General features: G+C 47.1%; 3 long non-coding RNA genes across 5 annotated transcripts; 1 reads left to right on the forward strand and 2 right to left on the reverse strand.

Moving 5' to 3' along the window:
* Positions 1-11,021: 11,021 nt before the first annotated feature.
* Positions 11,022-23,113, reverse strand: LOC141078230 (uncharacterized). Of its 2 annotated transcripts, none has more exons than XR_012227724.1 (3): positions 22,614-23,113; positions 15,073-15,413; positions 11,022-11,550 (listed from the first exon to the last, which is right to left on the reverse strand). It is a non-coding gene; the product is annotated as an uncharacterized lncRNA (long non-coding RNA). The 2 variants fall into 2 exon arrangements; XR_012227723.1 differs by lacking the exon at positions 22,614-23,113 and adding an exon at positions 18,509-18,667.
* On the reverse strand, positions 13,376-14,750 carry LOC141078231 (uncharacterized). Its single transcript, XR_012227726.1, has 2 exons — positions 14,556-14,750; positions 13,376-14,440 (listed from the first exon to the last, which is right to left on the reverse strand). It is a non-coding gene; the product is annotated as an uncharacterized lncRNA (long non-coding RNA).
* LOC141078229 (uncharacterized) lies at positions 19,980-44,503 on the forward strand. Of its 2 annotated transcripts, none has more exons than XR_012227722.1 (3): positions 19,980-20,696; positions 43,073-43,421; positions 43,576-44,503. It is a non-coding gene; the product is annotated as an uncharacterized lncRNA (long non-coding RNA). The 2 variants fall into 2 exon arrangements; XR_012227721.1 differs by lacking the exon at positions 19,980-20,696 and adding an exon at positions 31,775-33,038.
* The last annotated feature ends 17,720 nt before the right edge of the window (positions 44,504-62,223 follow it).

The raw sequence follows: 62,223 nt of genomic DNA on the forward strand, positions 1-62,223 counted from the left end.
GCAGGTTTTTTGACCTGCGGACTCACCTGCAGATTTTTCCAAATCCGCATGGAAAAATCCGCAGCACCATCCACAACGTGTGCACATGGCCTAAATATTCCAGCATATTTTCCATTCAAAAAGTCAAATGGTGCTCCTTCCCTTCTGAGCCTTGCCGTGCGCCCACACAGTAGTTTATGACCACATATGAGGTATCTCATATGTACTCAGGAGAAATTGCCCAACAAATGATAGGATCCATTTTATCCTGTAAACTCATGTGAAAATGAAAAACTTGCTGCTCAAAGAAAATTTTTGTTGGAAAAATTAAAATGTCCATTTTTCCTTCCATGTTGCTTTAGTTCCTGTGAAGCACCTGAAGGGTTAATAATCTTCTTGAATGTAGTTTTGAGTCGCTTGAGGGGTGCAGTTTTTAGAATGGTGTCACTTTTGGGTATTTTCTGCCATATTGACCCCTCAAAGTGACTTCAAATGTGAACTGGTCCTTAAAAAAATGGTTTTGCAAATTTTGTTGTAAAGATGAGAAATCGCTGGTCAACTTTTAACCCTTATAACTTCCTAACAAAAAAATTCAAAATTTGATAATTATGAAATTTTCAACATTTTCGCCAAAATTTCCATTTTTCACAAACGCAAAAATTATCAACCTAAATTTACCACTAACATAAAGCTCAATATGTTACGAAAAAACAATCTCAGAATCGCTAGGATGCGTTCCTGAGTTATTACCTCATAAACGGACACTGGTCAGAATTGCAAAAAATGGCCCGGTCATTAAGGTCAAAATAGGCTTGGGTCATGAAGGGCTTAATTGCATGTTTTGTCTGCACAGAGCCTTATGGGGGGCTTAAGAGTGACTTTGTGAAGCGTATGTTTCAATTTTATGGTTCAGTAAACAGATGTTTACCTTTCTTTGCATTAGGCTATGTGCACACGGTGCTGATTCTGCTGCAGATATGCAGCAGATTTGGCCCTGTGTATACGCAGTAGAACTGCATGTGATGTACAGTACCATTGTAGCCTATGTAAAACAAAATCCGCAGTGCACATGCTGCTTTTTTTCTCCGTGCAGATTTGGTGCGGAATGAAAAAAGCAGCATGTCACTTCTTTTGTGCGGTTTTGCTGCAATTTTCCACCTGCTCCATTCTAGAAATCAGCAGGTGGAAAACCGTAGGGGAAAGCCGCACAAAACATGCAGTAAAACCGCACAAAAAAAGTACTAAATCTGCAGGAAAAATTCAGGTCATTTGACCTGCGGATTTAGTAAATTCTGCGCGGAAAATTCGAAAGCGGAATATGCACCGTGTGCACATAGCCTTAAAAAAGCAGCATGTCACTTCTTTTGTGCAGTTCTGCAGCAGTTTTTCACCTGCTCCATTATAGAAATCTGCAGGTGTAAAACTGCAGGGGAAATCCGCACAAAATCTGCAGGTCATTTTACCTGCGGATTTAGCGAAATCTGCGTGGAAAATTCAACAGCAGAATCTGCAATGTGTGCACATACCCTAACTACTCCACCCATAGAGGACAAAGGGGGTTAATCCAGCACATTGTCTCCATGAAGATTGCCAGCTGCGGCTCATTAATTGGCTCCTTCAGGTGAGATCACTGTGACAATTGAGATGTACTATTCAGAGTGGAGTATACTACCTACAAATGTACTGAAACATATGCCAAGTAAAAATTCAAGGGTTTTTTATTCAACAGATCTTGACACACAATTTTTAAAAAGGATTCAGTGGATAAATACACTCAAATATGGACCTGAAAACACAGGAATTAATATACCCACGCCATTAGCATATTCAAAAAATGGATAAATATCCACAGCATATGAAAAAATATATTTTTTTTTAATTTTTAAATAGGGTTCCTCAGAAAAGGCTACCTTATGTATGGAGCAAAGCTTTCTTGAATGTTAATTAATGTCATACATGTATATAATGTATACATGACCTGGTTAGCAGGGAGTAGACAGACTGCAAGAGACACTGAATGAGGGTGACATCACCTCCAGGTGAGTCTGTGGAAGCGCCATCAGCTGCTGTCATTAGGATGCCCATGGTATAAAAAGCCGGGCACATCGCTATATGTCACCATTACACCCCCCATCAGAAGAAGCTCATGTGAAATGTATGGCGGGGTGCTCCCTGCTAACCAGGTTATGTATACCCGTTGTTTATGTGTTTCCACCTTCATGTCTAGCTAACTATTGTAAACCTCTAGTAGCATGCTTGCATTTTAACCACTGCACCTTTTCATCCCTATCTGATTACTGCTATACCTGGTAGCTTATTTTGCACCTTATTATATGGTTTTGTCTCTGCAAGTAATCTAAGTATATTTTTGCACAAGTATTGAACATTATCTAGTACTATGCACTTTTATACTCGTATCATCTACTGTATTTATTGCTTTTGGATGTAGTGATAGCAAGCAATTTGAGAGAGAATCTATATGTAAACAATCTGTTGTGAGGCGCTATAAAGGTTTTTATATAGAGCCAGAAGTTATATGGGCATCTAAATAGAGCTGTGAGTGAACTTTTTTTTTTATTCCCTTATTTATGTTCATGAATGTTATATTGAATACCAAATTTGGCTGACATAAGTCCAAAAGCACTGTTTGCAAAGAGAAATATATTGCATTACACGACATTAATTGACAATAAAGAAAGCTTTGCTCCATACATAAGGTAGCCTTTTCTGAGGAACCCTATTTAAATATAAAAAAATTCTTATATTTTTTATGTGCTCTCGCTATATATATATATATTTATACTTTTTTTAATATGCTTATGGAGTGGGTATATTCCTGTTTTCAGGTCCATATGTGTGTATTTATCCACTGAATCCTTTTTAAAATTGTGTATCTGTTAAATAAAAAAAAAAAAAAAAAACATGAATTTTTACTTGGCATATCCTTCAGTTCATTTGAAGGTAGCATGTTATTTTGGAAGTGCCTTTTGTAACTAGGTCATTTCTTTTTTGGTTATATTCAGAGTGGAGGTTTATCTGGAACTCTGAGAGGTTGCTCTCTTGAATGTAACTGTAGGCCTGGTCTCTTGTTTGGCACCTTCAAGCATGGTCATATGTCTATCTTTGCCTCATGGGGCCTATGTACATCATATGGTATCATAGTGCCTCTATGCGTCATATTGCAATATAGTGCTTCATAGTGCCTGTATGCACCATATTGCATTATAGCACTTCATAGTGCCTCTGTGTCATAATACACTATAGCACTTCATAGTGCCTCTATGCGTCATATTGCATTACAGCGCTTCATAGTGCCTCTGTGTCATATTGCTTCATAGTGCCTGCATGCGTCATATTGCATTATATTGCTCCATGGTGCCTCTATGCGTCATATTGCTTCATAGCGCCTCTATGCGTCATATTGCTTCATAACGCCTCTATACGTCATATTGCTTCATAGTGCCTCTGTGTCATATTGCACTATAGCGCATCATATTGCTTCATAGCGCCTCTATGCATCATATTGAATTATATTGCCTCTATGCGTCATAATGCATTATAGCACATCATATTGCTTCATAGCGCCTCTATGCATCATACTGCATTATAGCGCATCATATTGCTTCATAGCGCCTCTATGCGTCATATTGCTATATAGCGCCTCTATGCGTCATATTGCTTCATAGTTCCTCTACGCATCATATTGCTTCATGGCACCTCTATGCATCATATTGCTTCATAGTGCCTCTATGCATCATATTGCATTACAGTGCATCATATTGCTTCATAGTGCCTCTATGCGTCATATTGAATTATAGTGCGTCGTATTGCTTCATAGCGCCTCTATGCGTCATATTGCATTATAGCACGTCATATTGCTTCATAGTTCCTCTATGTGTCATATTGCATTATAGCGCGTCATATTGCTTCATAGCGCCTCTATGCGTCATATTGCATTATAGCGCATCATATTGCATTATAGCGCGTCATATTGCTTCATAGTGCCTCTATGCGTCATATTGCATTATAGCGCGTCATACTGCTTCATAGCGCCTCTATACGTCATATTGAATTATAGCGCGTCATAGTGCCTCTATGCATCATATTGCATTATAGCGCGTCATATTGCATTATAGCACGTCATATTGCTTCATAGTTCCTCTATGCATCATATTGCATTATAGCGCGTCATATTGCTTCATAGTTCCTCTATGCGTCATATTGCATTATAGTGCACCATATTGCTTCATAGCGCCTCTATGCGTCATATTGCTTCATAGTTCCTCTATGCGTCATATTGCATTATAGCGCGTCATATTGCTTCATAGCGCCTCTATACGTCATATTGAATTATAGCGCGTCATAGTGCCTCTGTGCGTCATATTGCTTCATAGTTCCTCTATGCGTCATATTGCATTATAGCGCATCATATTGCTTCATAGTACCTCTATGCGTCATATTGAATTATAGTGCGCCATATTGCTTCATAGCGCCTCAATGCATCATATTGCTTCATAGTGCCTCTATGCGTCATATTGCATCATATTGCTTCATAGTGCCTCTATGCGTCATATTGAATTATAGTGCGCCATATTGTTTCATAGCGCCTCTATGCGTCATATTGCCTCTATGCGTCATATTGCTTCATAGCGCCTCTATGCATCATATTGCATTATAGCACGTCATATTGCTTCATAGTGCCTCTATGCGTCATATTGAATTATAGTGCGTCATATTGCTTCATAGTGCATTTATGCGTCATATTGCATTATAGCGCGTCATAGTGCTTCTATGCGTCATATTGCATTATAGCGCGTCATATTGCTTCCTAGTGCCTCTAAGCGTCATATTGCGTTATAGCGCTTCATAGTGCTTCTATGCATCATATTGCTTCATAGTGCTTCTATGCATCATATTGCTTCATAGTGCCTCTATCCGTCATATTGCACCATAGTGCTTCTATGCATCATATTGCTTCATAGTGCCTCTATCCGTCATATTGCACCATAGCGCTTCATAGTGCTTCTATGCATCATATTGCTTCATAGTGCCTCTATCCGTCATATTGCACCATAGTGCTTCATAGTGTTTCATAGAGCTTCTATGTGAAATATTGCGTCACAGTGCCTCTATCCGTCATACTGCATTATAGCGCATCACAGTGCCTCTATGCATCAGTGTTTCATAGAGCTTCTATGTGAAATATTGCGTCACAGTGCCTCTATGCGTCATATTGTGTCATAGTGCCTCTATGCACCATAGTGTTTCATAGAGCTTTTATGTGAAAGTGCCTTTGTGTCACTTTGCTTTATAGTGCCTCTATGCATCATGGTGCTTCTATGCGTCATATTGCATTATAGCGCTTCATAGTGCCTCTATGCATCATATTGCTTTAGTGTTTTATAGTGCCTCTTTGCTTCATAGTGCCTCTTAGCACTATATTGCTTCATAGTGCCTCTATGCATCATCTTGCTTCATAGTGCCTCTATGCTTCATAGTGCCTCTATGCGTCATAGTGCCTCTATGCATCATATTGCTTCATAGTGCCTCTATGCATCATCTTGCTTCATAGTGCCTCTATGCTTCATAGTGCCTCTATGCATCAGTGTTTCATAGAGCTTCTATGTGAAATATTGCGTCATATTGTGTCATAGTGTTTCATAGAGCTTTTATGTGAAAGTGCTTCATAGTGCCTTTGTCATATTGCATTAGTGTTTTATAGTGCCTCTTTGCTTCATAGTGCCTCTAAGCATCATATTGCTTCATAGTGCCTCTATGCGTCATATTGTGTCCTAGTGTTTCATAGAGCTTTTATGTGAAAGTGCTTCATAGTGCTTTTGTATTGCATCATGGTGCCTCTATGCATCATATTGCATTATAGTGCCTTTATGCATCATATTGTGTCAGTGTTTCATAGAGCTTTTATGTGAAAGTGCTTCATAGTGCTTTTGTGTTATATTGCATCATGGTGCCTCTATGCATCATATTGCATTATAGTGCCTCTATGCATCATATTGTGTCAGTGTTTCATAGAGCTTTTATGTGAAAGTGCTTCATAGTGGCTTTGTGTCATATTGCTTCATAGTGCCTCTGTGTTATATTGCGTCATGGTGCCTCTATGCATCATATTGCATTATAGCGTGTGAAAGTGCTTCATAGTGCCTCTTGATTGACACTTGGTAGACAGATTCTTGTCCCATAAATCCATTGTATTATGTTTACCAGGGACGACATCACTTCCTTTTGCACCTCGTGGTGAATCAGCAGCACTGCGTCATGTGGCAGAAGATCCCATACCCACTGCTCTTCCAGCAGTCAGGGCTCCTAAGGTGAAAGAAGCTGCATCCAGGACTCTTATAGTTGAGAACCCCATATTCCTTCTGCCTCGCAATAAACAGTCCCCTCTGTGATGGGAGGAAACCTACTTCCCTCTAGTTATAGTGTGGTTACTCCCACCATGGCAGTCGGGGGTATAAATATCTCTAAGAAGACTGCCTTTTAGGATATAACATCAGTAAAACAGGAGTGATGAGCCACATTTCTCTTTCAACACTTCTAATAAGTCCGATGTTGGTAGTGAGAGGAGATATTACCTGCTAGGTGGAGTATTTCCTTTAGTTTCAATAAAATCCAACCCCTTCTTGGGGTTTAGACATTTTAAGTATTCGGAATAGACATGATCTCCTAGATTAGTAAGGTACATACGTCCCAGTGTACTGCCATTATCCATGTACTAACTGTTATGGCGTTGATGTTCCAGCAGTGCAGGGTCTCTGTCCTGCAGGTCTCCTTGTAGTATGGTAGGCTGGTCTCGAATGAAGGTTTAGGCTGTGTGCCCATGTGGGGTGTTTTTTTTTTTTTTTTTTTTTTTTTTTTTTTTTTTTTCTAGGTGTGGCTCCTTGGGGCAAAGACTACCAAATTTCCTTAATTGTTGTCTTCACTAAGGAGGGATGACGCTGCTCTCCGGTTTCCATTGTAATGTGGACCAGCCTCTTCATCCTTGGTTTGGGTAAATAGACTATACATACATGGATTTTTAAGTGTAGGGAAGGTGATCGGACGGACAGATGTGTCAGAACAGAGAAAGGAAGGTTTAGACTGGTGTCAGTTACTACAGTGGGGAAACAGCTGAGAAAGTGTAGTGGACGTGCAGTACCTTGGGTTGACCATTAGAGGGCAGGGAGGAGTGTGAGCAAAGGACTTGACATCAGCTTACGGCTTGGGAGACTGTTGGCCATGGGGGGCGGAGTTACAGGGAACCTGGAATTATAAATTTGACAGGAGGGTTCCAGTCCCCAGGGGGAGCTCCAGTGACAGGAGGACTACAACAGTTTGTGCACTGTGAGGAAAACCAAACCAGGGGGACTGAGGTGAAAGGAAGTCAGGGGGGTGGTCCTGACAGGAAGAACCGAAGTATAGATGAGGCTCTGGGTGTAGGACACCGTATTTGGAACGACAAAACTGGCCAGTAAAGTGCTGATGGTGTACGGGCCTAAGGCGGCCACAGTGACTGAGCTGACAGGATCGTCAGAGTGAAGAAGGGGCGGTACGTATAAATACGTCCCTGGTGTAAAGTACGGTGTGTGACGCGGCCCTGGACGTGGAGGGTCATGAGAAAGATATTGTGGTGTGCTGTGAGGGCCGTCAGTCGGACGGTGGAAAATAACTTGGACCTGTTGTACCCGAAACTTGCCTCTGTCTTGTGTCTGTACGTCACTGCGCGGTATATCGAGGGACCCCCCCCAGCCCGGCCCACTGACCCTACATAAGTATCTGTCGTGACACATGTACATACAGTACATGTATGTTTATATACAGTCAGTTGTCATGACACTTGCTGGAAGTCACACCAGGGGGCTGTGTGGCTCTGTAGTCCTCTCCAGCACCACACAGCACACACCGCACCGCAGCCCCACACAGCATAGCACACTCCACCACGGCCCCCACACAACACACAGCATCGCAGCCCCACACAGCATAGCATAGTCTCCTCCACCCTCTGATGGCCTGCCACCACTCCATGATAATGTGGCAAGGCTGGCCCCTTCATTCTTGGCTTCAGTAATTAAAAATGGCGCTTTTTGTTGCGGAAATCGCCTGCATTTATCGTGGGTTCCCCCCCCCCCCCTTGCGTTTTTAAGTTGACAGCCATTCTAATCAGCTGAAATATGCAGCACTGAAAAAAAAAAAAAATGCAGAAAATGTGCATTTTTTGAAACATCTGTGTGGGTTTTCTTTTTTGTGGCTGAAAAAATATATGCACAGTGGGCACATAGTACAGATGGGAGAGTGTAAGGCTGTCACCTGGAGACTGTTCTGCAGTCTTTGTGAATTGCAATAGTTAATATGCAAAATTCCATTTAAGGGTTAGCTTCTGTGGCTCCTCGGTCAGATGAGCTGCTGCTGGGTGTGTCATGTGACCAGGCGCCCAGCCTTTAAATATTACCATTACCCCTCATCTGTTGATGGTGAAAGAGTTAATGCTCTGCAACAACTGCTATGTAGATGCCTTGTGCTGGCATACGTTTTTATATCCCTGATCACGCACCATAGGCATGAAATTAACTGTATTAAAACATACCTTCAACTCTTAGGGTGTGTGCACACGTTGTGCATTCTACTGCGGATCCGTGGCGGTTTTGGCCCTGTGGATCTGCAGCAGTTTTTGCTGCGGTGTACAGTACCATTATAACCTATGGAAACGAAAAACCGCAGTGCACACGCTGCTGAATTTTTCACGCAGATTTGTTGCGGTTTCCAATCCACAGCATGTCACTTTCTGCGGAATCTGCAGCGGCTTCACACCTCCTCCATTGTAGAGGTGTGAAACCACAGATCTTTTGACCTGCAGATTTCCGCAGGTGAATCTGCAGCGTGTGCACACAGCCTTAGAGGATTGAGTCTGGGATTGTGAACTTTTGAAACAGTGCAGGAATGAATGTGTCGCATGGATTTGTCTTTTTATATCAACTAAGGAATTTGCTCCTCAGACTATGTGGGGGGACATCAGGACACAGAACCAACAAATCTGTAATACTCCTTATCTATGATCTGTCGGAATGTTTATGGCCATAACCGTGTATCCCTGTCCCACAGAGAGTTCAGCTTAATGCAATATTTAGAATTGAGAGTCCTCAGTGGTTGATACCATATTTTAAGTTAGCCACTAAAAGGTGACACATTGCAAGCTTTCGAGACTACTCGGGTCTCTTCATCAGGCTAGACTAATACAACATCTGAAGAATCACATATTTATGCACAGAAATAACGCAATAGATGAGACAAGTGACATGCAGCAGAATTGTCATTATGGGAGAGGGATAAACCTAAATATTGCAACAGTTCATAGATGAGGAATGTGAAAGTTTTATTGTTGTGTGATGACCCCAGAAGGCCTTTTTCAACTAGGTAACAAGGCATCCTGAGGACTAAACTGGCTCCTTAGGGAAACTTGTAGTCCTTGCTCCAATAGGTGACTCAGCTTTCCAGCCTCTATTGTAATGTGGGCCAGCCTTTTCATCCTTGGTTTGGTAAGTAAAAATCCATGTATGTAAAGTCTAAGTAGCTGTCATGACACTTGAAGTCACATCAGGAGGCCGTGTGGCTCTGTAGTTGTCTCCAGCGCCCCACAGCCCCAACACAGCATTCCACACAGTGCACGCAGCCCTCACACAGCCTCCTCCATCCTCTGAAAGCTTCACACATCATCCTCCATCTTCTGAAGGCTTCCCACTGCCCCCTCCATCCTCTGACGGGCTCCCACTGCCCCCTCCATCCTCTTCCATGACAGTTCAATCCCTACCAGACGGTGCGTGACTTAAGGATTCAACTGACAGGCAGATTGAATCACTGGCTAAATCTGTTTGAGTCAACCGGCGCTTCTGTCCCAGCTTTGCCTCCACATGGGTGGCGAAGGCCATCTCAGCCTGGGCCAAGATACTTCATAAGGGGATCTTGACGTCAGCAACTCAAGATGAGCTGGCGGAGTTAGCGCACCAAATTGATCATGCTGGCAGATACCTTCTAGCTGCCTCCTTGGATGCAGCCACTTGTTCAGCAAAAGTGAACAGCAACATCGTGGCCATACGCCGCTTTCTTTGGTTGAAAACATGGAATGCAGACACCACCTTAATGTCGCTCATCAATCTAGCCTTTCAAGGTGCAAGGCTAGACCTGATAATTTTCTGATGCATCTGAGGTTAAAAGCACCTTCCTCAATCTAGACCCAAACGCTACCTGACACTGCCTACCTACATGAATTCCTGACTGACTACCTGACTATGTGACTACTGTCACGATCCATTTTTGGATAATATGTGCAAATTGTAAAGCGCTGCGGAATAGGTTAGCGCTATATAAAAATAAAGATTATAAAAAAAATCTGGGCTCATATTAAAACTTTTTTTTTCCTTTCAGGCCATCGGGGATTAATAGTTTTTGCCCCGGTGGCTGCTGGTGTTACTGCATTGTGATTACCTATGCAGGCGGAAGCCACTCCCACCTTCCTACATAAGCTCACCAGGTGCACCAACTAACTGTTGGTGATATTGTTTCTCTTTGGAGACCAACCAAGCTGGAATTCAGTAGCTGACAGAGTTCTGCGGATCTTCAGTTGTCTGCTGCTCTCAAGTGCCTTTCTCTGCTACTTGGAGCTTTGGCAGCAGACAAAGCTAAGTTCATGTTTTAAGTTGCTTTAATACCGAGGTGTCTGTATTAACCTTTCCCTGGTTTTTGGTGCAGTTTACTTTACTCCCTGTCTCACCCCCTGGGGAGGGGGTTGGGGGTTTAGTTCAGGGCTGAACAGAAGATGGGGACAGGTCAGAGACTTGGGCCTCACTACCTTTAGTGTACACCCAAGTTAAGGAAAGTCAGGGGACCCCCCCCTTATTGCCCCGTGAAGACTCCCTGACTGACCGATTATGTGACTGTTTTGTTGTTCATTTCCGCTACATTATTCTGCAGTTACTATATTGCCATGTTTACAATTTACAAAATGGTGGAACAGTAAGCGCCAAAGGCATACAACACTGAAATGTCAGTCATGATGGCATAAAAATTTTATTTTCATTTCTAACAGATTAAAAAAAAAAAAAAAAACTAGTCAAATAAGACCTTGTAATGTCAATTAAGTTAGTAGTAGATCAATGGTGAGAAAACAATATAATACATCACAATGTGGTAATATGTAAGAGCAAACAACATGTAAGGATAATTAGTAAATATCCCCTATACCATAGTACAGAGATATGGTGTGCATAGTAGCCAAAAAGCTCGATCTCAATGAATAAAAATGGACAGTAAAGGGTATAGCCCCAAGATGGTGCCAAGGTACAGAAACAGTCTTCTCACGCCTGAAGGATAGATCACTTTGATAACTCATGTAGCAGAGGTGCATTTTTATCTGTGAATATCGCACTTTCTATATTTTATCTGTTCTGTTTGTTTCCACTACATTATCCTGTGGTTACGATGCTGCCATGTTTACAATTTCCAAAACGGTGGAACAATGAGCCCCAAAAACAGGATCGGACGTCTCATTCATCCAGATGATGTGTGTACATTGATGCTCGCCTGCAGGACACAGAAAAGGTAAAGGTCAGTGATCTTCATTACACACTGGTTACTTGTACTATACATCAATCGCAAAGCATGTTTGTTGTTCTGACCTACAGAGAGGAGCAGTTGCCGGCAATGTCGCATTTACAGAATACTTACAGAGCACATGCAGAATTATCAGATAATGTGCCCTTTACCACGGGAATGCTTTCTCATGATACTGATGATTTGGTCATGGTGATTTGCCACAAACATTGGGACAATTGTTGCAATTCACATTCCCTGTGCAGTGGTGGAGATCATACAACCCTTATCTCTGTTCCATTACCCTTTTGTATGTACCAATAAAAGCTGGATATCTGAGAAAAGGCCAGAGAGCAGCAGGACTCCGTAGCTCAGAGTCCAGCCTTTCTATGCATCTGTGAACAGCCCAAGTAGACAACTCAGGTATTCAGCCTGGTTTAGCAGGCTCCCAGGGGCCACTGAGATCTTAGGCTTCTCACAGGGCTGCACGGGTCTCTTTGTATCTTTTTATAGTCCTCTGCATTAGGGGTATCTAGAGAATTGTTCAAGGTTCATTATAGTGTTAAACATTGATGAGGCCTCAATCATGGAGCTGCAGAGGACATTTTATACATATTTTTAGGAATGCTGTGTAGTTCTCTAATGCCCCTGTAAATAGCTGTCAAAATGTACTATAATGGCTTTCCACCTGAAATCCTAGGCGCCAACAATTTCACACTTCTTAACAGCATTCTTGAGGGTAAGTTCACACAGGGTGTCTTTGATGCTTTTTCTGCTGCAAATTTCTTTGCAGGATAGAAGCTGTGACAAACACAGGTTTTGGTGTGTTTTGTGGTTTTTTGTTTTTTTTTGTAGTACTTGTGCAAACTAATCAAATTGAATGACCCCAGAGAAATTTAAAACTTCCTGTCGAACTGTACCCCCTTTGAAAAGTCGGCAAATCACACTGACAGGGAGGGGGGTAGTGTGATTTTACCAACAGGGATAGAAATGGTAACATCAAATCGGACTGATTACTATGGTGACTATGCTACTGACTGACTACGTGACTGACTGACCTGCTGACTACCGGACTATGGTGACTATGCTACTGACTGACTGAACTACTGACTACCGGACTATGCGACTGACTGACTACCCGACTATGGTGACTATGCTACTGACTGAACTACTGACTACCGGACTATGGTGACTATGCGACTGACTGACTGACCGACCTACTGACTGACCGACTATGGTGACTATGCTACTGACTGACTGACTACTGGACTATGGTGACTATGCGACTGACTGACTGACTACCTGACTATGCGACTGACTGACTACCGGACTATGATCACTATGCAACTGACTGACCTACTGACTGACTACCCGACTATGGTGACTATGCGACTGACTGACTACCGGACTATGGTGACTATGCTACTGACTGACTGACCTGGTGACTATGCGACTGACTGACTACCGGACTATGGTGACTATGCTACTGACTGACTGACCTGGTGACTATGCAACTGACTGACTACCGGACTATGGTGACTATGCTACTGACTGACTGACCTGGTGACTATGCGACTGACTGACTACCGGACTATGGTGACTACGCTACTGACTGACCTGGTGACTATGCTACTGACTGAACTACTGACTACCGGACTATGGTGACTATGCGACTGACTGACCGACCTACTGACTGACTACCGGACTATGGTGACTATGCTACTGATGGACCTACTGACTGACTATCTGACTATGCGACTGACCGACCTACTGACTACCGGACTATGGTGACTATGCAACTATGGTGACTATGTGACTGACTGACTACCGGACTATGGTGACTACCGGACTATGGGACTGACCTACTGACTGACTACCGGACTATGGTGACTACCGGACTATGGGACTGACTGACTTACTGACTACCGGACTATGGTGACTATGCGACTGACTACAAGACTCTGCGACTGACTGACTACCAGACTATGGTGACTATGCGACTGACTGACCGACCTACTGACTGACATGGTGACTATGCTACTGACCTAGTGACTGACTACCGGACTATGGTGACTATGCGACTGACCTACTGACTACCTGACTATGCGACTGACTGACTACCGGACTATGGTGACTATGCTACTGACTGATTGAACTACTGACTACCGGACTATGGTGACTATGCGACTGACTGACTACCGGACTATGGTGACTATGCTACTGACTGACTACCCGACTATGGTGACTATGCCACCCACTGACTGACCGACTTACTGTCTGACTACCGGACTATGGTGACTATGCGACTGACATACTGACTACCGGACTATGGTGACTATGGGACTGACCTACTGACTACCGGACTATGGTGACTATGCGACTGACCTACTGACTACCGGACTATGGTGACTATGCTACTGACTGACCTACTGACTACCGGACTATGGTGACTATGCTACTGACTGAACTACTGACTACCGGACTATGGTGACTATGCGACTGACCTACTGACTACCGGACTATGGTGACTATGCTACTGACTGACCTACTGACTACCGGACTATGGTGACTATGCGACTGACCTACTGACTACCGGACTATGGTGACTATGCTACTGACTACCGGACTATGGTGACTATGCGACTGACTGACTGACCTACTGACTACTGGACTATGGTGACTATGTGACTGACTGACTACCTGACTATGCGACTGACTGACTACCGGACTATGGTCACTATGCAACTGACTGACCTACTGACTGACTACCGGACTATGGTGACTATGCTACTGACTGACTACCCGACTATGGTGACTATGCCACCCACTGACTGACCGACTTACTGTCTGACTACTGGACTATGGTGACTATGCTACTGACCTACTGACTACCGGACTATGGTGACTATGCGACTGACTAAACTACTGACTACCGGACTATGGTGACTATGCGACTGACCTACTGACTACCGGACTATGGTGACTATGCGACTGACCTACTGACTACCGGACTATGGTGACTATGCTACTGACTACCGGACTATGGTGACTATGCTACTGACTACCGGACTATGGTGACTATGCGACTGACCTACTGACTACCGGACTATGGTGACTATGCTACTGACTACCGGACTATGGTGACTATGCGACTGACCTACTGACTACCGGACTATGGTGACTATGCGACTGACCTGACTACCGGACTATGGTGACTATGCGACTGACTGACCTACTGACTACCAGACTATGGTGACTATGCGACTGACTGACCTGCTGACTGACTACCCGACTATGGTGACTATGCTACAGACTGACTACTGACTACCGGACTATGGTGACTATGCTACAGACTGACTACTGACTAACCCTAACAACTAGTTAATCAAATGAGATATTGAAATTACAATCAAGTTAGTAGATCAATGGTGAGAAAACAATATACTACATCACAATGTGGTAATATGTAAGAGCAAACAACATGTAAGGATAATTAGTAAATATCCCCTATACCTTAGTACAGAGATATGGTGTGCATAGTAGCCAAAAAGCTTGATCTCCATGAATAAAAATGGACAGTAAAGGGTATAGCCCCAAGATGGTGCCAAGGTACAGAAACAGTCTTCTCACGCCTGAAGGATAGATCACTTTGATAACTCATGTAGCAGAGGTGCATTTTTATCTGTGAATATCGCACTTTCTATATTTTATCTGTTCTGTTTGTTTCCACTACATTATCCTGTGGTTACGATGCTGCCATGTTTACAATTTCCAAAACGGTGGAACAATGAGCCCCAAAAACAGAGGATCGGACGTCTCATTCATCCAGATGATGTGTGGTCATTGATGCTCGCCTGCAGGACACAGAAAAGGTAAAGGTCAGTGATCTTCATTACACACTGGTTACTTGTACTATACATCAATCGCAAAGCATGTTTGTTGTTCTGACCTACAGAGAGGAGCAGTTGCCGGCAATGTCGCATTTACAGAATACTTACAGAGCACATGCAGAATTATCAGATAATGTGCCCTTTACCACGGGAATGCATTCTCATGATACTGATGACTTGGTCATGCTGACTTGCCACAAACATTGGGACAATTGTTGCAATTCACATTCCCTGTAGTGTGGTGGAGATCATACAACCCTGATCTCTGTACCATAACCCTTTATAAAAGCTGGATATCTGAGAAAAGGCCAGAGAGCAGCAGGACTCCGGAGCTCAGAGTCCAGCCTTTCTATGGATCTGTAAACAGCCCAAGCAGACAACTCGGGTATTCAGTCTGGTTTAGCAGGCTCCCAGGGGCCACTAAGAGATCTGAGGCTTCTCACAGGGCTGCGTTGGTCTGTTTGTATCTTTTTATAGTCCTCTGCATTAGGGGTATCTACAGAAAAGAGCTGTAGAGATCTGTGATCAACGTTCATCATAGTGTAAAACATTGATGAGGCCTCAATCATGGAGCTGCAAAGGACATTTTATACATCTTTTTATGAATTCTGTTTAGTTCTCTAATGCCCCTATAAACAGCTGTAAAAATAAATGTACTATAATGGATTTGCTACCTTAAATCCTATGCGCCACCCATTTAACACTTCTTAACAGCATTCTTGAGGGTAAGTTCACACAGGGCGTTATTGATGCTTTTTCTTTCTGCAGCAAAAACTGATTTCTTTGCAGGAAAGAAGCTGCGACAAAAATGCTGGTTTAGGTGTGTTTTTTTTTTTTTGGCGCGTCTTTTCATGCACTTTTTTTTTTTTTTTTTTTTTTTTTTTTTTCTTTGTGCAAACTAAAGTTGAATGCCCCCAGAGAAAAAAAAAACTTCCTGTTGAACCGTACCTCCTTTGAAAAGCTGGCAAATCACACTGACAGGGAGAGGAATGGTAAAATCAGACGGACTGACTACCTGACTGACTCACTACCTGACTATGGGACTGACTCACTACCTGACTATGGTGACTATGGAACTGACTCACTACCTGACTATGGTGACTGACTCGCTACCTGACTTACTCACTACCCGACTATCGTGACTATGGGACTGACTACCTGACTTACTCACTACCTGACTATGGCACTGACTCACTACCTGACTATGGTGACTCACTACCCAACTGACTACCTGACTTACTCACTACCCGATCACCTGACTCACTACCTGACTATGGTGACTGACTCACTACCTGACTATGGTGACTGACTCACTACCTGACTATGGTGACTGACTCACTACCTGACTATGGTGACTGACTCACTACCTGACTATGGTGACTGACTCACTACCTGACTATGGTGACTGACTCACTACCTGACTATGGTGACTGACTCACTACCTGACTATGGGTCTGACTACCTTGTGAAATTGATTTTCCTGGCTCCATACTGTATGTGGTTTCAAAGGTGTAATGGGGTGCATATGACTATGCAGCAGGGCAGACATTGCTGTCACTGTGTAAACAAGAGTATGGGAGTAGACAATGTGAAGTGGATTTTCCTGGGTCCATACTGTATGTGGGTTCCAAAAGGTAATGGAGTGCATATGACTATGCAGCAGGGCAGACATTGCTGTAATGGTAAACAAAAGAATACAGGAGTAAAAAATACTTATTGTGAATTTGATTTTTCTGGGTCCATACTGTATGTTAGGGGGATAGGATACCTTGGGTATCGTTATGCAAACGCTATGGATGATCATCAGCCACGTAGGTGCCATCCCAGTGGGTGAGTCAAAGCCCGTGATGCCGTATACGTGATCATGAGAGATGGCTCAAAGCTGGGATCTTTACACAAGCGCTATGGATGCTTGGCATCCATGAGGCGCCACCGCTGTGGCTGGTTCGACCCATGGGATTACTTATGCAGAATTCCGGGAAATTACATCCGGTTATTTTCGATCACCTCCGCTGGCATCTTTCACGTGTGGCTGACTCGCGCACCGGGGTGCGCGCCGCATTGCAGAGGAAAAGCCATGTGCTGCAGATCCAGATGGAGGGGAACACCGTGTGTTATGCTCCATGTGAATGTGGGAAACTCTTCCAAATGGACCGGTGAGTAGAAGACATTTGTCCACCACATATGATTACCTGCAGCCAAGGTGACTGGTTTTTATCGCTTTTGTGCCCGCAGTCACCCACGGACACTGTGACGAACAGCCCACGGCCGTTCGTCCACTTACGGGCGACGACTAACGGGGGTCCCGCTGCCACCAAAACGCGACGGACAGCGGACCCTGTGTCACCACTATGTCACAATCCCACCACTGACATCGGTGTATCAGCGGACGGAGGGACGTGACACAATGCCGGCACACGGCTATCACAGGCGCAGTGGGGCTTATCTTAGTTATCCCACCACTGGCACCATGTGACAAAAATATCCAGCAAGCTAATCTCGCTCTACAATTTGCCGCAGGGGGAGTTTAATTTGGATGCCCCACCACTGCTATCAATCTTCCAAGTACTGCGGGGATTTGTGTATATCCCACTTTCTCAGTTCCACCTTGGAACTCGCAGCTCTCTCCGGCGCCCCCCTTACCCTCAGGTCAGTCAGGGAACTGCACCTAGGATAATTGGTCGCCGGACGGGCTGCCTGTTGTGAACCGGCAATTAGGCTTCTGCAGTAAGGGAATTATCAATGCTGTGGCCGCAGACCCTTATTCAGCAATATAAGACCCTTCTGTACTGCCAGCAAGCCGTAATAGCCGTACACAACGCGCTGCCACCAGTCACGGTTACTTAATTCACAGTGTTAAATTAAGAGGGTCCGTGGCAAACCCCTTGAATTAGTAGCGATTATCTATCAAAGGCGTATAGTTCGAGTCTTAGAGCATAGAGACAGATCTAAATAATTATTTCATTTATTTTCCGAAAGAGGACAGTGATTACAGATAAAAGTTGCTATAAAATTGAGACATAAAATAAAAGTGGAGAAAACAAAGAGATTACACTCACAGTTCCCTATTGTTCCTTAGGCAGACCATGCGGCTAAGGTGGGTGGAGGCGGAGCTGCACTTCTCCGCTCATCTGAGTTCTTGTCAGCACGGACTCTGCAGCTGTTCTGAGCTGGTTCTGCCAGGGAATGCCTTATAGACTTTCCTATGTGACATCACAGAGAGGTGCATTCTGGGTTGATCCCTCCCCTCTTATCCAAGTTATGTTTTGGCTACAAAACTTAGATTAGCTATAACTTTATGGGAGAAGCTGGTATGGACTCATCAGTGGTTTCATGTTTCCCAGCGTAATGAGCCTATCAAGAAAACATCAAACATCTATGCGATATGACCATCCATTTGGGCGCAAATCCTATCTCATGTTCTGGACAGGGTAGAACTTCGAAACATACGCGGTCTCGAAGCTGGGACCGCTCAGGTTACAAAAATATGATTTTCATATCTCTACTTGGTACGGTTTTCGCAGGGCAGGCTCTTAAAGTTTTATTTCAAACAAAGACCTTTTTCCCGCATTTTTCTCTTTCAGCTGAGAGAAGCCAAATGGTGTGAGGAAGATGGTCTAGCTAATTAACATTCCTGCTCTTCCAGAGGAAGTGGCAGGGTTGATAAAACCTGGGGGGAAGGAATTCCTACTACTGACAGTTTACAATGTCCTAGGATGGAGGATTTGTTAGCACATTGCAACAGAAAACATATCTTGCAGACATTGTACATCACAGACACCACTTACATGCCCCAGGATAACCAAATATCTGCGAAGGGTATGTCTGAGATCCCAGAGTGATTCCGAGATAAGAACTGCCATAGCCTCAGTCAAGTACCAGCTTAAATGTATTGCCAAAAAAGGAACAATGATCCAATTCAAAGCAATCAAGACTCTCCAGTCCTTGGAGACCATAGCTGGCTTAGAAAGTCGTGGATTTTTAATAGCCAACAAGGCCAGGCTTGAGTATCAAATCCTGCCACTGAGCTCTGAAGGGCCTGCTGAGGTACCACCAGAAAATTTGGAGCTCTGCCCAAGCTCCATGCCCCTGGGGGAGCAAGAATCTTTTGAGATGGATATTCCTATGCTTTTACGACCTGTACACAGTCCTCCATGCCCCCTGTTCCTGGCAGAGCCAGATCTGGATGCGACAGATGAACCTTCACCTCTAGACAGTTTTGAAAGAGACCCTTGCTCAGAGACTGAACACTCAGGGACCCCTTCTGACCCCATAGAAGATGAGGAGGTAGCTGTCGATAGCAATTTAAGAATTCAGAAAAAGCAATGGAAGGACAAGCACTGCTACAAAGGCTGCTGGCTTGTATAAGTGACTCAATGAACCACCCTGTGCTCAAGGGTTTCTGCTCGTACCTAAAGGTTTTACACATGGGGTCTCAATCTGTTAACAGGAGGTGTCAAACGTTTCCCAGTTCTTCTTCTTTGTGAACCCAAGACGATTAACTCTGGAGTGTCTACTGAGGCCAAGCAAAGTCCATGAAATTTTTGAAAAACTTGGAAATCTCTGGCTATCGAACCAGACCTCCCTCAGAATGGTAAAGCATATATGGAGCTTCACCGTCTATCAAATGAGGGCCACGGGACTGAGAATAGAAAAGCCAGAACTCTACAAGGCCTGCGAGGTATTCATGAACCTTACAGAGGACCTACAGAAAATCTTGTACAAGGGCGCCTGCAGAGAGTCTGTTAGCAAGCGGTACACACCCTTCAAAAGATCTCATATGTGGCTTGATTTTTGCCTTGGATGTTCCATAATTGATTTTCTTTCTGCCCACAGGTACGATATACTGATGAAGCTGAAAAAATTGCCTGTGGACTGCCAGATCATACTGGAGGAGGCAAGGCCAATGTTTCTAGCCAGCATGGAGGATGATCAAGAGGGTGGATCAGTTGAACATCAGGAAATTGTACTCTACCTCCAGGCCCTGCTGTTTGTAAAAAAAAAAAAAAAAAAAAAACCTCCAGAGACCAGGTGTTGTTCTTAACATGACGGCAAGTTGTCAGACCCTGTGGTTTAGTGGTCTTCAATGTACCAGTTCAATAATTTTCCACCTTTTTGGTTTCAGAGTGGACCGAGAGGATCCATCACATGTACCGCGGCAGACGGATGACAGTTGTCGGTGTGAAGACTCACAAGTGCTCCACCACTCAGGTCGCAGCTTCCGTACTTTCAGCAGAAGAAGAATCGGTAAGGGAATCTCCAATTCGGCGACCCCCCCCCCCCCCCCCCCCGGCAACCCCACTCCACATGGGGAGCAAACCTCTATCTTGTCCCCAGGTCAAACCTGTCGGAGGGGTGTCATCTGGCTCGAACTGTGTGTGTGTGTGGTGTGTGGGGTTTTTTTTTTTTTTTTTTCTTTCTCCTTTTTACAGTGGTTCGAAGTGTATGCAGACCATGTCCAACCTGTCTCTGCCACTTGTGAAATGGTGATCACAAATTTTTTTTTTGTGATATGACCTTCCCGGTGCACAGTAAATCCATCCGTGGGCCTCTGGTGATGCCATTTCAGATAAGACTGCCACGTGATCCACAGCCATATGTAGTAACAGGTAATAACCATATGCTTTCCTCCATAGCTACAGCCTCCCAAACATCTCAAGCCACCTGGTACAACGGGTACGTGAGACATGGACTAATTAACAATACACCGACTGTGAAAAGTGACTGTTTGCACAGTACTTGGAACATACAAACAATGTGGCTGAGAGAGTTTACCGGGTGAAGACCCTGACAGATGTGTCATGCCCACGAGTTGGTGGTAAACACAGGAAAGGGGGATGAAGCCGAGAATCGGTCACCAGTAATGCCTTCAACCAATGCATCGGAGAATGAGCAGGGAGGCCATATGGAAGTCGTTCCAGAATTACCGAATCCTACTACCTCAACCAGTGAAGCGGAGAACGAGCAGTGACACGGCACAGAAGTAGTTACCGAGTTTCCAAAGACTTTGGTGGTAGATAGCTTCAAACATGTACGACTCATCCCAATCAGGAGAACCAAGCCCCTGTGAAACTGTCAAATATTAAGCCCCCCCCACCGACCGCCACAGGGCGAATATTTAGCCCTCCACCGACCATTAAGCTCCCTTCTGTATCCCCTCAGTCAGGGTCTGAGCTGGGGGGATTTTGCAGCCCATCCGTGGCCATTGTGCTCCGCCTCGGTCATCGCTGTCCCCTTGAAAGAGACGCCCTATTAGTTCTCACACCGGGCCCATGTGTTGCAGGTCTGGAACCCAGCAGCCGTTCAGTGGGGGGTTTGATCAGGCCCCTGTGCATCTGGCTGTCGGTCCCATGCCCCGAAGGGGTTCCTGTTCTCCCCCCCCCCCCGCATCAGGAGGGGGGGATAATAGAGACATGGCCCTACGGTCGAGCAGTTGTTTAGACTCCTGTGCGTCCAGCCAAGGGTCCCATGCCCCATTGGGGATCCTGCTTCCCTCCTGCACCGGGAGGGAGGATACGAGGTGGAGGCCAGAGGCGTATCTAGGCTTTCTGGCACCCGGGGCAAGAATTTGGTTCGGCGCCCCCCCCCCCCCACCAAAAAAAAGTACATATGCGACTTGCACACTTAGCCATGTACCCACGAGCTGCTCTCCCTAATGCTCTCAATGTTCAGTAAAAAACTGAAAGCAGGAAGAGAAGCTCGTTGTCACAAGACCACATCTATGAAAATCGCATATGAGTGAAGTGTCCATGTGATGACACTGGAACCTGCAGAGCTGAGTCCTGACATTGCAGCTTCTGAATTCTCACAATGAATGCACTGCACACTTTTAGGATTCTCCCTTGCCGATGTACAGTCATGTCAGCACAAGTATGTGATTTGTATACTTCTGGCCACATTCCGACTAGACGTGCCCGGCCTCGCTCTGTTCATTTTCATTGAGTGAGGCCACACATGTCTAGTCAGCATGTGACCGCATGTATGTAAATTACCGGCACGAGAGAATCCTGACAGGGTTCAGTGAGCACTGTGAGAATTCAGACGTCTGCAGTCACATAGAATGACTGTAGACTCAGCACAAACCTGGACATCCCCTTTAATGTTCCTAACAAATATAAACATGAGAATTGGTCAGTATCACTAATAATATTTACATCCAGGTACCTTATAGATGACGTCTCTGCAGTCGTTCTCCTTTTCTTCTTCTTGTCCAGACCCCATGATGAGTTTTCTCATCCACATCTCGTCTCAGCAGACTTCCATCTTCTCCGGTCTTCTGCAGCAAATCTTCACACGATGCCCTTAAAGATAGAAGTGTCATTATAATGCTCCTAAATAAAAATGTCTGCAATATACTGTCGCCTCACACTATTCCCCTCCCTCCTCATACTGTCTCCTCTATCATCCTCCTGTTCACTATACTGTCTCCTCATATATTTACCCCCTCACTCTCTATACTGTCTGCTCACACATATCCTCGACTCCCCATACTGTGTCTGCACACATCCCATCACCCTCACTCCCCATACTGTGCCCACATAAATTCATCCGTTCGCACCCCTTACTGTCTGCACCCATCCCCCATACTGCTTCCTCATATATGCCCTCATACATACTCTTCATTTTGTGTCCTCAAATCTCCCCACACACGTTAAATACCATCCCCACTCCAAATCCACCACACACATTAAGTATCCCCCATCCCCACTCAATAATCCCTTGTCCCTACTCCCAAATCCCCCCACCCCCACTAATTAACCCCATCTCCACTCATTAACTCCCATCCCCACATTAACCCCCATAGCCACTCATTAACGCCCCACTCATTAACCCCCACACATTAACCCCCATCTCCACTCATTAACCCCCTCACTTTAACCCCCATCTCCACTCATTAACCCCCATCCCCACATTAAACCCCATCTCCACTCATTAACCCCCCGACTCATTAACCCCATCCCCACTCAATAACCCCCCTCACTTTAACCCCCATCTTCACTCATTAACCCCCCCACTCATTAACCCACCCCCCATCTCCCATCTTCGGTGGTTCTTCAGCTCCACAGAGGAGCACACTTACCACCAGCGTTTGCTCTGGGCGCCGGGGAGTGACGTCAGCAGCGTGATCACATGACATGATCACGCTGCTGACGTCGCTCTGACCCGGCGGTCAGAGCTAATTGTACAGGCGTCTGTATAGACGCCAGTACAACTGCTGCCTGGGAGCCGGCGCGGCCTCCTTCTCTGCGTCGGCTGTCAGCTTGACAGCCGTCACAGAGAACAGCCGGCTCACAGGATGGTGGGCGGCAGAGCGCAGCTGCCGGGGGGGAGACACTGCGGACCGCTGCATTAGGCGGCCCGACTGCGCCCCCCTGCTGGTGGAGGCAAACCCCTTTTGGGATGGGGGGGAAAAAAGCTTCTCTCGAGGGATGACTTTCAATAGATTGCAGTGAGGGGAGCTGCTCTGGTACGTACGAAACCCCGAGACAGAAGCAGGTCGTCTATGAATGATTTAACACTGTATTCCCTGCAAAAACTTGCGATGTGCTCCAGGAGAGAGGCATCAGGGCTTCCGGTCGCACTCCGGTCCACGGGGCGTGCGGCTTTTCTCGCCGGGGGCTCGGGGACCCCCGGCTATCCCTGGCCGGGATGGGCTCCTCGGCACTGCGGTATCATCACGTTTAGGGGGGGAATCTGACTTGGAGGCATTCAGTCATAATCCCACAGATGGTAGCTTCGCCCCATTGGCTCCACAGCCAAGCACAGGCACCAAATGTCTGAACCTGTGGTTCATCTCGTATTGAGCAGGATTGCTATTGTGACAACACATCAGTAGGATAAAAATAACCTGTCTCACGATGGTCTAAACCCAGCTCATGTTCCCTATAGGTGGGTGAATAATCCAAAACTTGGTGAATTCTGCTTCACCATGAGAGGAAGAGCCGACTTCGAAGGATCAAAAAGCGACGTTGCTATGAATGCTTGGCCGCCACAAGCCAGTTATCCCTGTTGTAACTTTTCGGACACCTCCTAACCCAAAAAGTCAGAAGGATTGTGAGGCCCCGCTTTCACTGTCTGTATTCATACTGAAGATCAAGCGAGCTTTTGCCCTTCTGCTCCACGGGATGTTTCTGGCCTCCCTGAGCTTGCCTTAGGACACCTGCGTTACGGTTTGACAGGCGTACCACCCCAGTCAAACACCCCACCTGCCACTGTCCCTGGAGTGGGTTGTGCCCCCACTCAGCCCGCAGCGTTGGTAGCTGGGGAAGGGGGGGAAAGTGCGCTTGAGGCCAGAAGCGATAGCCTCTAGGGACTCTCCTCCCAGCCTCACTGAGTAAGTGGGGGGAAAAAAAACAATGAGTAGTGGTATTTTTTGTGCCACAAACACACTCCCAGGAGCCCGCCAGACGGAGCCAAAAATTTGTTGCAGATCGGATAACGCAAAAAAAATCTGTTCGTTACCCGGCTCTCAATGCCTCGCCCCTTTGCTGCCCCTTTCTGCACTTTACCAGGTACAAAATTTGGACATTTTTCCTGCAGTACAGCAATGAACACCAGGTGTCATTCTATTTTTTTAATTACTGATGGACCACTGGGTGGCAGCATTGCCTTGTTAATGGAACTCTAATGTCTGTGTTATGGGATTAAAGGTTTGCATGACTGACATATAATTTTTTTTTTTTTTTCTTCTAATTTTAGTCCCATGAAAAGATTTTAGAACGAGGTAGCACGCGGTCTTCTGCAACTTTTAAGACCCTCGGCGCCCCACTATGACTTTTTATTTGTTTCTCCCCTGGGGGACGCAAGCAAGTGCAGCTCCGTGGCACACTGCCACATGTTTTTGATTCTGTAATTTTGCCTACTGAGCGAAAAAAAGGCACTGTGGTGAATTAACATGAGGTTGTTAGACTGGAAGAGCCTGTGGGCAGGTTGTCAGAGGCGATCTATGAAGAAAGTCACTCTGACCCAGGTTTTCAGGGTCTTTTTTCATCGCAGTGGAATGTTAGCTGATGCTACTGCACACATTAAGGATTCCTCAGATTTTCCCTCAAAAAACGCATGATGTTTTTACAAACCGCATATGCATTTTTTTTTTTTTTTGGAAAATCTAAGGAATCCTTAGCTGATGCTACTGCACATATTAACATTCCACTGCGATGAAGAAAGACCCTGAAAAACTGGGTCAGTGACTTTTTCGTCACAGGTGTAATTTTAACTGTGTGCTTTAGGATCAAGGCACCCTCCAAAGGCTGACCGTTTAAAAAAACAAACACAATTACTTAACAGCCCCAAATCACTAGAATGGGGATGTGTAAGGCGGGGTGAGTATATTTTGTAGCTGGGCAGTTTATCCATTCACCCCCTGTTTTCTGCTGTCTGACCTGGGGGGGCGCTGTGCGCTAGAGACACGATCTGACCAGCTCACATGGAGGGGGGGAGGTGTGGGGAGCTGTGGACACGGCCAGGAATCAGCTGGTGGCTGCTCAGGCTCGGACCACTGACCTGACTGAGGGTCCTTAACTGTATGTGTGTGTGTGTGTGTGTGTGTATATATAATATATTATAAATGTTGTGAATATCCATAGTATTGAGTTTCAGCCATAGAGCCAAAAACAAATGAAAACATTTAAATCTATTTATCCACACAGTGTGCCCCCCCCCCCCCCCCACTGTACCCCCCTCAACTACTTTGGCATTACATGGTGACCCCCAGTACACCTGGGACACACAGCTATTCATGCAGGCTAATGCCCCCCACACCACTTTGTACTGTGTGAACGCCCTCAACACAGTCCTCCATATAGGAATTCTCAAAGCCTTCCAAACATTATCATGCCTTCTACATAGCCTTCCAGGTTATAGAAATGGCTCCCCATAGTCCTACATATAATGTTATGCACTCCTCGGTCTTCCTTTAGTCCTTCATACAATATATTGCACACTCTGTTGTGATGGTGTGATATGATATGTGGATATCATTTTGTATAGATTTCTATTTCACTGATTTTCATATTGTTTTTCTTGTTGCCTTGTATGTCTACAGCCTGACTGTGTATCTGTCTCTTGATGACCCCCTGTAGTTCCTTAACCCCTTCATGACAAGCCTATTTTGACCTTAATGACCTGGCCATTTTTTGCATTTCTGACCAGTGTCCCTTTATGAGGTAGTGACTCAGGATCCTAGCGATTTGGAGAATGTTTTTTCGTGACATATTGAGCTTCATGATAGTGGTAAATTTAGGTCAATTTTTGCCTTTGTGTCAAAAAACGGAAATTTGGCAAATTTAGCAAATTTTGAATTTTTATTCTGTTAAACCAGAGTTAGGTGTCACAAAATAGTTAGTAACTAACATTTTTCCACATGTCTACTTCACATCAGCACAATTTTGGAATCAAAATTTTTTTTGGTTAGGATGTTATAAGGGTTAAAAGTTGACCAGCGATTTCTCATTTTTACAGCAAAATTTACAAAACTTTTTTTTTTTTTTGGGGGACCACGTCACATTTGAAGTCACTTTGAGGGGTCTATATGGCAGAAAATACCCAAAAGTGACACCATTCTAAAAAACTGCACCCCTCAAGCGACTCAAAACTACATTCAAGAAGATTAACCCTTCAGGTGCTTCACAGGGACTAAAGCAACATGGAAGGAAAAAATGGACAGTTTAATTTTTCCAACAAAAAATTTCCGTTAGCATCAATGTTTTCATTTTCACATGGGTAGCAGGATAAAATGGACCCAAAAAGTTGTTGTCCAGTTTGTCCTGAGTATGCTGGTACCCCATATGAGGGGGGAACCACTGTTTGGGCACACGTTGGGGCATGGAAGGGAAGTAGTGACGTTTTTGAAATGCCGTCTTGATAGAATGGTCTGCGGGCATCATGTTACGTTTGCAAAGCCCCTGATGCGCCTAAACAGAGGAACACCCCCCCCCCCCCCCCACACAAGTGACCCCATTTAGAAAACTAGACCACCCAAGGAACTAATCTAGATGTGTGGTGAGCACTTTGAACCTCCAAGTTCTTCAGCACTTTATAGTTTCACGGCTCTGCGTTACAATCATTTTTTGCGTTTACAAAATTTTTTAGCCCACTATTTTATTTTAACAAGGGTAACAGGAAAAAGTAGACCCCAAAAGTTGTTGTCCAGTTCGTCTCGAGTACGATGGTACCCCATATGTGGTGGTAAACCACTGTTTTGGCACACGTCGGGGCTCGGACGGGAAGTAGTGACATTTTGAAATGCCGACTTGATGGAATGGTCAGTGGGTGTCATGTTACGTTTGCAGAGCCCCTGATGTGCCTAAACAGTGGAAAACCTCCCCCCCCCACAAGTAACCCCATTTTGGAAACTAGACCGCCCAAGGAACCTATCTAGGTGTGTGGTGAGCACTTTGAACCCCCAAGTGCTTCACAGAATTTTATATTGCCCAGGTGTGAAAATAATCACTTTTTTTTTTTTTTTTTATGCCACCTATCTTTTATTTTTCCAAGGGTAACAGGAGAAATTAGACCCCCAAAGTTGTTGTGCAAATTTTCCTGAGTACACTGATACCCCATATGTGGGGGTAAACCACTGTTTGGGCACATGTCGGGGCTCGGAATGGAGGGAGCACTGTTTTGACTGTGTGACCGCAAAATTGGCTGGATTAAATGGTGGCGCCATGTCGCATCTGGAGACCCCCTGATGTGCCTAAACAGTGGAAACCCCTCAATTCTATCTACAATCCTAACCACAACACACCCCTAACCCCAATACACCCCTAACCACAAGCCTTTCCCTAATCCCAATGCCAACCCACCCCTAAACCTATTCCTAACCCTCATTTCAACCCTAACCCTATTTCCAACCCTAGCCCTAACCCTAGCCCTAATTGCAAAATACAAATATTTTATTACATGTGCCTTCCTATGGTGGTGATAAGGGGGCGGTGGTTTCCTTATTTTTATTTTGATCACTGAGAGTTTATCACGGTGATCAAAATTAAAAAAAAATGAATCTGCAGCTGGGAAATGCTGGCAGGCGCATGCGCCCGCCTTTTTCCAAGATGGCGGCACCCATGCAGGAGGGATGGTGGGACACCGGGAGGCAAAGCGGGACATAGGAGGTACCGGGGAGGTTGAGGGGGGATCGGACAGTGGGGAGGTACCGGGGAGGGTGAGGGGGGGGGGGGGGGATCGGACAGTGTGGGGGACAGGAGGGGAGGGGAAGTAGATTGTGACTGCGTGACCCATCGCTGCAGTCAGTCCGTGGCAGGGGCCGATCGCCCCCACCAGCCGTGTGTGTGGGGGGTCATGTTAGTGTCTCCAGCCATGTCTGATGCTAGCGCAGCATCGGCCATGGCTGGATTGTAATATTTCATCAATTTTCACTGATGAAATATTACTATCGCTCTGACTGTTAAAAGTGAAACAGCCAATCAGAGTGATCCTAACCACATGGGTGCAAAGCCACCCCCCCCCCCGGGCTTAACTGCATGTTGTCCTGTATCTGCGGGTCGGGTGATATTTTAGTGACCCCCGGTCACCCGACCCGCAGGAACGCTAGTTATAGCATGATGCCTATGGGGCACGTCAGAAAAGGGGAAGCATATGACCCTATTTTATCCTCTGTCTGCTAGATTATTGGACTCTCATCTACTTGGACACTCATCCTGTTACTGAACTGCATATCTGTTCTGGACTATTGTATCCTCAGTGTGGTGGATTGTTGATGGACCTTTAGGTTTTGGCCTATAATAAAGGTCTTGGGATTGTTCACACTTCCCTTGCTCTGTTGATTGTGTGGTATTGGAGAAGGGCCCCATGACAACTGGTGGCAGTGGTGGGATAAACAGAGTGTAGCCCAATGGAGAACCACCCACAGAATGAGTACAGAAATTGGACTGTATCCAGCTTACATGAGAGCCCGAGACCTGGCCCTGAATTACCAGGGACTGACTAAAGAATCCTTAATTGACCTACTGGTGGGCGCTAGCCCAGCCACCTCCTCCCAGATGTCTGAAGGATGAGCACTGGAGACAGGGATCTTCATCCAAAAAAGCCAGTGGTTCATGTTGTGCGAAGAAGAGATGGTGGTTCTGGGCCCAGGAGTACAAGGAGGAGGCTGCCTGACGGGCACAGCAGAGATGTGAAGCAATGGAGCTTGAAACGGGGAGTAACGCAATGTGGAGTGTAACCCCAACGATCCTGGAACCTGTACGCATCACTTGGACAGCGTTTAAGCTATTTGATGAGGCTTTAAGAGATGTTGAGGGGTTCTTCAAGGTTTTTGAGTAGCAGTGTGCTGTGATGGAGGTTCCCCACTCTTACTGGATGCATTTGTTAGTGGGACTCCAGAATGGTAGCATGGCGGAGGCTTACCAAACCATTGATGCACAGTGGAATCGACATTATAACATTGTAAAGTGGACCATCCTGAATTACCATGCTATCACCCCAGACTCATAGAGGGCCAAGTTCCGAGACTTCCCATGCACCACAGGGGGATCATTTAGGATTTATGCACGTAAGATGTCCCAGGCATGTCGGAGATGGTTGGAAGCAGAAAACACCTTTACTGTGGAATATGTTATACAGGTGTTCCTTATAGAACGCTTTCTTGCCAAGTGCCCCGCAGAGGTACGGGAATGGGTCTGGGAGCGCACGCCGTGTACCGTGGATAGAGCTGCCGCCCTGGCTGATGAAGCTCTTACTATCCGACCACAATGGAGGAGGCTTCTGGACAATGAACCACGGCCTGCTCCCGTGCCCCCTCCCCCTCCAATTATATCTGCCCTTTGTCATCGGCTTGCAACTAGGTATAATCATGCCTCACAATCCTAGGCCCCAACAGTTTTGACCACTACCTGGGGGTATCACAGATAGATGTTATGGGTGTGGGCAACCTGGACATTTGCAGTCTGGCTGTCTTTCAAGGATTCAGAGGGAGCCCCACGCAGACCCACCTCATCCAGTGCATCTTGTACACTCCATCCTGCCTGAGGAAGAGCTACCACGACCCTCACCAGAGTGGACCACCGACCACTGCACCATAGATGCCCATCCTGGAGTGTATGGACTCCAGCCTTTGGCCTTTAGCTACCCAGAGCAACGGCAACACCACCTGCAGGATGTCTTTATTGATGGATACAAAGTGTCAGGATTTAGAGAAACGGGGGCATTCTTGACTATCGCTGACCCTTGTGTGGTTTGAGCCGAGGCAATTCACCAGGGTCTGAGAATTCCCATTGTCCTGGTTGGGGGTGCCTGCAAATGTATACAGCGAGCTTCTGTGCATTTGGATTATGGCTGTGAAGAAAAACTGTGTTGGATTGGAGTCAGGGCCGGATTATAGGCAGGGCAGGCGGGGCTCCAGCCCCGGGGCCCCCACCACAAGAGCTTCTAAGGGGGCCCCCACCACATTCCTGCTGGCTGCTGCAATGGCACTCCATCTTCTCCCCACCTAAAAGTCAGTGACCGTGGGGGCGGCATTATGTTTTATTGCTACCAGCAGCATCTACAAGTAGCGTGAACGCTGATGCTGCTGGTAGCGTGCAAAGGCTTGTGATGAGATCACAGGAGGTAAGGTGTCAGGGCCCCCGATCATGTGACCCCTGTCTCCTCCCCTCCTGTGACCTCCATCACAGGTCCTGTGCGCACAGCACTGAGCACTGAGAGCAGCCATGTATGTGTAGTGCGGCTATGCGGGTGGAGGTCGGTGCTGGAGGCTCCATTATTCTCTATGTGGAGTGCAGCTCTGCGGGTGGAGGTCGGTGCTGGAGGCTCCATTATTCTCTATGTGGAGTGCGGCTCTGCGGGTGGAGGTCGGTGCTGGAGGCTCCATTATTCTCTATGTGGAGTGTGGCTCTGCGGGTGGAGGTCGGTGCTGGAGGCTCCATTATTCTCTATGTGGAGTGCGGGTGGAGGTCGGTGCTGGAGGCTCCATTATTCTCTATGTGGAGTGCGGCTCTGCGGGTGGAGGTCGGTGCTGGAGGCTCCATTATTCTCTATGTGGAGTGTGGCTCTGCGGGTGGAGGTCGGTGCTGGAGGCTCCATTATTCTCTATGTGGAGTGTGGCTCTGCGGGTGGAGGTCGGTGCTGGAGGCTCCATTATTCTCTATGTGGAGTGCGGCTCTGCGGGTGGAGGTCGGTGCTGGAGGCCCCATTATTCTCTATGTGGAGTGTGGCTCTGCGGGTGGAGGTCGGTGCTGGAGGCCCCATTATTCTCTATGTGGAGTGCGGCTCTGCGGGTGGAGGTCGGTGCTGGAGGCCCCATTATTCTCTATGTGGAGTGCGGATCTGCAGGTGGAGGTCGGTGCTGGAGGCTCAATTATTCTCTATGTGGAGTGTGGCTCTGCATGTGGAGGTAGGTGCTGGAGATTCCCCATTACTGGGCAGAGGGGGCAGTAACCTTTTCAGAGCTGAGACTATCTTGGTGCTTTTTTGTTGTCACTTTCTAAGAATCATAGCATTTTGTTCCTTGTACATGTGACCCAAGTATGGAAAACAGGAAGTAACAAAACACATATTGCAATGTCCCTTTCCTGTCCCCACATACAGTATAATTTTCCCACAGTATCACGTCCCCACATACAGTATAATTTTCCCACAGTATCACGTCCTCACATACAGTTTAATGTTCCCACAGTATCACCATCCCCCCACATACAGTATAATGTTCCCCACTACAGTCACCCCCACACAGTATAATATTCACACAGTATAATATTCCCACAGTACTGCCATCCCCCACACAGTATAATGTTCCCTCAGTACCGCCATCCCCCCATACACAGTATAATGTTCCCCCAGTACCCAGTATCAGCCCTTGGTTTATGCAGGACTCTGCTGTCTGTGCTGGTTCTCATCGTCCTGGATGAGGTGAAGTTTGTGTAGGGTCAGGGAGGGTTTACAGGGTGGATATAGCAGAGACGTGTGTGTACGGAGCGGAGCCGTGTGTGTGTGTGTGTGTGTGTGTATGAGGTGTATGGAGCAGAGCCGCGAGTGTGTGAGGTGTACTGAGCGGATCGCACGTGTACGGAGCTGAGCCCCACGTGTGTGTATGGAGCGGAGCTGCGTGTGTGCAAGGTGTGTGGAGCGGAACCGCATGTGTACGAGGTTTGCGGAGTGGAGCCATGTGTGTACTGAGTTGAGCAGTGTGTGTGTGTGCAAGGTGTACAGAACGGAGCCGTGTGTATGAGGCATAAAAAGCGGAACCGTGTGTGTATGATGTATGCGGTGCCATATGTGTACAAGGTGTATGGTGGGGAGAATTCATACCTCCCAGCGAGACAGTCCCGATTTTGAGAGAGATACTGCCCCGGCTGGGATCTTACTTTTCGTGCGGACACAGGAGTACATGGCGGAGCCCCTAGGAGCACTTTAAAATTTGCATGTGACGTTCCACCGGAAGTGACGTGCTAGAAGCTGACCGGAAATTAGGTAATTTCGGGAGGAGATTGTGACGGTACCATGGAGGCACTTTAGGGAATGCTTCAGATCCATCACCATGTCCTCCTCCAACAGCGCGGACAGCAGGATCGCCTTGAACTTGTGGATGTCGGCCATGTGAGCGGATCGTTATATTTCCTCCATCGGGAGGCTCAGGTGGGCACTACAGTGGGAGCCGGGCTGCTATAGTATATTTATAGAATCTTTCTATCTCTGTTTCTTTATCTCTCTGATCGATCCTTTTTTTTCTTTCTCTCTCTCTCTCTGTCTCTGTCTGTCTCTGTCTGTCTCTGTCTCTGTCTCTGTCTCTGTCTCTGTCTCTGTCTCTGTCTCTGTCTGTGTGTGTGTTCTTTCCTTTCTCTCTCTCTGTTCTTTCTTTCTCTGTTTTCTCTTTTCTCTGTTCTTTCTTTCTGTCATGCCTCCTGTCCTGTGGATCTCCTCTGCCTGCTCGCCGCGTTCACGATCATCGTGCGCCGCCTGCTGTGTACCCGCCAATCAACTCTGCAGCGCCACGGTGATTAACCCCCTTGCCTCCAGGCTCCAGCTAGCTATATATTGATCGGGGGAGCTGTATGCGCGAGAGGGGAGCTGTACATTTGGGCCTGTATACCTGGAGACGGGAACTGTATAAAGATGAAACATTGGAGAACTGTATTACCTGGGGGGGGGGGGGGGAGACGGCTGCCTGTATACCCTTGTAGGGGGCAAGAGCTGTCTACCCGTTGGGGGGGGGGGGGGAGGAGTTGTATTCCCATGGGGGGGAAAGCTGCCTGTATACCCTTGTAGGGGGCAAGAGCTGTATACCCTTGCGTGGGGGGGGGAGCTGTACTCCGGAGATAATACAATGGAGAGCATATTGTTATACAGTAGTTAGCAACAATTGCTGCCGGTGAAAACTTTCCCTTTCTGCATTTTTATTATTCCTTGGCTGTCTTAACATTGGGTTCAATAAAAAAATGTGAGTAACTCTTTCTGTCTATAATTTGACTGCTTTGAGTTATCCTGGACTGTATCTCTATTGTAGTACTGTAAACCTGAATGTGGCAGAACAAGAGGATAAGATTAGATTGTACATCTGAGTGCTACAGTTCGCGCTCTACTGTTATGGCTAAAATGTTAATGATATGGGGGCCCCCACCAGATTTTCTGCCCAGGGGCCCCCACCAACCTTAATCCGGCCCTGATTGGAGTTATGGGAGGACTTCCTGTAGATATCCTCCTTGGGAACGACATTGGGGAGTTACAGTGCCAATTTGTGGGAGCAGCCACCCAACTACAGGAGGTTTAAGCACTACATCATCCGGATCTCACCAGGGAGCAATCCCCATGAATCGCATCAGTCGGTAAGCGATATGTTTGCTGCTACTACATTGGGAGAGTCTTGGGACAGAGCGGAGTCTTTGAGAGAAATAGAGGGTGACACTACCTTAGCAGCCCTTAGGTGAAAGGCAGAAAATGGGCACATGGGAGATAATGGGGATGGCTTCACTGAAGAAAACTGACTGCACTGTTGTGTAACAAAGGTCATTGACCAGGACAACCCTGATGCAACGACCAGGCAACTCCTTGTCCCTCAGAAATACAGGGCACAGCTACTCTAACTGGCCCATGACATCCCCTTGGGTGGGCATGAAGGGAGGAAAAGGACTGAAAATTGACTTGCCTAAAGTTTGTACTGGCCTGGCATCTTGCACTCAGTAGCCAATTATTGCCGCACCTGCGATGTGTGTCAGCCAATGTGTCATCTGGGAGCTCGACATAAGGTACCCCTGCAATCCCTGCCCATAATTGAAGTATTTCAACGTGTAGCTGTTGACATCACAGGTCTTCTGGCCCACCCCAGGTGGTCTTGGAAAAAATATATCCTGACCGTGGTGGACTATGCCACTAGGTATCCTGAAGCTTTGGCCCTGTCCAGTTTTACAGCAGTAAAGGTAGCCGAGGCCCTTGCTACCATCTTTACCCGTGTAGGGTTTCCTAGTGAAATATTATGGGCTCAAGGCCCTCAGTTCATGTCATATCTGGTCCAGTCCCTATGGCATACCTGTGGTGTTAGAGCCATTCACACCACCTGCAGACCAATGTACTACCGTATGTGAACACTTTAATGGAACCTTGAAAAATGTGGTAAGGGTTCTTGCTGATGTTGAGAGACTGGGAAAAGTACCTGCCACATCTCCTTTTCGCCTATTGGGAGGTTCCCCAAGAGTCCACAGGGTTCTCTCCCTTCAAACTACTGCTTAGCCAGAAGGTCTGTGGACCTCACTCTTCTGAAAGAACATTTAATTTAGAGGGAGAGATCTCCGATACCAGAATGCCCATCGTTCCCTATGTTTTAGAGTTCAGAGACTCTCTCCCAGCTAGCTACTTTGGACTGGCCATTTGCTGATGTTCTTTAGACAAACCAAAAAATCTTGGCATGACCATAATGTGAGGAACAGGGAATTAATGGAAGGACAACAAGTGCTCATGATAACTTCTTCCCCAGCCAATAAGCTTCAAGCAGTGTGGGAAGGCCCTTATCAGGTTGTCAAGAAAATTAATGAGCCTAACTATGTTTTGGCTCTGGACTCTAGTAGTCGACAACAGAAAACCATCCACGTTAACATGCTGAAAGACTACCATGACTGATGTCTGCCTGGTCTAGCCGTCTGTCAACCCCCTAGTGATAGCGCCGGCAATGAGTGTCGCTATGATCTTTTCTAGGCTGCCCAAGTGGGAGGATCACAGGAATAAGTCCCTCTGGGCTCCCATTTATCGGATATACAAAAGGACGATATTTTTTGCAGTACTGAGGGCTGCTGCTTTCCTGTCAATGCTGGGGACGACTACTCTCATCAGCCACCATGTGGAAACCCCCAGACAATGCTCCATCCAGCAGGCTGCCTACTGGATTCCAGAGGCTGTTCAAGGTATGATAAAAATGAACTGGAGGAGATGAAATGACTGGGAGTTATTCATCCATCTCAGTTCTTGGGCCTCTCCTGTCATCCTAGTCCCCAAGAAGGATTGTACGACACGATTCTGTGTTGATTACAGATGATTAAATGATGCCACCAAGAGTGTTGCTTACCTCATGGCCAGGATTGGTGATCTATTAAATTGTCTGGCCAGTGCCCAATTTGTGACCACGTTAGACTTGAGCAAGGGGAACTGGCAGATATCCCTAACGGAGGGCGCTTGGCCTTCCTTACTCCATTTGTGTTTTTTTGAGTTCCTGGGAATGCCCTTTGGGATGTAAACTGCTCCTGCTACTTTCCAGAGACCTGTTGGTTGTTCTAACAGTCAATCTATGTCAGGACTTTGCCAGTGCTTACTTGGATGACATTGCCATTTTTAGCACCGCCTGGGAGGAACATCTTAAACACTTGGGCATAGTGCTAGACTGTATCCTAAGGCCTCTTTCACACATCAGGTTTTCGCCGTCAGGCGCGATCCGGCGCTTTTGACAGAAACCGGATCCGGCGAAATGCAATGCCGGATCCGGTTTCCCCCCCATTGACTTGCATTTGCGCAGGATGGCCATGCGTTTCATCCGGTTTTCGCCAGATCCGGCAATGTGTCGCAATGTGTCTCGATCCGGCGTCTGGAAAAAAACGTCTACTGTAACGTTTTTTGTCTCCGGCGAAAAAGCCGTACCCGCCGGATCCGGCGCGTCCGGCTTTTTCACACAATGAAAGCCTATGAGCGGCGCAATGCGCCGGATCCGGCGAATGCCTGATCCGTCGGCCGGATCAGGTTTTTTGGTCTGAGCATGCTCAGTAGCTCTGCCCACAGGAGATATATAAAAGCAAGACAATGGGACCCTCAGCCACACCCAACATGCCACCCAAGCCAAGAACCAGGAGCAGGAGAAGGCAGCAGACATCTGCAGCAGCAGCACCATCAGCACCACCCCAAATGGAGCAGCATGCTGAACAACGGGAGGGGAGTCCAGAAGCAGATGAGAGACGGTAATTATCAAATCCCCCATTCCTCCAAACTAGGGCCATGGAATATCAAGATATTCATTGCCCCTTTGTTTCTCTTTATTCAACAGCCGCCAAAGAGATGCAGTGGCAGCACTGGCAGCAGCAATACCCGCAGCCATGGAGTCTGGCCATCAACAGGACAGCACATCTTCTTCTGGGAGCCCTCCCTCGCATCGTCAGCGTTTGACGGTAAGTTTTTATTTCCAAAATCCATCATCTCTGTAATATATGTCTATTCATTGCCTTTTATTTCAAAACAGGAATCACAAGATGAAGAGGAGCTCCCAGAAGAAGAAGGAATGGGTGGACAGACACCTGGAGTGGGATCACAATTGGTAAGATTTTGGCATCAAACGCAGAAACACAACATCACACTACACACAACACATAGAAAACAATGTTCTGCAGACCACACACAGCAAACAAATGCCTACATCCAAAGACATAACATTTTTTGTTTTCTTCTCTAGTCTTCCCAATCTGGTGCTCGGCCAAGAGGTCCTCGCAGTGCCTCCCAGGGTCGTCGGCGACAGCAACGCGGCGGTCACCAACGTGTAAGTATAAATATTTTTGCTTTGTTTTTTTTGCACTTTTTATTTCATTTCTTTTGTGGAGGCTAATTATGTTATTTTTGTCTTTTTCTTTAACAGCCTTCACAGCGTGCTCCCGACTCTGACGGTGAGGATGGAGGGATTGATGTGGACCGCCTCATCGATCTCGTCAGAGAAAGGGAGCCGCTCTGGAATATGGCTGACCGCCGCCACGCTGACCTGATCGTTACCCGACGACTCTGGGAGGAAATCTGTTCTCTCCTTGTGGGCCGCTGGGAGGACCTCGAAGCTCGGGCCCAGATTAAAGAGCGTAAGTATATACAGTACCGGTTGCTTGATGTAAACCAGTGTTTCCCGAACTCCAGTCCTCGTGGTCCCCACGGATCATGTTTTCAGGATTTCTATTTACTATGGAAATCCTGAAAACATGACCCCTGGGGACCATGAGGACTGGAGTTTGTGAAACACTGATGTTGTATACTAACCACTCCTTTCTCGTTTCAGGGAACAGAATTGTGAATCGGTGGCGGTCTGTGAGGGATTGTTTCAAGAAGGAGTTCAATAAAGAGATGCGGGCCCCTAGTGGATCTGGAGGACGCAGGAGCAAGTACAAGTACGCAGAAGCCCTGTCGTTCCTCTGGGAAACAATGCTCACCAGAAGGTAAATATTACACACCACATGTGAAAAAAATGTTAGATGTAACTTTTTTTTTTCAGCCAGGGCCATACCATGTCAGTATTTTAATTTTTATTTTTTTTTCTCTTTATTATACAGCACGGTGAGCAGCACTCGGGAGCCTGCACGATTGGACCCTTCTGAGGCGATCCCTGAGGAGACCGGCACCGAGGGACACTTCGACCGCCCCGGTACATCTGCACTTTCCCAGCCTTCCCACACATTCGACCCATCTGTCCCATCCACCAGCACAGGAGCATCGTGGCCGCCTACATTACATGAAGCTGCTGGTGAGGAGATCGCTCTCCCTTTACCCCACCCTTCTGCCCCTGCCACCTCTAGTACACCTGCGGGTACTGGGCGGCAGCGGCAGAGGGGTCAGGAAAAGAGTTATGCGCAAGAGTTCTTGCATCTGAATGCATCTTTCCAGAACTGTCTCAAAGTCTTGTCAGAGCAAATCTCCGCAGGCTTTCAGCAGATCAACTCCAGCATTCTGGAGGTGAAGACACTTCTGCAAACCATGCATTCAGAAGCAAGATCTTCGCCAAACCACACCTTTTTCAGGTCTGTTGTGGAGCGCATGGCAACACTATCTCCTACCCAGCAGATGCATGTAATGCATTCGTGCCACGGTGCTCTACAGCAGGTTACCTCCCAACCTCCACCTCCCACCACTGTAGTTCCTCCACCTGCACCCCCTCCAGCCACTTTCCATCCTCCCCCTCCTATTACATCTGCACCCCCTCCAGCCACTTTCCATCCTCCCCCTCCTATTACATCTGCACCCCCTCCAGCCACTTTCCATCCTCCCCCTCCTATTACATACCAGCAACCTCACCAGTACCAGACATCTCCCCACTTCCAGCAACCTGCCCCGTACCAAACTCCTTCCCCGTACCAAACTCCTTCCCCGTACCAAACTCCTTCCCCGTACCAAACTCCTTCCCCGTACCAAACTCCTTCTCCATACAACTTGTCATCAACATCATCTGCTCCTACAGTCCCTGCCCAACCCTCCACTCCACCGCCCACCACCTCTTCTGCCTCCCACATGTCCACCCTTTCTGTAGCTTTTTCCACACCTTCACCTCTAACTGTTCCTTCCCCACCACGATCCCAGTCCTCTCTCCACACACCCAGTGTCGAAGTGTCCCGCAGCCCCTCCAGCAGTATTTCCACCCCACAGTATACCGATTTGTAATGTTTTTTTTTTGTAATAAAAATGCCCATTGGGTTTAAAACCTTTATTAAAAAATTTTTTTGCAATTTAAAAACAAAAAAAAATAAAATTAAAATAAAAGTTAAATTATCGTTTCACAATGGTTGTCTGTCATTTATTTCTGCGGCGAACTATGTTTTAAAAAAAGGTTAAATACAGGGTATTTCAAAGGTAAAAAGGTATTCAAAACCAGGTATATAACTGTGGGTAAATTTTAGCTTTTTGCCACAGTTGTGTTCCTGGTTGTGTTTGAAGCAAAGTATTTCACCTAAAAAGTTGTGTTTGTTGTTGGTGATTTCCTACCAATGTACACAACTTTTGTTAAAAGGTGAAATACTTTGCATAAAACACAACCAGGTACACACCTGTGGCCTAAAGGTAAAAATAGTAAGACCATGACAAGATAGCCAACTTTGGTTGGCAAAGGTATATACTGTTGGTCCAGAAGGTACACAAGTTTAGGGCACAAATCTTTCACACTCTGTCATCCCAGTGTACTCTGCCTTGAGGTGACATAAAGTATAGTGGAAAATTGTCCCTGAAACCGTCACAGAACTTCTAGTGGTAATATTTCCAATGACAACATCCATCTTCGCCAGTAACTTGCTCTTCTCTCCAACCTGCACTTTCTTCTTTACAACCTGTCAAAGAAGGGCTGTAGGAACATGCTATATCTAGTTTTCCAGTAGCCAATCCCGTTCGGAAGGCCACAAGGGTCAATTTTAAAAACCGGATCAGGCGTAATCCGTCGAAAAACGGATGAACCGGATGAGACGGATCCGGTTTTGTCTGTCAAGAACAAGACGGATACGGCAGAAAACCGGATCCGGCACTTCAGGTTTTACAAAACATTTGCCGGATCCGGCATTCCGGCACGACGCCGGATCGCGCCTGACGCCGAAAACCTGATGTGTGAAAGTAGCCTTACTGCAGGACTGACCATTCACCCAGATAAGTGCCAAATAGGGTCCCACCCCCTACTCTATGCCCAAGGTATTGCACCTCAGCCATCCCTAAGGCCTGAGCCTCCCAAGGTGGAAACCATAAGCAACTGGTGTAGAACCCAGATTAAAAAGCAGGTAATTGCATTTTTAGGAACTGCTGGTTACTATCGCAAATTAGTTTCTAACTTCTGCACCTTGGCCAAGCCCTTAACCGACCGGACCCGCAAGAACATGTATCAGATTGCGACATGGACGACTGCATGTAAGGATGCCTTTTCAGCATTAAAGACCGCCCTCATCACTGCTCCTGTCTTGGCTGCCTCTGATTATAAGCACAGGTTCCTTGTGCAGAAAGATGCAGCCACCTTTGGAATTGGGGCAGTACTTGACCAAGTGAATGCCACCCGAGAAGAACATCCTATTGCTTTTGCCAGTTGGAAACAACTGGATTGGGAATTTCACTATGCCACTGTTGAAAAGGAGTGCCTTGCCATCGTATGGGTGCTAAAAAATATTGCAGCCATACTTGTATGGCAGAGACTTTACAAATGGTACAGACAACCCCCTCACATGGCTGAAGCGCGTATCTGGGGAGAATGGAAGATTGTTGTGGTGGAACTTATCCTTACAATCCTACAGCTTCTCCATCCAATATAAGCAGGGAAGCCAACACCAGAATGCTGTTTGACTGTCTCGACAAGAAGAACCATAGGATCCCTAGGCTGACCTACCCCTGCCACTGTACAAGGAATTATAAATGATTTGATCAATGTGGACTAAAATTAGCAGGCCAGAGGCCTGTCTAGACCTCATGGCATGGTCCCTTATTATGGGGTGAGAGGTTGTGATGGGCTATGTGGATATCATTTTGTATATATTTCGATTTTGCTGATTTTGGTGTTTTTTCTTGTTGCTTTGTATGTCTACAGCCTGACTGTATGTATGTCTCTTGATGACCCCCTGTAGTTTCTGAATCCACAAAGCTCCTTTGTCATATCTGGGAGTCCAGAAAATCACCCCAACTTGTCTGACTACCCCTGGACATAAGGAGGGGGCTGGGGAGGACAGGGGCTGGACAAGTCAGTTTTTGTGTGTGGTGATGATCATGTGAAGACGGCACATCAGAGAGAGAAAGGGAAGCATATGGACCTATTTTATCCACTGTCTACTATATTATTGGATTCTCATCTCCTTTGACATTCATCCTGTTAGTGAACTGCATATTTGTTCTGGACTATTGTATTCTCAGTGTGGTAGATTGTGTATGGACCTTTTGGTTTTGCCTATAATAAAGGTTTTGGGATTGTTCACACTTCCCTCGCTCTGATAGTGTGGTTTTGTAGAAGGACCCCGTGACACCCATATTTTCCTTTAGATGAAGCCCAAAGACTCTTGAGTGTACACTGAATTAAGAAAAGAAATGATTTGTGTTACTACAAACTTTATTCACTTGTACAGCGCCATTAATTCCATAGTGCTTTACATATATCAGCAACACTGTCCTCATTGGGGCTTACCCATCGGTATGTCTTTGTATACTATAAACACAATATATAGACTACATATGCACCATTACAGTGGTGTTCACACCTTTTGTATTTACAATATCTATACATAATACATATGAGAAATAGATGCTATTACACCGATGCAGTCACCTTTCTGTACTATATAGCCAAACACACACTATTTACCTTTTATAGTATATTGTATTGTGCAATATTTGTTATAATTGTTTTATCTTTCTTCACAGGTAGAATGCTTTAAAATGTAACCAGGGCCGATATCTGCTGTTTTTTTTCCTTGGATCTTGTTTGTGTATTAAATGTCTTTTGCTTAACTGTAATCACTGTTTCCACAAATAAAATGTAGTGAAAGTTTTACGTGCTTGTTTGCCTCTAGTATAGTGATGGCGGTGTAGTGTTTCTCGAATATATTCAGATGCTAAATATGGCCAAATTTATCTGCTATCAATGATAATAAATGCATGTTGCAGCAGTAGCCGCATCCAAGATGCCTTGTTAGGAAGATGCACTATTCTGTACACAGATGCTGCAATTTCACCCAGATATCCCGGCAGTATCCTGGATGCTAGACTCGCCCACACACCTGCCGCAGCGATGCTTGTATGACTGTCTCTGCCCTGCTAATGGTAGCTTCAAGTGTCCCATATGCTGCCTCATTTGCTTCAGCTGGACAACTATGGTGCTTACTGGTAGTACTATCCCATTGTGCAGTAATGACAATTGGTGTCAAAAGTGACACCAACAAATGCTACACCCCCACTGCTGATCTATAAGTGTGCATGCAAGCTTACTCAGTCTGCTGCCATCTTTGTATGCCATAGAGGTATAAGAGATGGCCCACAAGGGTATGGGAGGGAGAGAGAAATTGCCCTTGGGGTTGGTAGAGGTGACCAGCACAACAGAACCTGTCTGATGTGATGGAATTGGTCCCTCATCACTGTGTTAATGAGTTGGGGTAGGGGTTAGCGGTTAAGGTAGTTTCACATTTGCGTGTTTTTGCGCAGCCTCTTGTGAGCACTTGAAATGCAAACAGCAAATGCATGTAAGCGCAGCAATTTTTAGATGCATCAGTGTGTGTGTGCATGTTGCCAAAAAACAGTGTTTGTATGCTTTTCCATGCAATTTTGCATGTTTGTATTTTAGGTGTATGTGTTGTCTGTGTCACATTTCACAGGATGAAAATCCTAGCAAAAGTCTTGAAACAGACTCCACAAATGGGACACCAGTGGGCATGTTATGGGAATTCTTTATAATAGACCCTGTTAACAGCTGAAGTATTCCGATTTTTTTGCTTTTTCCTTAGTCAACATGGATCTGTGCTGGAAGAGTTTCCCTACAACTTGAATCTGGACATTATTGCTGGCAAGCAAATGTAAAAGCCAGACACAGCACAAAGGGGGGTTGGAGAGATGGCAAAGATGGCGGCAGTGACGTTTTTGGAGACATCTGATTATTGAAGTCCATGAGAGCTGGGAAGCGTACCACTTTCCACAGTGAGCTTCAGGGAAAACTAGTGAAATTGAGTGACTATACTTGGATGTCCCAAGAAACCTTCATGGATTTGCTTTCTCGTGTTCAAGGAGCCATGTGGAGACAGGACACAAGCTCTGTTGTGTGATTCCCCCTGAGGAATGGCTCCTGGTCACATTAAGGTGTGTAATATTTAGCAAGCAATGTCTGCATAATTGTTTTGCCATGTACGATTTTTAAGCATGCATAATTATTGTAATGCGATGTTGTAATATTTTGTTGGTTATTTTCCATGCTTTGCCAAACTATTACTAATTTTTGTTCTTTCTCTGGCAGTTTCTGGCTACTGGAGAAACCCTTTCTTCACTCCACTTCCAGTACTGGCTTGGAATGTCCACCTTGTCAGGAATATTTGTGGATATCTGCTGGGCATTATGGGACCTTCTCTGGTTAGAATTTATGACCCTGGCCACTATGGAAAAGTCGATTTGATATTGTTGAAGAATTCTGGACAGTCTGCAATTTCACCTACTTTTTGGGTGTGTTGGATGGGAATCCCATATGGATAGTTAAACTGAAAAGAACTGGATCTGAGTACTATAACTACAAAAAGGATTTTTTTTTTTTTTTTTACTGTAGTCATGACCATTGGAGATGCGGACTGTCTGTTACAGTGGACATTGGGGCATTTGGCCAGGGGAATGACTTGCAGGCTTTAAGAACTTTGCCATACAACCTACAGCCCATGTCCATGATTTTAATTTCCCCTTTCCATGGCCTCGTCTCCACACTGAAGGTCTGCCACAGCTATTTGTGATGGTTGGGGATGAGGCCTTTAAAATGTGCCAAAAGCTGCTGAAACCCTACTCCAGCTGGGACTTGGACCACACAAGAAAAATATTTAATTACAGACTGACCAGGGCACGAAGAACTGTAGTGTGCTCTTGGGATTCTTGTCTCCAGATGGTGCATTCTTGGCACAGCCATTAATCTAAAATTGGAGGCAGTGCATGATGTGGTGAAGGAGTGTGTTGTTCTACACAATTTTGTGATGGCTAAAGAGCACTCTAACTTTGAACTCGATGAACCAGCTGCCAAACCATTGCCTGAATTCACTCCGCACACTCTCTGTTCCCTCATTTGGCCAACTTCAACTAATGACCTATTTGTGGCCTACTTTAGATCTCATGTAGGATGTGTAGAATGGCAAGATAAAATTGTGTAAAAATGTTGTCTTTTGTTAATAAACCAGTTTTGAAACCTCTACTGAGTGCACTCTGGTTTTTATACATTCCATTGCTTTAGTCATGTCCCCAGGTGTACAAGTGATTTTAGGATGCTGTGTTTTGTGCATCATGAATGTACTAGTACTGTGGACAGGGTTAGGGTTATAGTGAGATGTGAAGATTTTGGTGCTTGAAGGTGGACTCACAGAGGGTATGGGTTAGGGTACGTTAGGGTTATAGGGAGATACGAAGATTTTGGTGCTTGAAGGAGGACTCACAGATGGCTGTCACAAAAACATGCCATAGGGTTATAGGGAGATACGAGGGTTAGGATTATAGGGGGATCCGAAGATTTTGGTGCTTGAAGGAGGACTCACAGATGGCTGTCACAAAAACATGCCTTAGGGTTATAGGGAGATACAAAGATTTTGGTGCTTGAAGGAGGACTCACAGATGGCTGTCACAAAAGCATGCGTTAGGGTACCTTAGGGTTAGGGTACGTTGGGGTACCTTAGGGTTATAGGGAGATACGAAAATTTTGGTGCTTGAAGGAGGACTCACAGATGGCTGTCACAAAAGCATGCCATAGTCTCTTCAATGTAAGAACATAGGGTTATAGGGAGATACGAAGATTTTGGTGCTTGGGGCTTGAAAGAGGACTCGCAGATGGCTGTCACTAGGGTTAGGGTTAGGGTTAAGTATGGTTTGGTTAAGGGTTAGGGTCAGGGTTAGGGTCAGGGTTAGGGTTAGGGTCAGGGTTAGGGTTAAGTATGGTTTTGTTAAGGGTTAGGGTCAGGATTAGGGTTAAGTATGGTTTTGTTAAGGGTTAGGGTCAGGGTTAGGGTTAGGGTCAGGGTTAGGGTCAGGGTTAAGTATGGTTTTGTTAAGGATTAGGGTCAGGGTTAGGGTCAGGATTAGGGTTAAGTATGGTTTTGTTAAGGGTTAGGGTCAGGGTCAGGGTTAGGGTCAGGGTTAGGGTCAGGGTTAGGGTCAGGGTCAGGGTCAGGGTTAGGGTTAGGGTACCTTAGGGTTAGGGTACCTTAGGGTTAGGGGGTTAGGGTTAGGGTTAGGGTTAGGGTTAGGGTACGTTAGGGTTAGGGTTAGGGTTAGGGTACCTTAGGGTTAGGGTTAGGGTTAGGGTACCTTAGGGTTAGGGTTAGGGTACCTTAGGGTTAGGGTACGTTAGGGTTAGGGTTAGGGTTAGGGTACCTTAGGGTTAGGGTACCTTAGGGTTAGGGTACGTTAGGGTTAGGGTTAGGGTTAGGGTACGTTAGGGTTAGGGTTAGGGTTAGGGTACCTTAGGGTTAGGGTACCTTAGGGTTAGGGTACCTTAGGGTTAGGGTTAGGGTACCTTAGGGTTAGGGTTAGGGTACCTTAGGGTTAGGGTTAGGGTACCTTAGGGTTAGGGTACGTTAGGGTTAGGGTTAGGGTTAGGGTTAGGGTTAGGGTACCTTAGGGTTAGGGTACCTTAGGGTTAGGGTACCTTAGGGTTAGGGTACCTTAGGGTTAGGGTTAGGGTACGTTAGGGTTAGGGTTAGGGTTAGGGTACCTTAGGGTTAGGGTACCTTAGGGTTAGGGTTAGGGTACGGGTTAGGGTACGGGTTAGGGTTAGGGTACGGGTTAGGGTTAGGGTACCTTAGGGTTAGGGTACCTTAGGGTTAGGGTACCTTAGGGTTAGGGTACCTTAGGGTTAGGGTACCGGTTAGGGTACGGGTTAGGGTACGGGTTAGGGTACGGGTTAGGGTACGGGTTAGGGTACGGGTTAGGGTTAGGGTACCTTAGGGTTAGGGTACCTTAGGGTTAGGGTACCTTAGGGTTAGGGTACCTTAGGGTTAGGGTACGTTAGGGTACCTTAGGGTTAGGGTTAGGGTTAGGGTACCTTAGGGTTAGGGTTAGGGTTAGGGTACCTTAGGGTTAGGGTTAGGGTTAGGGTTAGGGTACCTTAGGGTTAGGGTTAGGGTTAGGGTTAGGGTTAGGGTTAGGGTACGTTAGGGTTAGGGTACCTTAGGGTTAGGGTACCTTAGGGTTAGGGTACCTTAGGGTTAGGGTACGTTAGGGTTAGGGTTAGGGTTAGGGTTAGGGTACGTTAGGGTTAGGGTTAGGGTTAGGGTTAGGGTACCTTAGGGTTAGGGTACCTTAGGGTTAGGGGTTAGGGGTTAGGGTTAGGGTTAGGGTTAGGGTTAGGGTTAGGGTTAGGGTACCTTAGGGTTAGGGTACCTTAGGGTTAGGGTACCTTAGGGTTAGGGTACCTTAGGGTTAGGGTACGTTAGGGTTAGGGTTAGGGTTAGGGTTAGGGTTAGGGTTAGGGTTAGGGTTAGGGTACCTTAGGGTTAGGGTTAGGGTTAGGGTTAGGGTTAGGGTACCTTAGGGTTAGGGTACCTTAGGGTTAGGGTTAGGGTTAGGGTTAGGGTTAGGGTTAGGGTTAGGGTTAGGGTTAGGGTTAGGGTTAGGGTACGGGTACCTTAGGGTTAGGGTTAGGGTTAGGGTTAGGGTTAGGGTTAGGGTTAGGGTTAGGGTTAGGGTTAGGGTTAGGGTTAGGGTTAGGGTTAGGGTTAGGGTTAGGGTTAGGGTTAGGGTTAGGGTTAGGGTTAGGGTTAGGGTTAGGGTTAGGGTACCTTAGGGTTAGGGTTAGGGTTAGGGTTAGGGTTAGGGTTAGGGTTAGGGTTAGGGTTAGGGTTAGGGTTAGGGTACCTTAGGGTTAGGGTTAGGGTTAGGGTTAGGGTTAGGGTTAGGGTACGTTAGGGTTAGGGTTAGGGTTAGGGTTAGGGTTAGGGTTAGGGTTAGGGTTAGGGTTAGGGTTAGGGTTAGGGTTAGGGTTAGGGTTAGGGTTAGGGTTAGGGTTAGGGTTAGGGTTAGGGTTAGGGTTAGGGTTAGGGTTAGGGTTAGGGTTAGGGTTAGGGTTAGGGTTAGGGTTAGGGTTAGGGTTAGGGTTAGGGTTAGGGTTAGGGTTAGGGTTAGGGTTAGGGTTAGGGTTAGGGTTAGGGTTAGGGTTAGGGTTAGGGTTAGGGTTAGGGTTAGGGTTAGGGTTAGGGTTAGGGTTAGGGTTAGGGTTAGGGTTAGGGTTAGGGTTAGGGTTAGGGTTAGGGTTAGGGTTAGGGTTAGGGTTAGGGTTAGGGTTAGGGTTAGGGTTAGGGTTAGGGTTAGGGTTAGGGTTAGGGTTAGGGTTAGGGTTAGGGTTAGGGTTAGGGTTAGGGTTAGGGTTAGGGTTAGGGTTAGGGTTAGGGTTAGGGTTAGGGTTAGGGTTAGGGTTAGGGTTAGGGTTAGGGTTAGGGTTAGGGTTAGGGTTAGGGTTAGGGTTAGGGTTAGGGTTAGGGTTAGGGTTAGGGTTAGGGTTAGGGTTAGGGTTAGGGTTAGGGTTAGGGTTAGGGTTAGGGTTAGGGTTAGGGTTAGGGTTAGGGTTAGGGTTAGGGTTAGGGTTAGGGTTAGGGTTAGGGTTAGGGTTAGGGTTAGGGTTAGGGTTAGGGTTAGGGTTAGGGTTAGGGTTAGGGTTAGGGTTAGGGTTAGGGTTAGGGTTAGGGTTAGGGTTAGGGTTAGGGTTAGGGTTAGGGTTAGGGTTAGGGTTAGGGTTAGGGTTAGGGTTAGGGTTAGGGTTAGGGTTAGGGTTAGGGTTAGGGTTAGGGTTAGGGTTAGGGTTAGGGTTAGGGTTAGGGTTAGGGTTAGGGTTAGGGTTAGGGTTAGGGTTAGGGTTAGGGTTAGGGTTAGGGTTAGGGTTAGGGTTAGGGTTAGGGTTAGGGTTAGGGTTAGGGTTAGGGTTAGGGTTAGGGTTAGGGTTAGGGTTAGGGTTAGGGTTAGGGTTAGGGTTAGGGTTAGGGTTAGGGTTAGGGTTAGGGTTAGGGTTAGGGTTAGGGTTAGGGTTAGGGTTAGGGTTAGGGTTAGGGTTAGGGTTAGGGTTAGGGTTAGGGTTAGGGTTAGGGTTAGGGTTAGGGTTAGGGTTAGGGTTAGGGTTAGGGTTAGGGTTAGGGTTAGGGTTAGGGTTAGGGTTAGGGTTAGGGTTAGGGTTAGGGTTAGGGTTAGGGTTAGGGTTAGGGTTAGGGTTAGGGTTAGGGTTAGGGTTAGGGTTAGGGTTAGGGTTAGGGTTAGGGTTAGGGTTAGGGTTAGGGTTAGGGTTAGGGTTAGGGTTAGGGTTAGGGTTAGGGTTAGGGTTAGGGTTAGGGTTAGGGTTAGGGTTAGGGTTAGGGTTAGGGTTAGGGTTAGGGTTAGGGTTAGGGTTAGGGTTAGGGTTAGGGTTAGGGTTAGGGTTAGGGTTAGGGTTAGGGTTAGGGTTAGGGTTAGGGTTAGGGTTAGGGTTAGGGTTAGGGTTAGGGTTAGGGTTAGGGTTAGGGTTAGGGTTAGGGTTAGGGTTAGGGTTAGGGTTAGGGTTAGGGTTAGGGTTAGGGTTAGGGTTAGGGTTAGGGTTAGGGTTAGGGTTAGGGTTAGGGTTAGGGTTAGGGTTAGGGTTAGGGTTAGGGTTAGGGTTAGGGTTAGGGTTAGGGTTAGGGTTAGGGTTAGGGTTAGGGTTAGGGTTAGGGTTAGGGTTAGGGTTAGGGTTAGGGTTAGGGTTAGGGTTAGGGTTAGGGTTAGGGTTAGGGTTAGGGTTAGGGTTAGGGTTAGGGTTAGGGTTAGGGTTAGGGTTAGGGTTAGGGTTAGGGTTAGGGTTAGGGTTAGGGTTAGGGTTAGGGTTAGGGTTAGGGTTAGGGTTAGGGTTAGGGTTAGGGTTAGGGTTAGGGTTAGGGTTAGGGTTAGGGTTAGGGTTAGGGTTAGGGTTAGGGTTAGGGTTAGGGTTAGGGTTAGGGTTAGGGTTAGGGTTAGGGTTAGGGTTAGGGTTAGGGTTAGGGTTAGGGTTAGGGTTAGGGTTAGGGTTAGGGTTAGGGTTAGGGTTAGGGTTAGGGTTAGGGTTAGGGTTAGGGTTAGGGTTAGGGTTAGGGTTAGGGTTAGGGTTAGGGTTAGGGTTAGGGTTAGGGTTAGGGTTAGGGTTAGGGTTAGGGTTAGGGTTAGGGTTAGGGTTAGGGTTAGGGTTAGGGTTAGGGTTAGGGTTAGGGTTAGGGTTAGGGTTAGGGTTAGGGTTAGGGTTAGGGTTAGGGTTAGGGTTAGGGTTAGGGTTAGGGTTAGGGTTAGGGTTAGGGTTAGGGTTAGGGTTAGGGTTAGGGTTAGGGTTAGGGTTAGGGTTAGGGTTAGGGTTAGGGTTAGGGTTAGGGTTAGGGTTAGGGTTAGGGTTAGGGTTAGGGTTAGGGTTAGGGTTAGGGTTAGGGTTAGGGTTAGGGTTAGGGTTAGGGTTAGGGTTAGGGTTAGGGTTAGGGTTAGGGTTAGGGTTAGGGTTAGGGTTAGGGTTAGGGTTAGGGTTAGGGTTAGGGTTAGGGTTAGGGTTAGGGTTAGGGTTAGGGTTAGGGTTAGGGTTAGGGTTAGGGTTAGGGTTAGGGTTAGGGTTAGGGTTAGGGTTAGGGTTAGGGTTAGGGTTAGGGTTAGGGTTAGGGTTAGGGTTAGGGTTAGGGTTAGGGTTAGGGTTAGGGTTAGGGTTAGGGTTAGGGTTAGGGTTAGGGTTAGGGTTAGGGTTAGGGTTAGGGTTAGGGTTAGGGTTAGGGTTAGGGTTAGGGTTAGGGTTAGGGTTAGGGTTAGGGTTAGGGTTAGGGTTAGGGTTAGGGTTAGGGTTAGGGTTAGGGTTAGGGTTAGGGTTAGGGTTAGGGTTAGGGTTAGGGTTAGGGTTAGGGTTAGGGTTAGGGTTAGGGTTAGGGTTAGGGTTAGGGTTAGGGTTAGGGTTAGGGTTAGGGTTAGGGTTAGGGTTAGGGTTAGGGTTAGGGTTAGGGTTAGGGTTAGGGTTAGGGTTAGGGTTAGGGTTAGGGTTAGGGTTAGGGTTAGGGTTAGGGTTAGGGTTAGGGTTAGGGTTAGGGTTAGGGTTAGGGTTAGGGTTAGGGTTAGGGTTAGGGTTAGGGTTAGGGTTAGGGTTAGGGTTAGGGTTAGGGTTAGGGTTAGGGTTAGGGTTAGGGTTAGGGTTAGGGTTAGGGTTAGGGTTAGGGTTAGGGTTAGGGTTAGGGTTAGGGTTAGGGTTAGGGTTAGGGTTAGGGTTAGGGTTAGGGTTAGGGTTAGGGTTAGGGTTAGGGTTAGGGTTAGGGTTAGGGTTAGGGTTAGGGTTAGGGTTAGGGTTAGGGTTAGGGTTAGGGTTAGGGTTAGGGTTAGGGTTAGGGTTAGGGTTAGGGTTAGGGTTAGGGTTAGGGTTAGGGTTAGGGTTAGGGTTAGGGTTAGGGTTAGGGTTAGGGTTAGGGTTAGGGTTAGGGTTAGGGTTAGGGTTAGGGTTAGGGTTAGGGTTAGGGTTAGGGTTAGGGTTAGGGTTAGGGTTAGGGTTAGGGTTAGGGTTAGGGTTAGGGTTAGGGTTAGGGTTAGGGTTAGGGTTAGGGTTAGGGTTAGGGTTAGGGTTAGGGTTAGGGTTAGGGTTAGGGTTAGGGTTAGGGTTAGGGTTAGGGTTAGGGTTAGGGTTAGGGTTAGGGTTAGGGTTAGGGTTAGGGTTAGGGTTAGGGTTAGGGTTAGGGTTAGGGTTAGGGTTAGGGTTAGGGTTAGGGTTAGGGTTAGGGTTAGGGTTAGGGTTAGGGTTAGGGTTAGGGTTAGGGTTAGGGTTAGGGTTAGGGTTAGGGTTAGGGTTAGGGTTAGGGTTAGGGTTAGGGTTAGGGTTAGGGTTAGGGTTAGGGTTAGGGTTAGGGTTAGGGTTAGGGTTAGGGTTAGGGTTAGGGTTAGGGTTAGGGTTAGGGTTAGGGTTAGGGTTAGGGTTAGGGTTAGGGTTAGGGTTAGGGTTAGGGTTAGGGTTAGGGTTAGGGTTAGGGTTAGGGTTAGGGTTAGGGTTAGGGTTAGGGTTAGGGTTAGGGTTAGGGTTAGGGTTAGGGTTAGGGTTAGGGTTAGGGTTAGGGTTAGGGTTAGGGTTAGGGTTAGGGTTAGGGTTAGGGTTAGGGTTAGGGTTAGGGTTAGGGTTAGGGTTAGGGTTAGGGTTAGGGTTAGGGTTAGGGTTAGGGTTAGGGTTAGGGTTAGGGTTAGGGTTAGGGTTAGGGTTAGGGTTAGGGTTAGGGTTAGGGTTAGGGTTAGGGTTAGGGTTAGGGTTAGGGTTAGGGTTAGGGTTAGGGTTAGGGTTAGGGTTAGGGTTAGGGTTAGGGTTAGGGTTAGGGTTAGGGTTAGGGTTAGGGTTAGGGTTAGGGTTAGGGTTAGGGTTAGGGTTAGGGTTAGGGTTAGGGTTAGGGTTAGGGTTAGGGTTAGGGTTAGGGTTAGGGTTAGGGTTAGGGTTAGGGTTAGGGTTAGGGTTAGGGTTAGGGTTAGGGTTAGGGTTAGGGTTAGGGTTAGGGTTAGGGTTAGGGTTAGGGTTAGGGTTAGGGTTAGGGTTAGGGTTAGGGTTAGGGTTAGGGTTAGGGTTAGGGTTAGGGTTAGGGTTAGGGTTAGGGTTAGGGTTAGGGTTAGGGTTAGGGTTAGGGTTAGGGTTAGGGTTAGGGTTAGGGTTAGGGTTAGGGTTAGGGTTAGGGTTAGGGTTAGGGTTAGGGTTAGGGTTAGGGTTAGGGTTAGGGTTAGGGTTAGGGTTAGGGTTAGGGTTAGGGTTAGGGTTAGGGTTAGGGTTAGGGTTAGGGTTAGGGTTAGGGTTAGGGTTAGGGTTAGGGTTAGGGTTAGGGTTAGGGTTAGGGTTAGGGTTAGGGTTAGGGTTAGGGTTAGGGTTAGGGTTAGGGTTAGGGTTAGGGTTAGGGTTAGGGTTAGGGTTAGGGTTAGGGTTAGGGTTAGGGTTAGGGTTAGGGTTAGGGTTAGGGTTAGGGTTAGGGTTAGGGTTAGGGTTAGGGTTAGGGTTAGGGTTAGGGTTAGGGTTAGGGTTAGGGTTAGGGTTAGGGTTAGGGTTAGGGTTAGGGTTAGGGTTAGGGTTAGGGTTAGGGTTAGGGTTAGGGTTAGGGTTAGGGTTAGGGTTAGGGTTAGGGTTAGGGTTAGGGTTAGGGTTAGGGTTAGGGTTAGGGTTAGGGTTAGGGTTAGGGTTAGGGTTAGGGTTAGGGTTAGGGTTAGGGTTAGGGTTAGGGTTAGGGTTAGGGTTAGGGTTAGGGTTAGGGTTAGGGTTAGGGTTAGGGTTAGGGTTAGGGTTAGGGTTAGGGTTAGGGTTAGGGTTAGGGTTAGGGTTAGGGTTAGGGTTAGGGTTAGGGTTAGGGTTAGGGTTAGGGTTAGGGTTAGGGTTAGGGTTAGGGTTAGGGTTAGGGTTAGGGTTAGGGTTAGGGTTAGGGTTAGGGTTAGGGTTAGGGTTAGGGTTAGGGTTAGGGTTAGGGTTAGGGTTAGGGTTAGGGTTAGGGTTAGGGTTAGGGTTAGGGTTAGGGTTAGGGTTAGGGTTAGGGTTAGGGTTAGGGTTAGGGTTAGGGTTAGGGTTAGGGTTAGGGTTAGGGTTAGGGTTAGGGTTAGGGTTAGGGTTAGGGTTAGGGTTAGGGTTAGGGTTAGGGTTAGGGTTAGGGTTAGGGTTAGGGTTAGGGTTAGGGTTAGGGTTAGGGTTAGGGTTAGGGTTAGGGTTAGGGTTAGGGTTAGGGTTAGGGTTAGGGTTAGGGTTAGGGTTAGGGTTAGGGTTAGGGTTAGGGTTAGGGTTAGGGTTAGGGTTAGGGTTAGGGTTAGGGTTAGGGTTAGGGTTAGGGTTAGGGTTAGGGTTAGGGTTAGGGTTAGGGTTAGGGTTAGGGTTAGGGTTAGGGTTAGGGTTAGGGTTAGGGTTAGGGTTAGGGTTAGGGTTAGGGTTAGGGTTAGGGTTAGGGTTAGGGTTAGGGTTAGGGTTAGGGTTAGGGTTAGGGTTAGGGTTAGGGTTAGGGTTAGGGTTAGGGTTAGGGTTAGGGTTAGGGTTAGGGTTAGGGTTAGGGTTAGGGTTAGGGTTAGGGTTAGGGTTAGGGTTAGGGTTAGGGTTAGGGTTAGGGTTAGGGTTAGGGTTAGGGTTAGGGTTAGGGTTAGGGTTAGGGTTAGGGTTAGGGTTAGGGTTAGGGTTAGGGTTAGGGTTAGGGTTAGGGTTAGGGTTAGGGTTAGGGTTAGGGTTAGGGTTAGGGTTAGGGTTAGGGTTAGGGTTAGGGTTAGGGTTAGGGTTAGGGTTAGGGTTAGGGTTAGGGTTAGGGTTAGGGTTAGGGTTAGGGTTAGGGTTAGGGTTAGGGTTAGGGTTAGGGTTAGGGTTAGGGTTAGGGTTAGGGTTAGGGTTAGGGTTAGGGTTAGGGTTAGGGTTAGGGTTAGGGTTAGGGTTAGGGTTAGGGTTAGGGTTAGGGTTAGGGTTAGGGTTAGGGTTAGGGTTAGGGTTAGGGTTAGGGTTAGGGTTAGGGTTAGGGTTAGGGTTAGGGTTAGGGTTAGGGTTAGGGTTAGGGTTAGGGTTAGGGTTAGGGTTAGGGTTAGGGTTAGGGTTAGGGTTAGGGTTAGGGTTAGGGTTAGGGTTAGGGTTAGGGTTAGGGTTAGGGTTAGGGTTAGGGTTAGGGTTAGGGTTAGGGTTAGGGTTAGGGTTAGGGTTAGGGTTAGGGTTAGGGTTAGGGTTAGGGTTAGGGTTAGGGTTAGGGTTAGGGTTAGGGTTAGGGTTAGGGTTAGGGTTAGGGTTAGGGTTAGGGTTAGGGTTAGGGTTAGGGTTAGGGTTAGGGTTAGGGTTAGGGTTAGGGTTAGGGTTAGGGTTAGGGTTAGGGTTAGGGTTAGGGTTAGGGTTAGGGTTAGGGTTAGGGTTAGGGTTAGGGTTAGGGTTAGGGTTAGGGTTAGGGTTAGGGTTAGGGTTAGGGTTAGGGTTAGGGTTAGGGTTAGGGTTAGGGTTAGGGTTAGGGTTAGGGTTAGGGTTAGGGTTAGGGTTAGGGTTAGGGTTAGGGTTAGGGTTAGGGTTAGGGTTAGGGTTAGGGTTAGGGTTAGGGTTAGGGTTAGGGTTAGGGTTAGGGTTAGGGTTAGGGTTAGGGTTAGGGTTAGGGTTAGGGTTAGGGTTAGGGTTAGGGTTAGGGTTAGGGTTAGGGTTAGGGTTAGGGTTAGGGTTAGGGTTAGGGTTAGGGTTAGGGTTAGGGTTAGGGTTAGGGTTAGGGTTAGGGTTAGGGTTAGGGTTAGGGTTAGGGTTAGGGTTAGGGTTAGGGTTAGGGTTAGGGTTAGGGTTAGGGTTAGGGTTAGGGTTAGGGTTAGGGTTAGGGTTAGGGTTAGGGTTAGGGTTAGGGTTAGGGTTAGGGTTAGGGTTAGGGTTAGGGTTAGGGTTAGGGTTAGGGTTAGGGTTAGGGTTAGGGTTAGGGTTAGGGTTAGGGTTAGGGTTAGGGTTAGGGTTAGGGTTAGGGTTAGGGTTAGGGTTAGGGTTAGGGTTAGGGTTAGGGTTAGGGTTAGGGTTAGGGTTAGGGTTAGGGTTAGGGTTAGGGTTAGGGTTAGGGTTAGGGTTAGGGTTAGGGTTAGGGTTAGGGTTAGGGTTAGGGTTAGGGTTAGGGTTAGGGTTAGGGTTAGGGTTAGGGTTAGGGTTAGGGTTAGGGTTAGGGTTAGGGTTAGGGTTAGGGTTAGGGTTAGGGTTAGGGTTAGGGTTAGGGTTAGGGTTAGGGTTAGGGTTAGGGTTAGGGTTAGGGTTAGGGTTAGGGTTAGGGTTAGGGTTAGGGTTAGGGTTAGGGTTAGGGTTAGGGTTAGGGTTAGGGTTAGGGTTAGGGTTAGGGTTAGGGTTAGGGTTAGGGTTAGGGTTAGGGTTAGGGTTAGGGTTAGGGTTAGGGTTAGGGTTAGGGTTAGGGTTAGGGTTAGGGTTAGGGTTAGGGTTAGGGTTAGGGTTAGGGTTAGGGTTAGGGTTAGGGTTAGGGTTAGGGTTAGGGTTAGGGTTAGGGTTAGGGTTAGGGTTAGGGTTAGGGTTAGGGTTAGGGTTAGGGTTAGGGTTAGGGTTAGGGTTAGGGTTAGGGTTAGGGTTAGGGTTAGGGTTAGGGTTAGGGTTAGGGTTAGGGTTAGGGTTAGGGTTAGGGTTAGGGTTAGGGTTAGGGTTAGGGTTAGGGTTAGGGTTAGGGTTAGGGTTAGGGTTAGGGTTAGGGTTAGGGTTAGGGTTAGGGTTAGGGTTAGGGTTAGGGTTAGGGTTAGGGTTAGGGTTAGGGTTAGGGTTAGGGTTAGGGTTAGGGTTAGGGTTAGGGTTAGGGTTAGGGTTAGGGTTAGGGTTAGGGTTAGGGTTAGGGTTAGGGTTAGGGTTAGGGTTAGGGTTAGGGTTAGGGTTAGGGTTAGGGTTAGGGTTAGGGTTAGGGTTAGGGTTAGGGTTAGGGTTAGGGTTAGGGTTAGGGTTAGGGTTAGGGTTAGGGTTAGGGTTAGGGTTAGGGTTAGGGTTAGGGTTAGGGTTAGGGTTAGGGTTAGGGTTAGGGTTAGGGTTAGGGTTAGGGTTAGGGTTAGGGTTAGGGTTAGGGTTAGGGTTAGGGTTAGGGTTAGGGTTAGGGTTAGGGTTAGGGTTAGGGTTAGGGTTAGGGTTAGGGTTAGGGTTAGGGTTAGGGTTAGGGTTAGGGTTAGGGTTAGGGTTAGGGTTAGGGTTAGGGTTAGGGTTAGGGTTAGGGTTAGGGTTAGGGTTAGGGTTAGGGTTAGGGTTAGGGTTAGGGTTAGGGTTAGGGTTAGGGTTAGGGTTAGGGTTAGGGTTAGGGTTAGGGTTAGGGTTAGGGTTAGGGTTAGGGTTAGGGTTAGGGTTAGGGTTAGGGTTAGGGTTAGGGTTAGGGTTAGGGTTAGGGTTAGGGTTAGGGTTAGGGTTAGGGTTAGGGTTAGGGTTAGGGTTAGGGTTAGGGTTAGGGTTAGGGTTAGGGTTAGGGTTAGGGTTAGGGTTAGGGTTAGGGTTAGGGTTAGGGTTAGGGTTAGGGTTAGGGTTAGGGTTAGGGTTAGGGTTAGGGTTAGGGTTAGGGTTAGGGTTAGGGTTAGGGTTAGGGTTAGGGTTAGGGTTAGGGTTAGGGTTAGGGTTAGGGTTAGGGTTAGGGTTAGGGTTAGGGTTAGGGTTAGGGTTAGGGTTAGGGTTAGGGTTAGGGTTAGGGTTAGGGTTAGGGTTAGGGTTAGGGTTAGGGTTAGGGTTAGGGTTAGGGTTAGGGTTAGGGTTAGGGTTAGGGTTAGGGTTAGGGTTAGGGTTAGGGTTAGGGTTAGGGTTAGGGTTAGGGTTAGGGTTAGGGTTAGGGTTAGGGTTAGGGTTAGGGTTAGGGTTAGGGTTAGGGTTAGGGTTAGGGTTAGGGTTAGGGTTAGGGTTAGGGTTAGGGTTAGGGTTAGGGTTAGGGTTAGGGTTAGGGTTAGGGTTAGGGTTAGGGTTAGGGTTAGGGTTAGGGTTAGGGTTAGGGTTAGGGTTAGGGTTAGGGTTAGGGTTAGGGTTAGGGTTAGGGTTAGGGTTAGGGTTAGGGTTAGGGTTAGGGTTAGGGTTAGGGTTAGGGTTAGGGTTAGGGTTAGGGTTAGGGTTAGGGTTAGGGTTAGGGTTAGGGTTAGGGTTAGGGTTAGGGTTAGGGTTAGGGTTAGGGTTAGGGTTAGGGTTAGGGTTAGGGTTAGGGTTAGGGTTAGGGTTAGGGTTAGGGTTAGGGTTAGGGTTAGGGTTAGGGTTAGGGTTAGGGTTAGGGTTAGGGTTAGGGTTAGGGTTAGGGTTAGGGTTAGGGTTAGGGTTAGGGTTAGGGTTAGGGTTAGGGTTAGGGTTAGGGTTAGGGTTAGGGTTAGGGTTAGGGTTAGGGTTAGGGTTAGGGTTAGGGTTAGGGTTAGGGTTAGGGTTAGGGTTAGGGTTAGGGTTAGGGTTAGGGTTAGGGTTAGGGTTAGGGTTAGGGTTAGGGTTAGGGTTAGGGTTAGGGTTAGGGTTAGGGTTAGGGTTAGGGTTAGGGTTAGGGTTAGGGTTAGGGTTAGGGTTAGGGTTAGGGTTAGGGTTAGGGTTAGGGTTAGGGTTAGGGTTAGGGTTAGGGTTAGGGTTAGGGTTAGGGTTAGGGTTAGGGTTAGGGTTAGGGTTAGGGTTAGGGTTAGGGTTAGGGTTAGGGTTAGGGTTAGGGTTAGGGTTAGGGTTAGGGTTAGGGTTAGGGTTAGGGTTAGGGTTAGGGTTAGGGTTAGGGTTAGGGTTAGGGTTAGGGTTAGGGTTAGGGTTAGGGTTAGGGTTAGGGTTAGGGTTAGGGTTAGGGTTAGGGTTAGGGTTAGGGTTAGGGTTAGGGTTAGGGTTAGGGTTAGGGTTAGGGTTAGGGTTAGGGTTAGGGTTAGGGTTAGGGTTAGGGTTAGGGTTAGGGTTAGGGTTAGGGTTAGGGTTAGGGTTAGGGTTAGGGTTAGGGTTAGGGTTAGGGTTAGGGTTAGGGTTAGGGTTAGGGTTAGGGTTAGGGTTAGGGTTAGGGTTAGGGTTAGGGTTAGGGTTAGGGTTAGGGTTAGGGTTAGGGTTAGGGTTAGGGTTAGGGTTAGGGTTAGGGTTAGGGTTAGGGTTAGGGTTAGGGTTAGGGTTAGGGTTAGGGTTAGGGTTAGGGTTAGGGTTAGGGTTAGGGTTAGGGTTAGGGTTAGGGTTAGGGTTAGGGTTAGGGTTAGGGTTAGGGTTAGGGTTAGGGTTAGGGTTAGGGTTAGGGTTAGGGTTAGGGTTAGGGTTAGGGTTAGGGTTAGGGTTAGGGTTAGGGTTAGGGTTAGGGTTAGGGTTAGGGTTAGGGTTAGGGTTAGGGTTAGGGTTAGGGTTAGGGTTAGGGTTAGGGTTAGGGTTAGGGTTAGGGTTAGGGTTAGGGTTAGGGTTAGGGTTAGGGTTAGGGTTAGGGTTAGGGTTAGGGTTAGGGTTAGGGTTAGGGTTAGGGTTAGGGTTAGGGTTAGGGTTAGGGTTAGGGTTAGGGTTAGGGTTAGGGTTAGGGTTAGGGTTAGGGTTAGGGTTAGGGTTAGGGTTAGGGTTAGGGTTAGGGTTAGGGTTAGGGTTAGGGTTAGGGTTAGGGTTAGGGTTAGGGTTAGGGTTAGGGTTAGGGTTAGGGTTAGGGTTAGGGTTAGGGTTAGGGTTAGGGTTAGGGTTAGGGTTAGGGTTAGGGTTAGGGTTAGGGTTAGGGTTAGGGTTAGGGTTAGGGTTAGGGTTAGGGTTAGGGTTAGGGTTAGGGTTAGGGTTAGGGTTAGGGTTAGGGTTAGGGTTAGGGTTAGGGTTAGGGTTAGGGTTAGGGTTAGGGTTAGGGTTAGGGTTAGGGTTAGGGTTAGGGTTAGGGTTAGGGTTAGGGTTAGGGTTAGGGTTAGGGTTAGGGTTAGGGTTAGGGTTAGGGTTAGGGTTAGGGTTAGGGTTAGGGTTAGGGTTAGGGTTAGGGTTAGGGTTAGGGTTAGGGTTAGGGTTAGGGTTAGGGTTAGGGTTAGGGTTAGGGTTAGGGTTAGGGTTAGGGTTAGGGTTAGGGTTAGGGTTAGGGTTAGGGTTAGGGTTAGGGTTAGGGTTAGGGTTAGGGTTAGGGTTAGGGTTAGGGTTAGGGTTAGGGTTAGGGTTAGGGTTAGGGTTAGGGTTAGGGTTAGGGTTAGGGTTAGGGTTAGGGTTAGGGTTAGGGTTAGGGTTAGGGTTAGGGTTAGGGTTCGGGTTAGGGTTAGGGTTAGGGTTAGGGTTAGGGTTAGGGTTAGGGTTAGGGTTAGGGTTAGGGTTAGGGTTAGGGTTAGGGTTAGGGTTAGGGTTAGGGTTAGGGTTAGGGTTAGGGTTAGGGTTAGGGTTAGGGTTAGGGTTAGGGTTAGGGTTAGGGTTAGGGTTAGGGTTAGGGTTAGGGTTAGGGTTAGGGTTAGGGTTAGGGTTAGGGTTAGGGTTAGGGTTAGGGTTAGGGTTAGGGTTAGGGTTAGGGTTAGGGTTAGGGTTAGGGTTAGGGTTAGGGTTAGGGTTAGGGTTAGGGTTAGGGTTAGGGTTAGGGTTAGGGTTAGGGTTAGGGTTAGGGTTAGGGTTAGGGTTAGGGTTAGGGTTAGGGTTAGGGTTAGGGTTAGGGTTAGGGTTAGGGTTAGGGTTAGGGTTAGGGTTAGGGTTAGGGTTAGGGTTAGGGTTAGGGTTAGGGTTAGGGTTAGGGTTAGGGTTAGGGTTAGGGTTAGGGTTAGGGTTAGGGTTAGGGTTAGGGTTAGGGTTAGGGTTAGGGTTAGGGTTAGGGTTAGGGTTAGGGTTAGGGTTAGGGTTAGGGTTAGGGTTAGGGTTAGGGTTAGGGTTAGGGTTAGGGTTAGGGTTAGGGTTAGGGTTAGGGTTAGGGTTAGGGTTAGGGTTAGGGTTAGGGTTAGGGTTAGGGTTAGGGTTAGGGTTAGGGTTAGGGTTAGGGTTAGGGTTAGGGTTAGGGTTAGGGTTAGGGTTAGGGTTAGGGTTAGGGTTAGGGTTAGGGTTAGGGTTAGGGTTAGGGTTAGGGTTAGGGTTAGGGTTAGGGTTAGGGTTAGGGTTAGGGTTAGGGTTAGGGTTAGGGTTAGGGTTAGGGTTAGGGTTAGGGTTAGGGTTAGGGTTAGGGTTAGGGTTAGGGTTAGGGTTAGGGTTAGGGTTAGGGTTAGGGTTAGGGTTAGGGTTAGGGTTAGGGTTAGGGTTAGGGTTAGGGTTAGGGTTAGGGTTAGGGTTAGGGTTAGGGTTAGGGTTAGGGTTAGGGTTAGGGTTAGGGTTAGGGTTAGGGTTAGGGTTAGGGTTAGGGTTAGGGTTAGGGTTAGGGTTAGGGTTAGGGTTAGGGTTAGGGTTAGGGTTAGGGTTAGGGTTAGGGTTAGGGTTAGGGTTAGGGTTAGGGTTAGGGTTAGGGTTAGGGTTAGGGTTAGGGTTAGGGTTAGGGTTAGGGTTAGGGTTAGGGTTAGGGTTAGGGTTAGGGTTAGGGTTAGGGTTAGGGTTAGGGTTAGGGTTAGGGTTAGGGTTAGGGTTAGGGTTAGGGTTAGGGTTAGGGTTAGGGTTAGGGTTAGGGTTAGGGTTAGGGTTAGGGTTAGGGTTAGGGTTAGGGTTAGGGTTAGGGTTAGGGTTAGGGTTAGGGTTAGGGTTAGGGTTAGGGTTAGGGTTAGGGTTAGGGTTAGGGTTAGGGTTAGGGTTAGGGTTAGGGTTAGGGTTAGGGTTAGGGTTAGGGTTAGGGTTAGGGTTAGGGTTAGGGTTAGGGTTAGGGTTAGGGTTAGGGTTAGGGTTAGGGTTAGGGTTAGGGTTAGGGTTAGGGTTAGGGTTAGGGTTAGGGTTAGGGTTAGGGTTAGGGTTAGGGTTAGGGTTAGGGTTAGGGTTAGGGTTAGGGTTAGGGTTAGGGTTAGGGTTAGGGTTAGGGTTAGGGTTAGGGTTAGGGTTAGGGTTAGGGTTAGGGTTAGGGTTAGGGTTAGGGTTAGGGTTAGGGTTAGGGTTAGGGTTAGGGTTAGGGTTAGGGTTAGGGTTAGGGTTAGGGTTAGGGTTAGGGTTAGGGTTAGGGTTAGGGTTAGGGTTAGGGTTAGGGTTAGGGTTAGGGTTAGGGTTAGGGTTAGGGTTAGGGTTAGGGTTAGGGTTAGGGTTAGGGTTAGGGTTAGGGTTAGGGTTAGGGTTAGGGTTAGGGTTAGGGTTAGGGTTAGGGTTAGGGTTAGGGTTAGGGTTAGGGTTAGGGTTAGGGTTAGGGTTAGGGTTAGGGTTAGGGTTAGGGTTAGGGTTAGGGTTAGGGTTAGGGTTAGGGTTAGGGTTAGGGTTAGGGTTAGGGTTAGGGTTAGGGTTAGGGTTAGGGTTAGGGTTAGGGTTAGGGTTAGGGTTAGGGTTAGGGTTAGGGTTAGGGTTAGGGTTAGGGTTAGGGTTAGGGTTAGGGTTAGGGTTAGGGTTAGGGTTAGGGTTAGGGTTAGGGTTAGGGTTAGGGTTAGGGTTAGGGTTAGGGTTAGGGTTAGGGTTAGGGTTAGGGTTAGGGTTAGGGTTAGGGTTAGGGTTAGGGTTAGGGTTAGGGTTAGGGTTAGGGTTAGGGTTAGGGTTAGGGTTAGGGTTAGGGTTAGGGTTAGGGTTAGGGTTAGGGTTAGGGTTAGGGTTAGGGTTAGGGTTAGGGTTAGGGTTAGGGTTAGGGTTAGGGTTAGGGTTAGGGTTAGGGTTAGGGTTAGGGTTAGGGTTAGGGTTAGGGTTAGGGTTAGGGTTAGGGTTAGGGTTAGGGTTAGGGTTAGGGTTAGGGTTAGGGTTAGGGTTAGGGTTAGGGTTAGGGTTAGGGTTAGGGTTAGGGTTAGGGTTAGGGTTAGGGTTAGGGTTAGGGTTAGGGTTAGGGTTAGGGTTAGGGTTAGGGTTAGGGTTAGGGTTAGGGTTAGGGTTAGGGTTAGGGTTAGGGTTAGGGTTAGGGTTAGGGTTAGGGTTAGGGTTAGGGTTAGGGTTAGGGTTAGGGTTAGGGTTAGGGTTAGGGTTAGGGTTAGGGTTAGGGTTAGGGTTAGGGTTAGGGTTAGGGTTAGGGTTAGGGTTAGGGTTAGGGTTAGGGTTAGGGTTAGGGTTAGGGTTAGGGTTAGGGTTAGGGTTAGGGTTAGGGTTAGGGTTAGGGTTAGGGTTAGGGTTAGGGTTAGGGTTAGGGTTAGGGTTAGGGTTAGGGTTAGGGTTAGGGTTAGGGTTAGGGTTAGGGTTAGGGTTAGGGTTAGGGTTAGGGTTAGGGTTAGGGTTAGGGTTAGGGTTAGGGTTAGGGTTAGGGTTAGGGTTAGGGTTAGGGTTAGGGTTAGGGTTAGGGTTAGGGTTAGGGTTAGGGTTAGGGTTAGGGTTAGGGTTAGGGTTAGGGTTAGGGTTAGGGTTAGGGTTAGGGTTAGGGTTAGGGTTAGGGTTAGGGTTAGGGGTTAGGGTTAGGGTTAGGGTTAGGGTTAGGGTTAGGGTTAGGGTTAGGGTTAGGGTTAGGGGGTTAGGGTTAGGGTTTAGGGTTAGGTGGTTGGTTAGGGTTAGGGTTAGGGTTAGGGTGGTTAGGGTTAGGGTTAGGGTTAGGGGGTTAGGGGTTAGGTGACGGGGGTGGGGGTGGTTAGGGTTAGGGGGTTGGGTGAGGGGAGGGGGGGG

This window comes from Dendrobates tinctorius, unplaced genomic scaffold (genome assembly GCF_039654945.1).
Source record: "Dendrobates tinctorius isolate UK_male_01 unplaced genomic scaffold, ASM3965494v1 ptg000521l, whole genome shotgun sequence".
In the NCBI taxonomy this organism is placed as follows: domain Eukaryota; kingdom Metazoa; phylum Chordata; class Amphibia; order Anura; family Dendrobatidae; genus Dendrobates; species Dendrobates tinctorius.